The sequence below is a fragment of the Bidens hawaiensis genome, unplaced genomic scaffold (assembly GCF_021521415.1).
Source record: "Bidens hawaiensis isolate Kalapana, Puna unplaced genomic scaffold, B.hawaiensis_p1.1 tig00038697_1, whole genome shotgun sequence".
Lineage (NCBI taxonomy): Eukaryota > Viridiplantae > Streptophyta > Magnoliopsida > Asterales > Asteraceae > Bidens > Bidens hawaiensis.
The window spans coordinates 5,976-78,064 of NW_027496812.1; the positions used below are offsets into that span (position 1 = coordinate 5,976).

At 37.1% G+C, this 72,089-nt stretch overlaps 4 protein-coding genes and 3 pseudogenes across 5 annotated transcripts; 6 read left to right on the plus strand and 1 right to left on the minus strand.

Annotated features, from left to right (window-relative positions):
* Positions 1–23,798: 23,798 nt before the first annotated feature.
* On the plus strand, positions 23,799–24,437 carry LOC143590629 (basic leucine zipper 43 pseudogene; annotated as a pseudogene).
* A 1,822-nt stretch (positions 24,438–26,259) lies between these two features.
* On the plus strand, positions 26,260–29,769 carry LOC143590625 (ruBisCO large subunit-binding protein subunit beta, chloroplastic-like). Its single transcript, XM_077071048.1, has 12 exons — positions 26,260–26,409; positions 26,475–26,600; positions 27,254–27,391; positions 27,463–27,558; positions 27,642–27,881; positions 28,035–28,269; positions 28,331–28,500; positions 28,575–28,652; positions 28,733–28,804; positions 28,884–28,988; positions 29,071–29,163; positions 29,235–29,769. The coding sequence occupies exons 1-12, from the start codon at positions 26,260–26,262 to the stop codon at positions 29,505–29,507; spliced, it is 1,776 nt and encodes a 591-aa protein (XP_076927163.1). The 3' UTR covers positions 29,508–29,769.
* Positions 29,770–31,048: 1,279 nt separating this feature from the next.
* Positions 31,049–34,240, plus strand: LOC143590628 (ceramide synthase 1 LOH3-like). Of its 2 annotated transcripts, none has more exons than XM_077071050.1 (7): positions 31,049–31,186; positions 32,646–32,875; positions 32,960–33,115; positions 33,196–33,381; positions 33,482–33,666; positions 33,779–33,840; positions 33,956–34,240. In XM_077071050.1, the coding sequence occupies exons 1-6, from the start codon at positions 31,049–31,051 to the stop codon at positions 33,814–33,816; spliced, it is 933 nt and encodes a 310-aa protein (XP_076927165.1). In that variant the 3' UTR covers positions 33,817–33,840; positions 33,956–34,240. The 2 variants fall into 2 exon arrangements, with proteins under 2 accessions (XP_076927165.1, XP_076927166.1); XM_077071051.1 differs by having other exon boundaries at positions 33,785–33,840.
* Positions 34,241–36,101: 1,861 nt separating this feature from the next.
* On the plus strand, positions 36,102–38,431 carry LOC143590626 (peroxidase 11-like). Its single transcript, XM_077071049.1, has 4 exons — positions 36,102–36,414; positions 36,845–37,036; positions 37,123–37,288; positions 37,961–38,431. Exons 1-4 carry the CDS (start codon positions 36,193–36,195, stop codon positions 38,383–38,385), a joined length of 1,005 nt encoding a protein of 334 aa, XP_076927164.1. The 5' UTR covers positions 36,102–36,192; the 3' UTR covers positions 38,386–38,431.
* Positions 38,432–39,894: 1,463 nt separating this feature from the next.
* On the plus strand, positions 39,895–43,219 carry LOC143590632 (F-box/FBD/LRR-repeat protein At1g13570-like). The gene is made up of 5 exons (XM_077071053.1): positions 39,895–39,961; positions 41,091–41,913; positions 41,990–42,154; positions 42,220–42,647; positions 43,205–43,219. The coding sequence occupies exons 2-4, from the start codon at positions 41,107–41,109 to the stop codon at positions 42,517–42,519; spliced, it is 1,272 nt and encodes a 423-aa protein (XP_076927168.1). The 5' UTR covers positions 39,895–39,961; positions 41,091–41,106; the 3' UTR covers positions 42,520–42,647; positions 43,205–43,219.
* Positions 43,220–47,012: 3,793 nt separating this feature from the next.
* Positions 47,013–48,301, minus strand: LOC143590633 (S-adenosylmethionine decarboxylase proenzyme pseudogene; annotated as a pseudogene).
* Positions 48,302–62,436: 14,135 nt separating this feature from the next.
* LOC143590630 (protein WHAT'S THIS FACTOR 9, mitochondrial pseudogene) lies at positions 62,437–63,602 on the plus strand (annotated as a pseudogene).
* Positions 63,603–72,089: the final 8,487 nt, after the last annotated feature.

Consider the following 72,089-nt stretch of genomic DNA (forward strand, 5'->3'; position numbering starts at 1 on the left):
GTTCCTTATTGGAACCACTTTACATCGTTCTTCTTAGGATTATTCTGTTATAATATAGACCCCGTCATTGATAGTGACTTGTAATGTGCCGCACTACATCTGTTGGACAATATGGTGGTTTGGTTATCATGCCGGTGTAATGCGAATAGTTTATTGCGTCGGTTCTTCATTCGGGGCCACTTCATATATTAACTAATAGACACCTAAAATCATGCATACGTATATGGCAATGTAAATTAGTGATTAGCATAATATCAATCTCCAAAAATAGGAGATTCACTTGTATGGTTATATATTGTCCATTACAAATGAGAAAAGGCAATCAATTATTCATTACCTTACATGGTATCACCCTCACGATCCTCCTAATCCCTGCCCAAAATTTTCATCGCTTCCTCTCCCTCAATGGCCGACCAGAAACTTCATCCTGCCGTCACCGTTTCCAACATCCGAACCTTCGTTCCCATCACCTTAGACAACGAAGCTGCCGACTATCACACATGGTCGGAGCTATTCCGGATTCATTGCACGGCTTTTCTCATGGCCGACCATCTTCAACCTCGTCCCTCCCCTGCCACCGCTTCATCCACGGATAAAGAAAAGCAAACGGCTCCCCCTCATACCGACTGATGGGAACGACTTGACGCCATCGTCCTTCAATGGATCTATGGCACGATCTCCACCGGTGTGACATCTGACCCGATCCGACCCGACCCAGGTACCCGTTTCTCTGATCCGATCTCTTCCTTTTATGATTTATACTTATACTTTATTTTTAATAATAATATTTTCCTTCCCGCCTCTTCCTCTCTTTTCCTTTCCGCCGTCCCGTCCCTCTTATTCTCTCCGCCTTCTTTCTCTCTTGTCGCCGTCCCGCCCTTAAGCCTTGAACCCCTTCTCTTATCTTTGTGTCCTTTGTTTCTTCCCGCCTAAGGTTGTCTGCGCAGCTCCACGCGCCAGACTCCTTACAAGGAAGCCTGCGCGAAGACCAGTTGTTCCTGCGATACGCGAGGCGAACTGTTCTCGCAGCGCGCTAAGAATTGTAGTTCTTCTCGCAGCGCGCTAAGAACGGTAGTTCTTCCCGCGGCGCGCTATGGATACCGTTCCTCTCGCGACGCGCTAAGGAATATAGTTCTTCTCGCTACGCGCTTAGAATTAAAGTTCTTCCCGCGGCGCGCTTAGAAATGTAGTTCTTCCCGCGACGCGTTAAGGTTGGTTCAGTCTGCCTTCGCGCTCGCGCACTCTTGACCTTCTGTGTCTGCCGTCGCCCTCGCGCGTGCGCTCGAATCTTCCCGCGCGTGCGCTCGAAGCTTTCTCGCGCTGTCTTGTGTCCTTTCTTCTGTTTTAACTTGCTTGTTTGTTTTTGATATCTTATCTTTTGTGCTGTTGACCTAACCTGTCTTATGTCTGAAAAGTTACTTTCGGCGTAGCATGCGCACCAACCCCATTTGGTTGGCAGGAAAAGTGACTGACATAATCTTTTGAGATCTGCTTTTTCCATGCTTGACCAGTACCTTTATCTGACCCGCCCATGCCTGTTTACTGTTACCTGTCAGCTTTTCCTTATTTCCTGCAGCTGCCATATCTTTTGCTTTTGGAATCTTTTGCTTTTTGAGATCTTTTCCCCTTTTCTAGGGATTGTGTTCCCTAGGGTTTCCCTATAAATAATAATCTTATTTTCTTTCTAACACATCACACACAAACACTTACTTTAACCTCCTCCTTGCTCTCTCTGTCGCCTCCCTCTCTGCCTCCGTCTTCCTCCCTGTTCTGCCCTGCTTTTCCGGTAATATATATATTATATATAATAATTTACTTATTAATTATGCTAACTTATAATCAAGACTTAAAACCAATCATTAAAACAATAATCTTATTTATAGGTTAACTTGTGCTTATTTAAAGTTGGTTCTTGCTTAATCTTACACCGCATCGTTTATCAAGTGAGTAATCTCGTACCTAATCCCTTTTTATTTTTTTATGTTTTGGGATGTTCATGTGTTCATACAAACTTAGAGTCTTAAACTTGTTTATGAACTTTAGTCGCGCAGTATCCCATGTGTTGAGGACGTTTACTTGGCTGTTTATTTGTATGTGTGTATCATTAACCGCTTTGTTCGGCCTATTCCGAAGTTTTCATGGATCCATTAGATGAACACGGGAGACCTATCGTTTACGGTTTTCTTTGTTTACACTTGCACAGATGTTTTCTTGTTTTTGTGCTCATTTGGGAGCACGGATTGAACTATGAACTATGATCTATTTAGGCTTGATCACAATCTGATTGCACCCTTGTTAAACACCAGACATACACGTGTTGCGCGCAGATTTATTATTATCTATGTGTTATCTATTAAACTTGATTTCTCACCAACACGCAAGTGTTTGACGTTTTATTTTAACACATGTTCAGGTTTGCTGTAGCTACATTTGGAGCTTGTGGACACGTAGGACGTTTTTACTTTTGGACCTAGATTAAAATGTATCAAGACAAGTTATTGTTGTTCGAATATTCTGCCTTATAATATATTGATTATTGTTGCTTTATGTTATCTTCTGTCTACTTTGCGTGTGCGCGAATGAATGTATTTATTAAATATTGACACCCAATAGTGTCACGAGTAATGAAACAATATGTGGCGCCCCGATGTATAATCCGCCTTTGGTCGGGGTGTTACAGATTGGTATCAGAGCTACGTGACTTTAGGATAGGTGGTTAGACGTAACGGCCTAGATTACCTAAGAGTCCCTTCTCGCGCATGAGAGAAATCTCATGTTTGCGCGCTTATTGTTAATTACTCGTTGTTTATAAATATGCTCGCGCTTGCGCAGTATATGATTTTATGATTTATTTCGCGATATTTCGATTTTTGCTGAATTTCGATTTTTATTGATTTTACTTACATATTCGTTTGTTGGATTTGGAAATCCGAAAAGTCATGGTGATACATGAATAGTTGATTTTCAATTTCCATTTACGATTATGTTCTGAGATGGGAGACTTGAAAAGTCATGGTGATACATGAATTGTCAACCTCCAATACTCATTTTCTTGTATATTTTATATTGAGGATTGAAAAGTCATGGTGATACATGAATCGTCAATCTCCAATACTCGTTTACTCGTCATTTTAAATTGGGAATTCGGAAAGTCATGGTGATACATGAATTGTCGATTCTTGATTCGAATTTGTTACCTTTATTAAGTCTGCATTTAGGGTCATTTATTTTACTTTAACTTTTGACAGTAACTGACTCCGCGAAACCAAGCTTTTCGAGGTGATACTTTGCGCTAAAACCAAGATATTAACAAAAAAATTAAAACTTTTATAGAATGCCTCCGCTATCTCGCCGATTTCAGAGAAGAGAAGCCTCGCGCAGACGTTCACAGCAACGTTCCCAGGAAATGGCCGCCGCGATAGCCCAAGCCTTAAACCAAAACAATGCTAACACCTCTGGTTACAACATTAAGTCCTTTAACGCGGGTAACCCTCCAAAGTTCACAGGACTTGAAGGAGCCACCGTGATGCTCCAGTGGCTTGAGAAAATAGAAAACACTTTCCTCCATACCCAATGCCCCTCAGACAGACGAACCCTATATGCTTCCAGTGTCCTGGAATCTAGAGCGCTTACATGGTGGAATGGAGTAGCTCATGCGCGTGGCGCAGAAGCTGCTTCTAGCATGACATGGGAGGAATTCAAGGAAATTCTGACACGAGAATTCTGCCCTCCCAACGAAGTTAAGCGCCTGGAGGAAGAATTTTGGAATCTTAAGCAATACAGCGGTGAAGCGCGCGAGTACGCGACGCGCTTCCATGAACTAAGCCTGCTTGTCCCTCACCTTGTTACCCCTTCCCGCCGAGCCATAGAGAAATTCCTTGGGGGTCTCCCCATGGAAATTCAAGATTCTGTATGGGCCAGAAACCCAGCAACCCTCTCTGACGCCATCGAGTTGGCCGCTGTGCTCAGCGACAACCATGTCAGAGCAGGAACCCTGTTCTTGCGGGGAGCTGAAAAGACCAAACCCACCAAGACTGTCCCAGAACCAACAGAAACCAAACCTGAACCCTCTAACCGTAACAACCTCAAGCGCAGGCGCAAAGCCTATGCGCTTACCAGCCCGCCCATTGTCCAGCAACCCATCTATCAACCTCCAGTTTACACGCCTTACCCACTGACAGCCTACCCAACTCCCCCTATAGTCCACAACTATGCCTTAACCAATCCCGCACTCCCTGCCCCGCCACCTAAGAAACCTTACACAGGAACCCAACCCTTTTGCCCAACCTGTAGACTTCACCACCCAACCCAAACCCCGTGTCGACAATGTAACCGATGTGGCCGCGTTGGTCACTCTGCCGAGTTCTGTAGAGTCCCTCCCGCCAACCCAATCGCGCAAACACCACCAGTCTACCCGCAGAACCCACAACCAACCTACCAAAACCCACGACCCAGATCGTGCTACAACTGCGGTGATCCCAGTCATTTCCGGAACTCGTGCCCGAGACTACAAGTGCAAATCACACAAGCGAATCCGGTGAACCAGATTTCGAACCAAGTGACACGCGGACGAGCTTTTAACATAACCGCGCACCAAGCGCAAGCGAATAATGACGTAGTTAACGGTACATTTTTGCTTAACGGATTTTATGCTTCTGTGCTTTTTGATACTGGCGCCGATAGAAGTTTTATTTCTCGCGCGTTTGAGCAGAAGCTTGCGCGACCGCGCAACGATTTAAAAGAAAATTTTTCAGTTGAATTGGCTAATGGCGAAACTGTTTTAGTTAACTCCGTGATTAAAAATTGCACGCTTAACCTTAACGAAAACGATTTTCTAATCGACCTCATCCCCATGCCTCTTGGAAGCTTTGATGTTATTATTGGTATGGACTGGCTCTCGAATAATCGCGCCGAAGTTATTTGCGCCAAGAAGATGATTCGCATACCTCGAGAAAATGGTGATCTTCACATCTACGGCGAAAAACCCTCCAGTGGTCTTAAACTTATGTCTTGCGCCGAAGCCCAAAGACTCATGCGGAAGAAGTGTATTGCATTTTTAGCCCATGTGGTCAAACCCGATGAAGGAAAGAAGAAGCTTCGCGATATCCCTGTTGTGCGTGATTTCCCTGAAGTTTTTCCTGATGATCTTCCTGGTATCCCTCCCGCTCGTGAAGTCGAGTTTCGTATTGATCTTGTCCCTGGTGCTTCCCCCGTAGCTAAATCTCCTTACCGTCTTGCGCCCGCTGAGATGCAAGAATTGGCAAGCCAACTTCAAGAGTTGACTGCTAAAGGATTCATTCGCCCTAGCTCTTCGCCCTGGGGTGCTCCGGTGTTGTTCGTTAAAAAGAAAGATGGTTCGTTTCGCATGTGTATCGATTATCGCGAGTTGAACAAACTCACCATTAAGAACCGGTATCCCTTACCGCGTATTGACGACCTCTTTGATCAACTCCAAGGTGCCTCTTGTTTCTCCAAGATCGATCTCCGCTCTGGCTATCACCAGTTGCGCATCCGCGATGAAGATGTTCCGAAGACTGCTTTTCGAACTCGTTATGGCCATTTTGAATTCTTGGTCATGTCCTTCGGTTTAACCAACGCACCCGCCGTTTTCATGGATCTAATGAATCGGGTGTGTAGGCCTTTCTTGGATAAATTCGTGATTGTGTTTATCGATGACGTTCTGATTTATTCTAAGACCAAGGCCGAGCATGAGCAACATCTTCGGTTGGTATTGCAAAAGCTTAGAGCCGAGCAGCTCTTTGCCAAGCTCTCCAAGTGTGAATTCTGGTCGGATGAAGTACAGTTTCTTGGCCATGTTGTTAACAAGATGGGTATTCATGTCGACCCATCCAAAATTGAAGCAATCAAGAACTGGATTACGCCGACCACTCCTACCGAAATCCGTTCCTTTTTGGGCTTAGCTGGTTATTACCGGCGCTTCATTTCGAACTTCTCGAAGATCGCTTTGCCTTTAACAGCTCTAACGCACAAAGGTAAACCGTATATTTGGGGCTCGAAGCAAGAAGAAGCCTTTCTGACGCTCAAGCGTTTGTTGTGTGAAGCTCCTGTTCTTGCGCTACCTGAGGGTATTGAAGATTTTGTAGTGTATTGCGATGCATCCAACCAAGGTCTCGGTTGTGTTCTTATGCAACGAGGCAAGGTTATCGCTTACGCATCAAGGCAACTCAAGGTTCATGAAAAGAATTATACAACTCACGACCTCGAACTAGGCGCAGTTGTTTTTGCCTTGAATATCTGGAGACACTACCTTTATGGTACTAAGTGTATCCTTTACACTGACCATAAAAGCCTTCAGCATATCTTTGATCAAAAGGAACTCAACATGAGGCAACGCCGATGGAACGAACTCATCAGCGATTACGATTGTGAGATCCGGTATCATCCTGGTAAGGCTAATGTGGTAGCCGATGCGCTCAGCCGAAAACCCAGCCAGCTTAACTGTATCTTGCCGCGCACGCAGCTTCACTTCGCGCCGATCCAAAGCTACCTTGAATCGCGCATTCGTGACGCGCAGCGCGCATCCATCAGTAATTGTAACCTTCACGCCGAGTTAGCGTGTGGCGCGGAAGCGCACTTTGTCCCTAATCTGAGTGGAATTCTCTGCTATCTCAATCGCATCTGGATTCCCTTTGATGAGAATCTTCGTGCTGATATCCTGAGTGAAGCGCATAAATCTCGGTATTCTATTCATCCCGGCGCTGATAAGATGTACAAGGATTTGCGCATTACTTATTGGTGGCCCGGTATGAAGAAGGATATTGCTGTGTTCGTAGCTAGATGCCTGACTTGTTCTAAAGTAAAAGCTGAACACCAACGCCCATCTGGTTTGCTCGAACAACCAGAAATTCCTACGTGGAAATGGGAAGGTATAGCGATGGACTTTATTACCAAGTTACCTTTGACAGCAAGCAAACATGATAGCATTTGGGTAATAGTGGATCGTTTGACTAAGTCTGCTCACTTTCTGCCCATTCGTGAAAACTACCGTGTTGAGCAACTTGCGCAGCTTTATGTCAAGGAGATTGTCTGCCGCCATGGTACTCCTTTGAGCATCATATCCGATCGCGATGGCCGTTTTATATCTCGCTTTTGGAAATCTCTCCAATCTGCGCTAGGAACTCGCTTGGACATGAGTACGGCATATCATCCTCAGACTGACGGTCAGTCTGAGCGAACTATTCAAACTCTTGAGGATATGCTCCGATCTTGTGTTCTTGATTTTGGAGGTAATTGGGATTCGCACCTGCCTTTGATCGAGTTCTCTTATAATAACAGCTATCATTCCAGTATTGGTATGGCCCCATTTGAAGCACTTTACGGTCGTAAGGGCCGCTCCCCGATTTGTTGGAGCGAAGTGGGTGAAACTCAAATCACAGGACCCGAACTTGTTCAAGAGACAACCGATAAAATCGCCAAGATCCGTGATCATCTGCTGACTGCCAGAAGCCGACAGAAGAGTTACGCAGATCGCAGGCGAAAGCCTCTCGAATTTCAAGTTGGTGATCTTGTTCTCCTCAAAGTGTCGCCTTTGAAAGGTGTTGTCCGCTTTGGGAAGAAAGGTAAGCTTGCTCCTCGATATGTTGGACCATTTAAGATTCTCGCGCGTGTAGGAAAAGTTGCCTACAGACTAGACCTGCCGCCCGCGCTCAGTAATGTGCATCCAACGTTCCATGTATCCAATCTCAAGAAGTGTTTAGCTGACGAGAACCTTCACATTCCACTTGATGAAGTTCAAGTTGATGAATATAGGCATTTCGTTGAGAAGCCTGTTGAGATTATGGATCGCGAGGTTAAGCAAACCAAGCGCAGTCGTATCCCTATCGTGAAAGTTCGCTGGGAGTCCAAGCGCGGAGCCGAGTTTACATGGGAAAGGGAAGATCAAATGAAGATCAAGTACCCGCACCTGTTCTCTGCGCAACCTACTTCGAGATAAATTTCGGGACGAAATTTTTTAAAGTAGGGGAGACTGTGACATCTGACCCGATCCGACCCGACCCAGGTACCCGTTTCTCCGATCCGATCTCTTCCTTTTATGATTTATACTTATACTTTATTTTTAATAATAATATTTTCCTTCCCGCCTCTTCCTCTCTTTTCCTTTCCGCCGTCCCGTCCCTCTTCTTCTCTCCGCCTTCTTTCTCTCTTGTCGTCGTCCCGCCCTTAAGCCTTGAACCCCTTCTCTTATCTTTGTGTCCTTTGTTTCTTCCCGCCTAAGGTTGTCTGCGCAGCTCCACGCGCCAGACTCCTTACAAGGAAGCCTGCGCGAAGACCAGTTGTTCCTGCGATACGCGAGGCGAACTGTTCTCGCAGCGCGCTAAGAATTGTAGTTCTTCTCGCAGCGCGCTAAGAACGGTAGTTCTTCCCGCGGCGCGCTATGGATACCGTTCCTCTCGCGACGCGCTAAGGAATATAGTTCTTCTCGCGACGCGCTTAGAATTAAAGTTCTTCCCGCGGCGCGCTTAGAAATGTAGTTCTTCCCGCGACGCGTTAAGGTTGGTTCAGTCTGCCTTCGCGCTCGCGCACTCTTGACCTTCTGTGTCTGCCGTCGCCCTCGCGCGTGCGCTCGAATCTTCCCGCGCGTGCGCTCGAAGCTTTCTCGCGCTGTCTTGTGTCCTTTCTTCTGTTTTAACTTGCTTGTTTGTTTTTGATATCTTATCTTTTGTGCTGTTGACCTAACCTGTCTTATGTCTGAAAAGTTACTTTCGGCGTAGCATGCGCACCAACCCCATTTGGTTGGCAGGAAAAGTGACTGACATAATCTTTTGAGATCTGCTTTTTCCATGCTTGACCAGTACCTTTATCTGACCCGCCCATGCCTGTTTACTGTTACCTGTCAGCTTTTCCTTATTTCCTGCAGCTGCCATATCTTTTGCTTTTGGAATCTTTTGCTTTTTGAGATCTTTTCCCCTTTTCTAGGGATTGTGTTCCCTAGGGTTTCCCTATAAATAATAATCTTATTTTCTTTCTAACACATCACACACAAACACTTACTTTAACCTCCTCCTTGCTCTCTCTGTCGCCTCCCTCTCTGCCTCCGTCTTCCTCCCTGTTCTGCCCTGCTTTTCCGGTAATATATATATTATATATAATAATTTACTTATTAATTATGCTAACTTATAATCAAGACTTAAAACCAATCATTAAAACAATAATCTTATTTATAGGTTAACTTGTGCTTATTTAAAGTTGGTTCTTGCTTAATCTTACACCGCATCGTTTATCAAGTGAGTAATCTCGTACCTAATCCCTTTTTATTTTTTTATGTTTTGGGATGTTCATGTGTTCATACAAACTTAGAGTCTTAAACTTGTTTATGAACTTTAGTCGCGCAGTATCCCATGTGTTGAGGACGTTTACTTGGCTGTTTATTTGTATGTGTGTATCATTAACCGCTTTGTTCGGCCTATTCCGAAGTTTTCATGGATCCATTAGATGAACACGGGAGACCTATCGTTTACGGTTTTCTTTGTTTACACTTGCACAGATGTTTTCTTGTTTTTGTGCTCATTTGGGAGCACGGATTGAACTATGAACTATGATCTATTTAGGCTTGATCACAATCTGATTGCACCCTTGTTAAACACCAGACATACACGTGTTGCGCGCAGATTTATTGTTATCTATGTGTTATCTATTAAACTTGATTTCTCACCAACACGCAAGTGTTTGACGTTTTATTTTAACACATGTTCAGGTTTGCTGTAGCTACATTTGGAGCTTGTGGACACGTAGGACGTTTTTACTTTTGGACCTAGATTAAAATGTATCAAGACAAGTTATTGTTGTTCGAATATTCTGCCTTATAATATATTGATTATTGTTGCTTTATGTTATCTTCTGTCTACTTTGCGTGTGCGCGAATGAATGTATTTATTAAATATTGACACCCAATAGTGTCACGAGTAATGAAACAATATGTGGCGCCCCGATGTATAATCCGCCTTTGGTCGGGGTGTTACAACCGGTCTCCTAAAAACCGTCATCAAAAAGAGCACCACGGCCTATGATGCTTGGAAAGCCATTAAGAACCTCTTTCAAGACAACAAAGCCACTCGAGCCCTCATTCTCAAACAAAAATTCGCTAACACTCGTCTCGAAAATTTTTCCTCCATGCATGACTATTGTCAAGAACTCAAAGTTTTGTCTTACCAATTAAACAATGTTGATGCTCCTGTTGACGAACACGACCTCGTTTTGCAGACCATCGCCGGGCTCACCGAACAATACGAAACCGTTGGCACCATACTCCAAAATACTCAACCCCTACCCTCCTTCTTTCATGTCCGTTCACAGCCAGTATGAATGAAACAACCAAAGCTAACCAAGCACTTCACTCTTCCCAACAAACCGCAACAGCCCTTCATGTCCAAACCCAACCTCGCCCTCCTTGCAACACAAATTTTCCAGCCCCTCCGAACTCCTCTGACTCCACTCGTGGTAGAGGCTGCTCTCGTGGACGAGGTCGGGGTCGCTCACCATCTCAGTCCAACAGTTCTAGGAGCCAAACCAATCAACCAAATCAACCCAACCATTCGACCCAACCTTAACATCCCTATATTATCTTTCCAAACACCTGGGCCACTAACCAATAGGCCTCTCTCCTCAACAACTCCTACAACCCACAATCCAACACAACACCTCCCTGCCCTTACCCCTCCACCCCTCGGCCCAACAACTCTCCAGGTATCTTGGGCTCTCGTCCAGCTCAGGCCCACATGGCAGGTTACAGCCCAACTCCCACTGATATTGCGCAGGCCCTCTACACCTTGTCTATGAGCCAACCTTCTGATCCCATCGGTTACATGGACACCGGCGCAACTGGACACATGGAACAACCCAGTACGAACTCCCCATTTATTTTTAATACTTGCACTAATAAACAAATAATTGTTGGCAATGGCACGACCATTCCCGTTATTGGACAAGGCAACAAAACGTTACCTCCACCCTTCCCACCACTAAAAATGAACAACATCCTTTATGCTCCAAATCTAATTAAAAATCTCATCTCAGTCCGTCGCCTAACGACAGACAATTTAATTTCCATTGAATTTGATCCGTTTGGTTTTCTTGTGAAGGATCTCAAGACCAAGGAACCTATCCTACGATGCAATAGCTCGGGAGATCTCTATCCCCTCACCACCAACTTCATCAAGCATCCCACCAAACCCACTGCATTAGTTGGCACCACTCAAGATCGTTGGCATCAACGACTTGGGCACCCGGGCACCTCTTTATTGCATTCCTTAAAGTCTAGTTCTTCTATTAATTTTAGTAAACCAAACAATACGCTTTGTCAATCATGTGTTTTTGGCAAAAGTGTTAAACTCTCATTTTATGATTCCATGAATAAAACTCACCTTCCTTTTGATATCATTCATAGTGACTTGTGGACCTCTCCCGTTTTAAGCACAAGCGGTCATCGCTATTATATATTATTTCTTGATGATAAAACGGATTTTCTATGGACCTATCCCCTAACAAATAAATAACAAGTTTACACCACTTTCACCAATTTTTACAACCTTATCAACACCCAATTTGAGCGAAAAATTAAACAATTCCAATGTGATAATGGCACCGAATACACCAACAATAGTTTTAAACAATTTTGCTCCACCAATGGTATGCAATTTCGTTTCTCTTGTCCCCACACCTCATCCCAAAATGGTAAAGCCGAGAGAAAAATACGAACCATTAACAACATGATTCGTACCATATTATCTCAAGCCTCCCTACCTCCATCATTTTGGCACCATGCTCTTGAAACCGCCACCTACCTCCTAAATATTCTTCCTAAGAAAAACCACAAATTTCTATCCCCCACCACCCTTCTCTACAATGTTCTTCCAATCTACACACATCTTCGCGTATTCGGTTGCCTATGTTATCCCATCACCTCCTCCTCCACTATAAATAAACTCACAAACCGCTCCAAACCTTGTGTCTTTCTTGGCTACCCCTCTAACCATCGAGGATATAAATGCCTTGACATTTTCAACAATCAAATTCTTATATCCCGACATGTATTATTCGAAGAATCCATTTATCCATTTTCCATCCAATATTCCACTACTACCCCTAATTACAACTTTTTAACCCCTCCCTTTAACCCACTGTTATGGACTCTATACAAACATCCCAACCCTCTGACCCAAACAACGCCCAACCCCCTGCCTCCTCTAGCCCAACTCCATCCGGCCCAACCACCCCATCCTCCACTGCCTTCAGCCCACATTCATCCCCTGGCCCACCTACAAACTCTTCCAGCCCACTCCAGCCGGCCCAATCGCACACCTCTCCAGCCCAAACTACTTCTGCCCACCCCTCGAACTCATAGCCACCACCCCGTACCATGCGAACAAGAGCAATGGACGGTATCACCAAACTGAAACACCTATTTAACCTTCACACCACTTCCCTTGTTCCAATCCCAAAAACGCCCCACCTTGCCTTGTCCACAACTGAATGGTATGACGCCGTGCAAACAGAATTTAGTGCACTTATTAAAAATGATACTTGGGAACTAGTACCACGTCGTCCCGACATGAACATTATTCGTAGCATGTGGTTATTTAAACAAAAGTTTCGTTCCAATGGCTCTTTAGAACGTTACAAAGCAAGGCTGGTATGCGACGGTCGTAGTCAACAGGTTGGAGTTGATTGTGGTGACACCTTCAGTCCGGTATTCAAACCCACCACTATCCGAACTGTTCTTACCCTGGCTCTCTCTAAATCATGGCCCATACACCAATTGGATGTCACAAATGCTTTCTTACACGGCCACTTACAGGAAACCGTATACGTGTACCAACCAATGGGATTTCGCCACCGGGACTATCCTGATCATGTTTGCCGCCTCAAGAAGTCTCTCTACGGCCTCAAACAAGCTCCAAGGGCTTGGTATCAACGATTCACCGATTTTGTCATTCGACATGGTTTCACTCAATGCAAAACGGATAATTCTTTGTTCATCTATCACCACGGCCATGATGTTGCCTATCTATTAATTTATGTGGACGATATCATTCTCACCACTTCCTCCGACCGACTGCGCCAACAACTCATGAGTATTCTTGCAGGCGAATTCGCTATAAAAGATTTGGGGCCCTTATCCTACTTTTTGGGCATATCGGTCACTAGAACAGGAAACTCACTTTTTTTGTCTCAACATGCGTACACAAAAGACATCATTCATCGGGCTGGTATGGACTTGTGCAAACCTGCAGCGACGCCGGTAGATACACAAAGTAAATTGGGTAGTGAACCGGACTCGCAGTTTGATGACCCTACCACGTACAGAAGCTTGGCCGGAGCATTACAGTACCTAACTTTCACGAGACCCGACATTGCATACGCGGTTCAGCAAATATGTATGCACATGCACTCCCCTTGCATCTCTCACTGGAACTCTCTTAAACATATCATCCGGTATTTACAAGGCACGGATGAGTACGGTCTTCATCTTCGCTCCTCCTCGGATCTCTTCATCCGTGCCTACACAGACGCTGATTGGGCAGGCTGCCCCGACCTCGCCGCTCCACATCTGGGTATTGTGTCTATCTAGGAGATAACTTGATATCATGGTCCTCTAAAAGGCAATCTACTGTTTCTCGTTCGAGTGCCAAGGCCAAATACCGCGGCGTTGCCAACGTAGTTGCAGAGATATGCTGGTTGCGAAACCTTCTCCTTGAGCTACATCGTCCTCTGAATAAAGCCTCACTAGTTTACTGCGACAATGTCAGCGCCATTTACTTATCTGGAAACCCGGTTCAACATCAGCGAACAAAGCACATCGAGCTCGACATTCACTTTGTCAGGGAGCACGTTCAAAAAGGGCTGGTCCGAATCCTACACACGCCGTCCCGCTTTCAGATTGCAGACATCTTTACCAAGGGTCTTCCTCGGGTTCTATTCGACGATTTTTGGAACAGTCTAAGCATACGTGTGCCTCCCGCTTCGACTGCGGGGGTGTAATAGACACCTAAAATCATGCATACGTATATGGCAATGTAAATTAGTAATTAGCATAATATCAATCTCCAAAAATAGGAGATTCACTTGTATGGTAATATATTGTCCATTGTAAATGAGAGAAGACAATCAATTATTCATTACCTTACATTAACGTCCTTCATTTGTTAATTTTGGTCAAACCTACTCTGAACCTCCTAAACTAATAGCATGTTATCTTTATTACACACATAAGTTATTAAGTAATTCGGTATTATTGTCGGAGATACAAAACTGACTATTATTATTAATGGATTAGCACTTTTCATTGGTGATTTTATTATAGACTATCGCCCATAGATTATTGTCAATGGATTTATATTTGAATAGGTAGTTGACAAGCTAGGCCAGCGGATATAGAAATAGTTTAGCCATAAAAAAAATAAAAATAAAATAAAAAACCTTCATATAAGATGACTAGATGAGGAGTGTTTGAAGCTTATTATTAAAGAACACATGTTTATTGACTTTAGGTGTAAAAGGAGAGAAGGTTTTATTACAAAGTTGAAAGGTGATTATAATCTTAGTGTAGGTACCCACTATAAGGCTGAGGGGTGTGGGGCTTCAGCATGGGCGCGAGAGGCCATCCGCTCGCGCCCAGGGGCGCGAGCACCACACCACCGAGGCGCGAGAGGGGCGCGAGCACGGGAACCAAGGCGGGCGCAAGGCCGGTAGCGGGAGGAAAATGGCGTAAGTGGTTTGGGAATGCGTGAAGGAGCCGTTGGGATGAAGAAAAGAGCCGTTGGGCTCTTTAATTTTATTAAAAAAAAAGTTTTTCCTCTATATAAACCTTACCACACCCATTATCACATACCACACCCAAAATCACATAAAATAATTACCACAACTTCAAAAAAAACCCAAAATCAACCCATCTTCCAAACCTTTTTTTAAAAACATGGCTGGAAATTGGTACCCAAACCTACATTCAGATTATATTGACGATTTATGGTCGTCACCGGACCAACCGATGTTTTATTCGGAGCCGCAACAATCATCCGGCTTTCAACCATCCAACATACAACCGTCTCCTAACTTTGTTGTTCCGGAGACACAAGAATCACACGGTGAAGCTGCGGGACAAAGAAGACGCGTCCACCGGAAAAAACAAGTTGCAACGGACGGGTCGGGTTCGGCTTCGACTCCGAGGACGAAACGTAAAACCACTCCATGGTCATCGGATGAGAAGGAAGCCCTGTGTCGGGCTTGGATAGTCATTTCTGAGGATCGGCGTTGCGGTAATTGTTTTAACGTTTTTAAAAATGATTTTTAATAAAAAAGTTAAATAAAAAAGTTAAATGACTTACAAATTTATTTATGCATTTTGCAGCCGACTACCAAAAGAGCAAGGTCTTTTGGACAAAGGTTAGGGAGACGTTCTATTCGCTCGTTGGGAGTACAGAGTACAGCACTTCTGCCGCGTCGGATTGCCGCGTTGGATTCGACCTAAACATTGCGGGGGAGGAAACGTCTTCACCGCCGAGGAGGCGGCCATTGGGACGGGACGCCAAGGGGAAAAAACCGGCTGAGGGGGGAGCCGTAAACATCGTCGATCTTGTTGAATCCCTCAATAAATTCAACAAAACCATGGAGGTGGTCTCTAATGACAAAAAGGAAAAAAGTCGAATGAGAGATTTGGACTTCCTTACAAGAGACTTCAGTAACCTAAATCCGGTCGATCAAATGCTGATGGAAAAGCAAAAGGAACGTATCCGAAAGAGGTTGATCGAAGAAGACCAAGCCGAAGAATAAGAATAATGTTTTTTTAGTACTTTAATTTTTATTTTATTTTTAGATATTAATGTTTTTTTTAATGTGTGTTTTTTTTAATAATTTATGAGTTTTTTTTAATAATACGTTTTTTGAATATATCTATAAAAAAAAAAAAATCCGCTGGAGCCCCTGCTCGCGCCCCTCCACACCAGGGCCAGGGGCTCCAGCGGGGGCTCCAACACCCATCTTATCCAGTTTCTCTCTCTGCCACACGTCACAATATTATTGGCTGGAGCCCCCACTCGCGCCCCCGTTAGAGCCCCCCACACCCCTCAGCCTAAGGCATGCATTGATAGGTTTGCTCCAGTTGGACATTTAAGTAATAACACCCGTTTATTTTTATTTTTTTGGTATGCGTAACCAGGGCCGGCCTGTGGATCAACAAAACCAAACAAAAGTTTTAGGCCCCCACTAGCCTTTCAAATATATATAAAAAAACATTGTATATAAATATATTATAATGGACAAAATAAACTGAAAATTATGTATTGGTTTGGTGGTAAACTTGATTGTTGTCAAGCTATAGGTCATGCGAGACTTGTAATAAGTGTTTTTTCTCCACAATTGTCACGAAAGGACCACAAAATCTCATTTTAATTTAGACATCCATAATCATTGATCCAGCTTTGTACGTGACATATAATATTCGAGCCAAGTGTGGGTCACTTATCCTGATCCACTGGGCCGGCCCTAGGGGAGGCTGGGTGGTTGACGGCCCCCGACCCACACCCGCTAGGCCTGAATTTTTTTTAAAAAATCATATGTATTTTTATGAAAAAACGATATGTCTATTTAATGTTTAAATGGAATTACATAGCAATAGCTTGGTCTAGTGGCAAAGATGTATGACTCCCAACCAAAAGGTTGTGTGTTCTAGTCTTATTTGAGGTATGTTTAAGCCTATTTTTATACAAAAGTTTTTTACATAACCCAAATCATAACCAAGTAAACTCATTTAAAAAGTAATTTTAAACCTAACAAAATACTCCTTTTACTTAAAACCTAAAAAAAATTTTCGACTTCGACCCAAAATTTTTTCTCAATTCTCGAAGCCGGCGTGTCCACCCCTGGCCAAGGACATAAGTATGTATTCGTTAAACTGTTGCATTACAGAACTCTAGATGAGTATTTAACTCTAAACTAAAACAGTTATTATCAGTTCCTATACATGTAAATTCTGTATAACATTGCCCCCTTGGTGGGTCATGCATCTCAATTCTTACCCGTTCAAAATCCACTCACAATGACAATAATCCAAATCACAGTTAGCAATCATAAATTACTTAAAAGATATTACATGTATATTATATTAATCTCAACATATATTTCATGTCAGTAACTTCCGCATATATTAAAACCATTATGCATACTCTTGTGGTACATATTTAACTCTTAAAATCTCAATATATATATTGAAGAAATACGAATTCAATCGGGGTTAAACGGGTGTTTCCGCATGGTGTGGTTAGCTGAGAATCCTGAAATCGAGGAAGCGATGTACTGAGATATGCAAATACAAAAACAATTGTGTGGTGATGGTTAGAAGGGAGATACATTTCCTACTTCGAAAAGCGTCATCACCATCTTCATTGTGATCTCTCTATATATACAAGTGTCGAAGAGTGTAAAGCACAAAGATTTAGTTGATGTGCTAAAAGTTGTCTTTTTTTAACAGACAGATATTATATTAAAAAATGTTGAATTCGGCAAGAAGCCTAAAACAAAACAAACAACTTACATCAAGAGGAGAGGGGTTTTTAACCACTCTGTCCAAAGAAAATAAAACTTTATAGTTACTATGATCATACCATAAATACAAATAATGTAAAATAAAGTCAAAATTCTCTCTGTTTCTTAGCTTGGATGGTTGAAAGATGGATGTCTTCCTATATCTCCAAAGCACCCACCATGTCGAGAAAACGACCGCCTCAATAAATATTTTCTTCTTAGTGTTAATCCTCAACACTATTGTCTCCTTAACCATACCATCAAGCAACTCCATCAAGCATTTTCTTCTTAGTGTTAATCCTCAGCACTATTGTCTCCTTAACTGTGGTCCCCAAGCATACTTGCAACACCGGTGGTTCTACCCTGTTGGTGCTTTTTTTATACAGCTCTGGTACACTGACGGTAGTCCCAATTGTACCTCCCTCTGCGTGGTTTCTTGGACATATTCGTCCATGTGTGCACCTAGGTGTTTTCCTTCTTTGGCGTTTTCCTTTTACGGCACTTGGGCTTTCTTTTAAGTTCGAGCTTGAATCCGACCGGATCCAGGAATATATATTTTCATATGTTAAAATAATTTAGATTATTGGGTCCAAATATTATGCAATTACCATAATCGCTCTAGTAATCAACCTTGTAGTTATTTACACTCTACTTTAGAACTTTGTGGACCATATATCATCGTCATCATAATCATTATCGTACTCAATAAATCTCATCAATAGCAAAACTATGACAGGGTCTGAGAAGGGTAAGATGTAGACAACCTTACTCTACCCCGTATGAATAAAGAGGCTGCTTCCGATGAGACCCCCGGCTCGAGAGTAGTTTTGCATCAAGCCTGAGACATAAGGCACATAACACTCAACCATCAGGACACTTGCCGATTGGTGCGTGTACCCTTATCTTTCGGTATCAACGCCACCACATGATGCATGATTAACCTTCCGCCACTTTTAACGTTATTTTCACGAGATTAGTAAAATAACGTCAAAATTATTGCAATTTCACTTTTGCCCACCCGAAAATTCACATAAATATACATTATATGAGTGTACCGCAATAGCTTTCCCATTTGAAACAAAAAGATCAACACTCGTTAATAAAATAAGTTATGTTTAATCGAAGAAAGTAGGAGCATTTAATATGATGTCAAAGAGAGATGTATGATAAAATATATCTTCACCATTGAATTGATGTTATCCACTATGTTGCTAGGATGGTTATTGGAATTAGGGATGAGCGTTTGGTACTTGGTACCGGTACTGAACCGGTACCGGTATCAAAAAAGGTACTGAACCGGTACCGAATCGGTACCAAAGTTTTGAGTTTCGGGATCGGTACAGTACCGGTACGTTACGGTACGATACCGGTATTTCTCGAATTTTAACCTTCAATACCGGTACCGTTCTGGTACCGGTACCGAACCGAATATTTCGGAACCGGTACCAAGATTTGGCGATTTTCGGGATCGGTATTTTCAATAATGGTACCGAGCTCATCCCTAATTGGAATCAACCTAATCCATCAACTAAAAATATTTTCATTCTCATACTTTAATAGTGATTAATAATTTACTGATGTTATGTAAAAACTGTTAACATATGTAGTAGTGGCAGACCCATGGTATTTTTTCTCTACTGATGTCAGTTTTCTTCAACGCCTGTATGTCTGTTAACTTGATGCCCGAATTTTCGGTTTGGACTTTGGATAGGGCCATATCACATAAATAGTGATAAATTGTTGTCACTCTTAAATCTAATAATTACAATGCATGAGAGTAGGGGTGAGCAATTCGCAGTTCCGAACCACTAGAACCGGGGAACCGAAACCGAACCGGTAGATCTGAACCATATTATTGTATTTCGGGTCCGGTTCCGGTTCTTAAATTGGCTGAAAACTGTTCCCGGTTCGGTTCCGGTTAAACCGACGGTTCCAGTCATAGAACCGCTAGAACCGGGTTAGGTTTAAACTTTGAATATTATATTTAAAATCCTATTTATTTAATAGGCTTTCATACTTTCATGTACGAGCAACCATCCACGTTCTCACTTTTCCGGTTATATTAAATCCCTTACAATATCATAAACAATAATCATCTTTCATGACCATAAATCTGTTTTAAAAAAATAATGGTTTTCTGAAATATTTAGAGTTATTCTAATCTATTTTCAATCCCCTTTATTAAAATATAATATGTTGAAATTGATACTGTTTTATTTTATAGATTGTCGCTTGTTTCTTGCACCTTCTAATATTTCATATTTAGAATTTTAATTGAAAACCGGTTCTGGCAAGAACCGTTTAACTCGGTTCCGAATCGAAACGGAACCCTTAAAATACGGTTCGGTTCCGGTTCTTATATTTAGCATTTAACAGTTCCGGTTCGGTTTTGGTTCCGATTTAGTTCTTGCGATTCTGAACCGTTGCGCAGCCCTACATGAGAGGTAATGTTATTGTTCAATACAATATTCATATAGAAAGAACCACTAAAGCACTTCTTCAAACTCAAAACTGCATGGTTTTTTTTCTCGCGTTGTTTTTTCAAATGCAAAATTTATAGTTAGATATTTTTTAAGTTTTAAAAAATCGGGGTTGGTATAGAAAACGTAATATATGTTGCATATAAAAAACACCCCATATAGTGGGCCCGTTCATAAACATCAACGTCTCAAGGCTTAGACGTATAAGTGTGTATATCTTGTTTAACTACAAATATAAATGACAACAAAAAAAAATCTGAGCTCAATGAGAATACCCTAAACATCCGGGACGAGTATTTGGGTATAGGATTCAGAAAAAAAAATAATGAGTACAAGATTTGTGATGTCCACCCCGATTACTTGAAACTATATATAACGTAACCATAACCATATACCCGGAATTTTTAGTTTGTATATTTATTTAGTAATTTTTCACTCAATAGGGCTGTAAACGAACCGAACGAACACGAACAAGGCCTTGTTTATGTTCGTTCGTTAAGAAAATAATGTGTTCACGAACGGTTCCCGAATACTTACCGAACGAGATTTTATGTTCGTGTTCGTTCATTAACGAAATTAATGTGTTCATGAACGGTTCACGAACACAAATGAACACAAATAAAATCGGCAGAGCCTATAGATTGAGACCAATGTATTCATCAATGTGAATAATGAAAGCCTGTAAACGAATCGTATAAACACGAATAAAGGCATGCTCGTGTTTGTTCATTTAACTTTAAAAGAACACGAACACTTAATCGAACAAATATTTATGTTCATGTTCGTTTATATAAAAAGAGACATTTGTGTTCGTTTGTTTAAAATCTAAACGAACATAACTGAACAAAGATAAATGAACATAAATAAACAAGTATAAATAAACACAAACAAACATAAATGAACTTAAATAAAAACACTTAAATGAACATAAATTAATAAATATAAAAACCTTTAATCAGATTACCTATCTAGATAATATTTAATTATGTTTTATTAATACATAAATAAACAAAACATAAATAAACGGACATAAATGAACGTTCATGAACATAAATGAATGAACGGAACATGTATTCATGTTCGTTCGTTTAATTAAACGAACACAAAATTTTTGTTCATGTTCGTTTGTTTATTAAATAAACGAACATAAACGAACTTCCCGCCGAACGGTTCACGAATAGTTCCCGAACATTCGGTTCGTTTATAGGCCTAATTCTCTAGTAGTTTCATTACGTGAAAATGAACCTTTTTATTTTATATCTATCTATAATATATATAAACAAAACCCCTAAAATCCTACGTGTCGCGATGCGATCGCTCCCCCCTTTTATGGAAGCCACCAGATTACTTAATTTTTAAATGAGGGTCTCTCATTGATTTAACCCCAATTCATGGGTATGGGTCTTACCAAAACCAGATAGCTCTTAAACGGGTTATAACATCTCATTAAATTAAAAATTAATCTTACCAACTATTTGATATGAAAATCCTATAAAATAGGGATATACTAAAATTTAATATCTAATTTAAAAAGAAAAGGATATTATTTATAATTAATAAATAATTTTATAGTAAAAAAACATAAGCGGTCATGGGTCACAAAATCCAGATAGCTTTTAAACAGGTTATAACATGTTATTTATTTATGAAACTCTTTCATCATCAAACCTTAATTATATTATTAACTTTCTTACAATAAAGAAAATTAAAATTCAAAAAATAAATATTAAAAAACAAAAAATGTAAAACAATCATTCTCTCAAGCCATCAGATTGCTTTATTTGTAAATGAAGGTTTCTCACGCATTTGACCCGAATTCACGGGTAAAGGTCTCACCAAATCCAGATAGCTCTTAAACAGGTTATAACATCTTATTATATTAAAAATTAATCTCATAAAGTATTTGATATGAAAATCCTATAAAATAGGGATATACTAAAAATAAATATCATATTTTATTTAAAAAAGATATTATTTATAATTAAGAAATAATTTTATAATAAAAAAAATAAACGGGTAATGAGTATCACCAACCCCAGATAGCTTTTAAATCGGATTATAACATATAATTTATTTGTGAAACCATTTTATCATTAAACCTCAAGTATATTAATTACTAACTGATGTTTGGTTTATTTGTACATATTTATGTGTGTTAACTTACTTGTTTTACTCGTTTAGTTTAGGAACTATGGTACTTCATACATGTTTATTGTGTTTCAGGTCACAGGTACTTAACGCGCTTAATTTGGACCTATACGAGCATGGAATGAAGACCCGGGATCTCCAGCACGCTTACCGAGGCAATCATATGAACTTGCTGATTGAAGTGACCCATCGCATAGCGCGATGGGTGTTGAAGGTGGGGCATCGCTTCTACGCGATGCCCTGTAAATTAGACTGCGTTGACTTTTGGTCCATCGCGTAGCGATGGACCTGGAGAGGAGACCATCGCGCTACGCGATGGTCCACAGAATCGTGAAAGTTAGGGTTTTATTATATAACACATTTGGACGACCTTAGATGGCATTCTTCACCTTCTAGGCGATTTTCAGAGCAGAAGAGAGAGCCCCCATCACTTCCAGTCATCTCTAAGCATCATACATGGCCTACCAGATCATAACTGAAGCCCGAGAGATGCCGATGCGCGGCTAGTTCCTACGAGTCATACCCGGGATGTAGAATATTGTATCTTTCAGTTTTTCTCATGTATTAAGAACGAATTGATTGTAACCATCTTTGATTAATCTATGAGTATTGATGTCTAGTATTATTGTGCACTCAGTCAGTTTAGGTTTATTTCGATCAGAACAATTATTGTGCCAGTTGCTATGATAATTGCTTATAGGATTGTTTTGACTAGTTGAATGTGATGAAGCATACGTTTTCCCTTAGTTGAGTCACACTGGTAGGGACTGTTTGATAACCAGTGTCGTGTGTTAGTAAACGTGGATGCCTAAGGTTTATCTAGTTAGTCAATTGGTATTGGTCATTGATTGTTAATCTGTTAAGTTGCATGAGTTTGCTGTTAGGTTAACTGCTTGGATTCCCAGGTGTGATTTGCTTTTGTTAATTGTTGAAAGTAGTTTGCTTGTTTAATTAATATTAAAACCAACTTGTTTGCTAGTGTGATCAGCACTTAGTTAATTGAATATCTTCATAATGTTAGGAATCATTGTCACTGCACACTGACCACATACTCCTCGTGGTTCGATACCCTACTTACCCTAGCTTGCTTAGGTGATTAGGAACACTGATTTAATAGTTTTTGACTAGATAGCGACAGTCTAGCATCACTAACTTTCTTACAATAAATAAAGTTAAAATCCAAATATGCATTTATAAATATTAAAATAATATAAAACAACCCTCATAATGATAAAATCTAATGACGTATATTTTAATGCCATTATTATTAATCTAATCATGTTATTTACATATTTTAGACATTTCAAACATTTAATAGTACTTTGTATGTAATTTATCATATTTAGCCCAAGCAAAATTATAAATAGCATGGAAATGAGCTAATTAAATAATGTCATTCTAAACACAATCCGTTTAATTAAATAAACAGATTAACCCAAATACAATCCGCTAATTAAACTTGTTTGTTGTTGACTTGTTTCTACCAAATGACAAACATGTTTTTTAATTATCTTTTTTGTTTAATGGATGAAATGAAATAGACATTGACTTTCATAAGACCGTACTACAATTCCCTTTTGCTCTCCTATAAAACCCTCCATACGTTATCAGTTCTCTACACCTCAAACTTATTACTTCTTCAAGAAACTGTTTTGAGGTTCAAAAACAAATATGGAAGCATATTACAACCTAGTTCCAAAATATGAAGATTTTGCCTCCAACTTCCTTCCAAACTTCACTTCTTTTGAATCCAACATCTCTTCGATTATCGAACTTAACTCAAACATTATGTATGGTAACCGTCGACCTCAAACATCCGTTTTTAATTTCTCTCCATGTAACAACTCGAGTACTTCAAATGAAACCGATGAGGATCACATGATCATCAATGAGAGAAAGCATAGGAGGATGTTATCCAACCGTGAGTCGGCTAGGAGGTCAAGGGTGAGGAAACAAAGGCAGCTAGAAGAGCTATGCACCCTAGTGGACCGGCTCAGGAATGAGAACCATGGGCTCTTGGTTAAACTTAACCGGTTCTTGGAGTCACATGAAAAAGTTGTTGAAGAAAATGATAAGTTGAAGAAAGAATGTTTAGAGCTAAAGAAGTTGGTTAGTGAAGCTCAACTTGATAACACATATACCACTTTAGGAGATCTTCATGACGATGACCATGATGGTTGTGGTTACGGTTATGGTTATGCTCGTTTCAGGGTTCAGTCGTCCTGCAGATCTAACGTTGCGTCGACAACTTTGGATTCCTCCACTTTGCTTTAACTCGTGGTGTTGCTTGTGCTTTTATGATTATTATTGAAGAAATACTATTTTTTTGATAAAGAATATGCATGATGTTTTACTTTTGTTAGGTGGTGTGTATGGAACCATGTTCAATGCATATCTTGTAACTTACTAGCCAGTGTACAAACGACACGGTTGAAACTTATAAAGTTTTCTTGTTTATCTTAACCTTAATTGGATCAGTGTGGTTCATATTAATATATTGGTGATTTACATGTGTTGTGATTCCTGTTAATCGTTTGTTAATATCAAACCAATGAGTTTATGAAAGTAAATATATCAAATAAATAATGTTTAAATTCAATGAAATAAAATAAAGTTGTTAGTTTTAAGAATATGCATTATGTTTTACTTTTGCTGGGTGGTGTTGGGGTATTCCGAAACATTCAATGCATTTCTAGTGGCACCGTTCCAATACGCAAATGACACATTTAAGTTTCTTGTTTATCTTAACCTCAATTAAATTATTAGATAAAATATATTAATCCCATCCATCGACATAAAATTAATCATTACTGGCTAAAATGCATTGCTTAGGATTTTTCAAGTAAATGAAATTTACTGTTTATCGTATTTTAGACTAAGGTAGCTTTTGGTATAAAGGAATGAGAGACGAAGTTAAATGATTCAATATAAGGGAATTAAAAAAACCATATTTGGTTGTTATATGTTAATGGAATGAACCATTCCACAAATAATGAAATTTCTTTCAAACATAGGATTTTCATTCTTTAAAGTATATGTGTTTTTTTTTTCATTCATTCAAAAAATGGAATCAATAATTATAATAATAATAAAACATTATGATTTATTATTATCATATTAGGATTGATTATATTATAATTATTATTACGTTATCAAGGTTATATTATTATTATTATTGTTATTAATTTTATTATATTATCATTATTTTTGTATATTAATTATAATATAACAATTCTTATATTAGACTTATTATCGTATTATCAATATTAGTATTATTATTTCACAACTCAATGCTTCACAACATGCAGGTGTGGTTTAACAATTTTATAATTGTTTTTATTTGTTTAATGATCTCGTTGAAACGCGCAGGTCTTAAAAATGAGTTAATATGAATACTCATATAACTAATACTTATAATAATAATAATAATAATAATAATTAAAGTAGCTGATCATTCAGACGTAATTCTTTAGATGGTTTTTATATATCCATGTTAGTAGAGCCTTAAATTACTTATTTTCTTCTTTTTCCTCCTTTTCTGTCTTCCTCCGTTTTTGTTATCGTGCCTTGATTAGTCCTCACCCATTTTCTCTTTACATCACCATGTCGCCATAGTCCTACACTCCCACCTCATAAACAAATCGCAATCTAACATGCATAGAGGCGGACATAAAACCCCATTCCGAACCCTACTTGAACCCGAAATCGGTATACTTGATCCGCGATTACGAACCATGTTTCAATTTCTCAGAGAAACCGTACCCGACCCCCAAACCAAACCGGACCGACCGAAACCAATTCCACCTCTACCCAATAACTTGGACCGACCCAGCCCGGGAAAACCGGCCAAAACCCAGTCAAAACCCCGGACCCGACCTGGTTTTTGACTTTGTTGACCAACCCAAAGCCGGTTCCTACCCTGTTCACGGATTGGGCCATATTCAACAAAAACCTTATAAATCAAAGGCCCACTATAAAGCCCAGTTTTCCTAATGGCGCCAAGAGCAACTTCCACCAGATATTATTATTATTATTATTATTATTATTATTATTATTATTATTATTACGTTATCTTTAATTCTTCACAAATTCAAACATGGTTTCTTCTCTATCTTTTAATCCTCCAATATCTTTCAGAAGCCATAACACCTGTAAAAGATCTCATAACCCAATTAAAAATACAATTACATCCATGGCTAAACAAATCCACTTCAATCACGACGGTTCAACCACCACCAAGCTTCTGGTCAGTCACATTTCCACTACTATTATTAATACTAATATCATTCTTATTGAATTGGGTTTCATTAGGCTGGTGTGACCAAAGTGGCTGAGCTAATTGGAGTCACCTTAGGTCCCAAGGGTAGAAATGTGGTGCTGCAAAACAAGTATGGTCCGCCCAAGATTGTTAATGATGGTGAAACTGTGCTTAAAGAGGTTTGTCCACCAACTGTTTGTTGAAATGCCTCTGTTAGTTTTCTAAAAGTTTTTAACCGAACGAAATTTCTCGGATGTTTTATTTGACTTGGCTAAGCGAGAACGGTCAATATCAACGGTTCGGTTCAGCTGCCAAGTTTGTGTTGGTGTGATTTTTTAACTTTCATATTCATATGCTAATTTTACATTACATATAAGTTATTGCATAATGCTCACATATATTTTTGTTTTATAGTTAATAATTTTGCTTAAATCTATATGATAAGATTAGAAAGTCCTTAAGATGTATTAAAAACCTTCAGTGAACAAATTAATGTAAACGTACGTAAACGAACGCATTATTGCACGCTCACGAAGAAAATTGAACGAACATGGTCTCTATTCATGTTCGTTCATTTATTATAGGAACAAACATAAACAAACTTCCTGCCGGACAATTCACCGAGCGTTCGGTTCATTTACAGCCCGAAATGCATCTATATAGTTAGTGGTTAAGTTGCATCATCAATGTTCAGTTTTGTAAATGTTTCTGTGAGTTGCCCACCAATTTTTTGTGGAAATGCCTCTGTTAGTTTTGTAATTTAACTTTTGTTGAAGAGAAACGATAAGTTAATTTTTTAACATATTATGTCTTAGATTAATGTTTTATTCAGATTCAACTTGAGGACCCTCTCGAGAATGTCGGTGTGAAGCTTGTGAGACAAGCGGGTGCGAAAACGAATGATTTAGCGGGTGACGGTTCATCCACATCTATCATGCTTGCACATGGCCTCATTACAGAAGGCGTGAAGGTAAAAAAAAATATATTAATAATAATAGTTTTTAACAATGAAACTTGAACTAAACTTTTGATATCATTAAGGTTATTGCAGCAGGCGTTAATCCTATACAAGTATCGCGAGGGATTCAGAGAACCGCAGACGCTTTAGTTTTAGAACTCAAGTTAATGTCTAGAGAGGTAATCTTGGGTGGATATAACCAATAAATGAATACGAAAGCTATTAAGTTTTAATAAACTTTGATCGTAATTATGCTTTGTAGGTTGAGGATCATGAACTTGCAGATGTTGCTGCAATCAGTGCGGGTAATGATTTTGAAGTCGGGAGCATGATTTCTGAAGCAGTTCAAAGAGTAGGCAGACATGGTGTTATTACTATTGAGAAAGGAAATTCTGCTGAGAATAATTTACAGATTGTAGAGGGGATGCAATTTGATCGCGGTTATTTGTCTAAATATTTTACCGATCGAAGAACCATGAAAGCAGAATTTCAAGATTGCAAGGTAAGGTTTCTTGATTCCGAAAAAAGTAGTATACTTTGACTTGAGGTCACATGATCATGGACTAATGTTGGCTTCAAAAAGTATGAATTGCATTTGTTAGAAAGTTTGAAGAAATGGTGTGTTTGACCTAAAAAGGTATACTTTGACTTGCAGCTACTTTTGGTTGACAAAATAATTACAAACCCGAAGGAGATATATAAAATATTGGACATCGTGGTCAAAGGGAATTATCCAATTGTGATAATTGCAGAGGGTATTGAGAAGGAAGCTTTGGCTCCAATAATTAGAAATAAACTTAAAGGGATAATAAAGGCAGCAGCCGTTAAAGCACCTGCCTTCGGTGACCGCAAGAGCCATTATTTAGACGATATTGCAATTTTAACCAGAGGTAAGTCAAATGTTGACTAATGCTAACTAGTGATGGGTGATGTCTGATATGGTTTTTGTAGGGACTGTGGTCAGGGATGATGCTGGTTTGACCCTTGACCGGGTCAAAGAGGATATGTTTGGAACCGCTAGTAAGGTTGTAATTACTAAAGACTTGACATTAATAGTTACTGATGGGACCACTCAAGCCACAGTCAAGAAACGGGCCAATCAAATCCAAAGGCTTGTTGAGGTGCACGCTTAGTTTATGCAAATATTTTGCAAAAGTTTTAAGTTGACTTAGTCAATAGTCTATCTATTTTGCAGAACACTGAAGAAAATTTCCAAAAGAAAATTCTTAACGAACGCATCGCTCGATTATCAGGAGGAATTGCCATTATTAAAGTAAGCTCGATACACTTGAAATTTAATAATATTTCTTCATTTCTTGCAATTTGACAGTTGAAATTTTATAAAATTGTTAGGTTGGAGCTCAAACACAAGTTGAATTGAAGGATAAACAATTAAGGATGGAGGATGCAGTTAATGCTACCAAGGTAGGTTGATGTTGACTTAATCATGGTCAATTTGTTGACTTTCTTTACCTAATCTTAATCCTTCCACATTTTTATCAAGGCTGCTATCGAGGAAGGCGTGGTAGTTGGTGGCGGTTGTTGTCTTTTAAGGCTATCTTTAAAGATAAATGAAATTAAAAAACTTATGGATAATGAGGAACAGAAGGTAATCTCCAATCTCACAAACATCTTTACATTTTCACATTTTGCTACTGTTATTTAGTAATCTTTTTTATATAAATATTAAGATAGGAGCCGAAATATTCAAACGAGCATTGGAATACCCTGCAAGGCAGATAGCTAAAAACGCTGGTGTCAACGGTAGTGTTGTTATAGAGAAGGTATGCTATATTGCCATCCCTATGTTATATCTATTTTAAAAATATTTACAAGTTTTTTTGATTGGTTTTAGGTTTTATCGAATGATGATATTAGATATGGGTATAATGCTGCAAGAAACCAGTATGAAGATTTGATGGTGGTTGGTATTATAGACCCGACAAAAGTGGTACGATGCTGTATAGAACATGCTGCATCGGTTGCAAAGACGTTTTTGACCTCGGACGCTGTTGTGATTGACATTGATGGGCCGGTGGTTGAAGGAATGAGACCACCAAAGCAAACACCAAAGCCAATGCCAATGCCAACATCGGGTAATATAGGAACGGGCCTGATGGGCTTTTGAGATTTTGTAGATTAATTCGACTGTTTTATGAAGTTGTTCGTGACTGTGAACTATGAATTGAGAAGTGTTTCAAACGAGAAAGCGAATCTGACAAGAGGATATAAAGAATGCATCGAAGAGGCGCCTACTTATTGCTTCGAGACTGTGATGTGATCCAGTTTTGTTGAGAATCCAAGCAGTGAAAAATTTTCGAAGGTGTAAGATTTGTTGTCTAATGTGTAACATTTGGTATATAGTAAACATGACATGATTTGAAGGAATTTACAGCCAAATATAAAGTTTTATAATATGAAAGTTTTAATTTGAGATCTCTAGGCAACTTTTTAGAATTTTTAATTTTTTATATTCACGTGCTACATCAAAAGATGTATAAAAAAACTATAATAATATTAAAGTTTCATTGCTATTTTCCCTAACGTTGTTTAAAGTTTAAACCTTTTCTCAAACATAAAACCAACTCAAACTTTATTAACTTCAACGATCATAGTGTACATCTTTGTCACAGACTAGACTTGAACTATCAATCAAAATTTATCAGCGAGCACCTTAGATACACGTTGGTTTAACTACTCGAGGTTTAATTACTTTCATTCATTGAATCAATTCAAAACTGAGTAACTTAAATGGGAAAGGTTTATAAAACTTAATTACTAATTAATGATCTTTAATGTTTAACCTAATTAGTAATGAACATTAAAAATAATTTTTAAATTGTAATCACATTCACTGTTCTAATTTAATAATCATAAATAAGTTATCCTACATGTTATTTTCCCATGTGGGATCTTCATTTTTATTAGGAACCTAACGTGGCATTCAATCATCTTACATTAATTAATAAACTTCAAAATTACAAACAAGTTGTACCTTGTGCAATTCAACTTGTACCGACGGGAATGCATGTAACCAGAAAACCTGATCCTAAACCGAAAAAACTAAATTGATACAACCAAACCGAAACAAAAACCGAAGATTGGTTTTATATTTTCTTTAAAACCAAACTGAACTTACAAAATTTCAATATTTTTATTTTAAAATTTTAGCAATTTATAGTACTTTAACCCATACATTTTACCCAAATGTAAAATAATCAATTAATTATTTTTGATCCAAAACTTTTTCCATTCCGAAATTTTCAAGCAAAAATAGCAAAACCAAAACTGAACGGAACCCAAAAACCGAATCCGAACAGTTTTTAAAACTCAAAAACCAGCATTTTGTTTTTGGTTCGGTTTTAGCCCAAAAACAAACCGAACCGACCCATATACACCAATCGTTGTACTAAGAATGAACTCAAGACGATACTGATACTAATCTCGAAAACGTCGATCCCGAAATTAGAATATGTGGTGCCGGTGTCAGTACCAAAAAGAGAAAAAGTGATGAGTTAAAGTAGTCATAAATGCAAAATAAACAAGTACAAGGACCAGTTTGAAACATAATAATATTCATCGTTGACGGCCTCGAATAAAACCCACTTTGCAAATCAATCGGAATCACAAATCCAACATCACCTCCAACTGCAGATCAATCACTTCCACATGGGTTTAATCGAAGCTCTTAATTCAATCAATTTTGAACAAGAATCCTTCCCAACATATGCGGATTTTGCAGCTCTTCCTGTCTTTGCTATCTTCTTCCCAACTGTTCGCTTTTTTCTTGATCGCTTCATTTTTGAGGTAAAGATTTCAGCTTTTGGGGTTAATTAGCAATTGGGTTTGTTTATTGGCTTGAAATTTGATCTGGGTTTCAATCAGTTTCTTGAATTAATGTGTTTTGCTATTGAATTAGTGTGAATGTTCTGGTTATTAATTATCAGATTTTGGAGGTAAAGTTTGAAGCTTTTGGGTTTAATTAGTGATTGGGTTTGGTTATTGGCTTGAAATTTATAGGTTTCTTGGAATAAGTTAGGTATTCGAGAATGTTAATTAGCAATCGGGTTTGATTACCGGGTTGAAGTATGATTTGAGTTTGAATCAGTTTCTTGAATCTATGTGTTTTGTTATTGAATTGGTTTAATTAGCAGATGTCTAGGTTTCTAGAATCTTGATGTACTGTATTGGTATATTGCAGTCAGATTCAGTGGTTTTGATGTAAACATGATAAGAGAATATTTGTTCAATGTACAACTAAATAAGTTTTATGTACAACCAGAAGCTGCATGTTTTCTGATTGTAACTAATTTTGACTCAGAAGTACATGAGGGATGTGAATCCCTTTAATAACATTGCTTTGAGGAGTTATGTTTAGAGCATGTTTGGGATTGAGTTTGAAAAATGCTTATTGGCTTATTGGTGTTTTCAAAAAGCCCATAAATTAAAATGTGTTTGGCAATCATAAAAGTCTTTCTTATTTTAGTTTTTTGAAAGGGTTAAAAAGCAGTTTTCCAAAAGCCCCAAATCCTGGCTTTTCAAAATGGCTTTTTGAAAAAGCTAATAAGCCAATAAGCATTTTTCAAACTCAATCCCAAACATGCTTTTAATTATCATGGATGGCCTTTAAAGTGATCAAGCTAGAATTCAATTTAAGATATGAAAATTTATTCGATTATGTTTAACGTATTAAATGATTTGAGTGGTTTGTGAACCTGGGCATGATTTGATGCCGGATTTGGTAGGGAAAAGCATGTGCTTTATTATTATTTTTTTGATTTATATAAAGAAATCCGGGATGCAACATATGAACTGAATAGGTTAGAAACCTGTGTATTACATGGGTTGAATAAATGTTATGCTATTCAAGTGGATTTTTTTTCCGGATAAATGCTACACGGGATTCTGGTGAGTAGCAAGCCATGCGTTTTTTTTTTTGGGAAGATTTGGTAAGCGGATTTTGGTGACACGTGGAAACATCAATTAAGCAGGATGATTAGAAGATTTGATTATATGTTTTGTCATTTATGTAAAAAAGATAGAAATATATTTTTCATGTAATTGGAAAAAAAGTGAAGGGAAAAGAGTGCTAAAACAATTTTTTTGGTATGCAATAGTATTTAGGGTTTTAGTATTGAGTCCACTGTCCACGGGCCCGATTTCTATAAGTTCCAATAGCCACGTGACACCCAAGATACTCATTTATTAGAGCAGATAGATATTTAATATAGAGTATTTATGTTGACAATCAGGTGACATGTTGCAGCGTGTAGGTAGGTGGTTAATATTTGATAAGGACCACCAGAAGCTGGATGTTGAAACAGATGACAGAAAAAAGAAGATAAGAAAATTTAAAGAATCCGCTTGGAAATGCATTTATTATCTTTCAGCAGAAGTATTAGCCTTAGCTGTAACTTACAACGAACCGTGGTTCACCAACACAAACAACTTCTGGTTAGGTCCCGGTGAACAGAGATGGCCGGACCAAAAAATGAAGTAATCCGTCTTCCATCCTACACAATCAATACTCAACAATAATATTAATAAGAATAATAATAATCTTCGTTAACATATTTCCAGGCTAAAACTGAAAGGTCTATACATGTACACGGGTGGATTCTATACGTATTCCATCTTTGCTTTGATATTTTGGGAAACAAGAAGATCGGATTTTGGTGTGTCAATGGGCCATCATGTTGCAACCGCAATTCTCATTGCAATGTCTTATATATGCAGGTTTTTATATGTTTTTTTCCTTGTATAGAAATTTAGGATGGTTATATATGTATATTAACTTTTTTGTATATTTTGTGTAGGTTTGCTCGTGCTGGTTCGGTTATTCTAGCACTTCATGATGCAAGTGACGTGTTTCTTGAAGTCGGCAAGATGTCTAAATATAGCGGTGCAGAAGCACTCGCAAGCTTTTCATTTGTCGTGTTTGTAATTTCGTGGGTGGTGCTTCGCCTTATTTATTACCCGTTTTGGATATTGTGGAGTACAAGGTTAGAAAATATCATTTGGTTCTCATAATAAGCGCGCTTATGCGATAATAACAATAACAATAATAATATAATATCTTTTTTTCTCTTTTGAAAATTTCAGTTATGAAGTAGTTATGACTTTGGATAAGGAGAAGCATATTAAGGAGGGCCCGCTCTACTATTACATATTCAACACGCTTCTTTACTGTTTGCTTGTTCTTCACGTGTATTGGTGGGTGCTAATGTACCGCATGCTCGTTAAACAAATTCAAGACAGAGGCAAACTCAGTGACGATGTTCGTTCTGGTAAGTTAAATGTTTTATTACAACTTTACATTTCATTAATCTATATTTATTTTTAAAATACGCTCGTTAGGAAAATCAGAATTTGAAATATATTGTCTTGACGTGTTTGCAGATTCAGATAGTGATAGTGATAAAGAACACGAAGATTGATCTCTCGTTTCAATTTAGTTTAAGGTAATGCAATATTCAAATATCCATTTTTAACCTTTCAAGATTTTAGCAAGGTTCTTTCTTTTTATCCGGATTAAATAAAAACGAACATGTTTTACGATTCTGTTTTCGTTTACAGGTGGGATGAGATTTTTTGTCATATCATCTTAAACAAAATGTCCAAATTGAGTTCCTGCATAGTGTTATGTTAATGAACAGACTTATATAGATAGCGAGTCAAAACTGCTATAGAAAAGTCAACTTTTGTCCTGGTTCACATACGATTGATGATGTTTTTTTTGGTTTGTTGATAGTTTTGTCTTCTTGTTTTCTCACCTGACTTGTTATCATCAAGGAACCTTGGTGAGTCAACTTCATTCATGTAACATTAAATTCCCGGTTCGTTAGACGTTGTAATTGGTTCATGCTTTGCATTTGGTACTTTCTGTTTATATAATTGGTTCGCTTTAAGGGCTGCGTCGGTTGCATTAGTCGCACCTATTGAAGGTGGTTGTCATAATGAGATGATTATCGATAATCACGCTAGTTACATACTATATAAATATTTGTTATGTTAATATCAAAAAGTATGAATACTCGCCAGCTTCAGTCAAAGAACACGCGATCACCAAAACGCTCATTGGCCAATGTATTATTATTCTCGAGCATGTATTGATACTTGATTCGGTTCAAACATGTAACCTTGCTGGAATGAAAAGGGGTCCCGCTTATGAAAAGTTAGAGTTGTTTCGCATTCGGAAGTGTTGTGGAAGGGTTGGGTGCAAACGAACGGACGAATTTTGAATCGTTATTAACACGTTTTGGGTTGGGTTGAGTTGGAAGCTAAATTTGAGTTGGTTTGTTTAAACTTGTGGTTTCTTTGTGTAATGAGTTGGTACATGTGAAGTGTACACAGGTCCTTTCTTGCTTCTATGGTAACTTGTGTTAAGATGTGTTCAACTGTACAAGAGAAGCCAATATTGCTTATTTCCATAAGCAAACTATTTATTTATTTACATAAAAAAAAGTGATCAAATTGTTATCTTTTAAGCCATGAGAACCTGTGACCAGAAAATTCACAAGAACCGTCAATACCTTGCAATTCAATGAGATTAGATAAATCACAGCTTGTGCTAGACGTATGACCTCATGAACAGATGAAAGGGAATCATATATATACCTATCACTTAATAGTCCCTTATAGGTTATAACCAAAGTTTATATACAAGGAAGTGTGTTTTTATCCTTTTGTAATGGGGTGTGTAATGACATGATATTAACTATTAATTTTGTCTAAATAATCCTTCAGGAGGATGCCATAATCTTAGTTATTTTTTTAATTTCTAGGATTTTTTTGTTATTTCTAGTTAGCCAAAATAAATGGTCAACATGCATGATGACTTTCCCTAATTACAATATTACATAATCAAACATAATCTTGGTCTTATCATTTTTATATTCTAAATTGCATCATTCACATTAAACTTAATCATCCAAAACCTAAACTACTCTAACCTCTTAACCACATGCAGGACCCACGCCACACCGGAAGTCGTAGCATACAAACACTTAACAAAGTATACAAACGGGTCATCTGGGACCAAGTAGAAGCTTTTGTAACACGCACTCGCTCACCTATTTCATTTCGACTTTTTGAGCCAAAATAGTTGAAATGGTAAAAAAAAATAGTGAAATTCGGTTTTTGTCAATGTTGTTTGTCCAAATATACGGTTTTAGTCAAATAGTTTTAAATCTACGATTTGCATCCCCTGTGGTATTATTTCACTTGCAATAAAACCTAACCCCACTAACCCCGTTAAGTCTGATCAGTAAACCTATCAGCGTGTCTCTCACGTGAGGGACAATTTTGTCCTTTTTTGTTCCCAAATACTTCTCAGCCCCTCACGTGAGGGGGCTTGCGAATTAGGACTGGGGTTTATTTACGGAGAAAAGGGACAAAACTGCCCGCCACGTGAGGGGTGATAGATTTAACAACCAGACTTAACGGGGTTAGTGGGGTCGGGTTTAATTGCAAGTGAATTGAAACCACAGGGAAGAAAATCACAGATTTGAAAATACTTGACTAAACCGCTGATTTGGACAAACCACAGAAACAAAAACCACAGTTTACTAAAAAAATCTCATATAATCAAATTAAAGTTATAATTTGGCAACTTGCCTTGATGACACACAACTTGAAACTTTTGGTTCTAGGATGCCCACCAACCAAACCAAGAGTGGTTACATCCTCTCTTGACTAAAAACATATTTTTCACACACGAAAGCAACATATTACCACCCATATATAGCCTAAGTCCCAACCATTTAAATTAAGTACCACCCAAGAAACATTAAATCAACACACACACAAGCACAATGCAAATCATATCAACCATCTTGATCATTCTTTCATGTTTCATCATATGTTGCCTCAAATTCTTGCATGCAACCGACCCACCATTAACTTTAGATTATTACCGATCTTCTTGCCCGAATGCAGAAGCCATTGTTAGGAAAGAAATGGAGTGTGCTGTGCTATCTGATCTCAGAAATGCCGCTTTTATCTTACGGTTACATTTCCATGATTGCTTCGTCCAGGTGTGTTGCTGTGAAACAGTCCAAAATCGGTCATAGGCTTGGTTTCACGGTTGTTGTTTTTTTCGGGTTAGAAATTTTCAAACCATATCCAAGGGTTTGGTTTATGGTTATAATCGAAAATGGTTGGAAGTAACCGAACTTGACCATAAGAGAGCTTTTTAACTTTTTATATTTTACGCGAGCTTTTAATTATTGGAAGTTAGAATATGCATGGTAGCACTTTGCTTGTCGTAACATTATCGTTTCATTATTTCGTTCGTCTCTAATTAATGCATTTTTCTATTATAAGGCCATAAGCCAAACCATTACTAACAGTTTGACTTGAATACCATCAAAACCGGACTGTGAACACCTCTATCAACAAGAGTTTTGTTTTGTTTTGTTTTTTTTTTTAATTTGAGTTTGTTATTCTAATTGTTACTTGATCTAGGGTTGTGACGGATCAGTGTTGCTTGATGATACATACACTTTACAAGGAGAAAAGAAGGCTCCGACTAACTTGAATGCTTTGAAAGGTTTCGAAATTATCGATAGAATAAAGAACAAGCTTGAATCCGAATGTCCTAACACAGTTTCATGTGCTGATGCTCTTACAATTGCTGCAAGAGATGCAACTGTGTTGGTAAGTTGATATATGCTGGTAATAAATATTCTAGCATTATAAATTTGTTTATTTTTATGATATTGTTTGTTACTTTGGCTATATAGGTTGGTGGACCTTATTGGGATGTCCCGGTTGGGCGAAAAGACTCTAAAGCCGCTAGCTTTTCGCTGGTGGAATCAAATATTCCTGGTGCAAACGACGGGCTTTTATCTATTATTGCTAAGTTTATGTATCAAAGCCTCTCGGTAACCGACATGGTGGCACTTTCCGGTAAGAGAAAGTTTTATAAGCATAAATCTAACAACTTTTTCCGTGCTTTTAATGTCATCAATGTTGTTTTTGTATAAATTGGTTTAATTAAGACTAAAGAGAAAATCAAAATAATAAACATATATAGGTACGAGTTAAGAGGTGTGCAGTACACACTCAAACATGTAGCGTCGCCAGGGGCTTAACCCCGTCAAAACTCTCTTCCGGCTCAAATTGTTACCTCATATTATTAAATTCTTATTATCATCTAACATAATCACTTTCAAAACTTTATTATAAAAGTTTAAATATTGTGGCAAAAATAGATATTTAACACTAGTTTCAAGATCAAATACAAATACTTCTTAACATGAAAATAGTAAGAACAAGTTTGTTGGTAATATTTGGTTTGCTTTTATAAGTGTTTGTTGTTATGTTATGCTCGTATTTTCTGATTATGAGACGTTATAACTATTTGTTAATTTATAGTTTGTTGTCATTATTAGGTTCTTTTCTTTTGCTGTTATAAGTATTTGATGTTATTATTTTGTTGCTGATTCTAATTCTTTTCTTGTTATCATAAGATATTCCTTATGTAGATCGGTGTTGTAGTTGCTTGTTCATAAAGCTCTAGTTTCGTTTAACTTATACAAGCATTGTTATAACATATGAAATGATCAACTATTGTCTAAGGTGCTCACACAATCGGGATGGCTCGTTGTACAAATTATCGAGCAAGAATCTACGGAGACTATCAAATAACTTCAACTATGAACAATATCGCGGAGTCAAACCTCAAAACCTTAAAATCAACATGCCCGGCTGCAGGAGGAGGAGATGATAACGAAGCCGCAATGGATTATGTTACACCTAACCTTTTCGACAACGCATATTACCACATACTTCTTAGAGGAGAAGGCCTTCTTAACTCTGATCAAGAACTATATTCCAGCTTTCTTGGAGTCCAAACAAGTAAACTTGTCAAGAAGTATGCAGAAGATCCAATGGCTTTTTTTCAACAGTTTCCTGAGTCTATGGTGAAATTAGGAAATATTACAAATCCTGAAACATATGTTGATGGTGAAGTTAGGAAGAATTGTAGGTTTGTGAACACATAAAGATGGTGGTCAGTTAACTTGTGTTGTGTAATATTTTTTTGTGTTTGTAATTTGAATTTGTGTTGTTTGTATGATGTATGAGACCACCTTCAATTAGGGGCTCAAGGATTATTTCTTTCTTTTAAAGAAATAATGTTTTTAAATACTTTTATTATAATGGTTAATATTTTTTTTATTCACGACATACGATTTATAAATGTTTAGATTACATCGAAACAGAAGGCAAACGGGAGACAAGCTGCGCCGCTACCCCTTTTTGAATAATGCTTTTGAAATAACACCATTTTAGGAAATATATTTTCAACCAACACTTTAAAAACTCATTTTTATTTAGCAAAATCATCATAGTGTTAAAACATCCACAACAACAAACATTTACAAACCGTCACATCAAATTTATATTAGATTTAAACTTCTTTAAAAAACCCTCACTTTTTTTTCATAGCATTCATAAATTGTCACATAGTCATCTACTTCTAGTATTTATATATAAAATTTTTATATTTAATATATATAAATACTATAATATATTTTAATTTTAAATAGATAATAAAAAAACAAAATCTTTTAAAATAAGCTTAAAAGTAACAAATAAGTAAAATTAAATTAACATTAAAAAATAAAACTAAAATAAAAAATAAAATACCCATCAGACAGACATATTAAGCTAAACATGTTGCGACTGACATATTTAGCTTTTCTTTGAACGTCCATTTTATTGATAAAAATAAACAACTAGACTAGACTAGAAAACAATATTACCCCCAATTACATTCACCAAATACAATGTATGCTCATCTCAAAACGAAAAAGAACACCATTTTTCCCAATCCAACGCCACTTGTTTTCCCCTATTCTTCACCCATATATAGATAAGTCTCTTGACATCTTCTGTGATTCTTTTTTATATGTAGCGCAAAATTACTCATTTCTGTACGAAATTTTTGAGTTATACTTACTGAGTCCGGTCACCCCCGACATTTTTGTCCAAGCTTCGCTACTGGGTAAGCTGACAATAAGCTGCACCAGAGGTGGGCATAAAACTCGGTTCCGGACTCGACTCGGAACCGGACCCAGTTCTACCCGACCCACGGGTACGAACCTAGCTTCAGTTTCTCCCTGGACCTGGTACTGACACGGACCCTCCGGAACCGGTTCCGCATGTACAACCCGGTTCTTGACCTTTGTTGACGAAACCCGAAACTGGTTCCTGAAAAACCCCAGTTTCCCACCTCTAAGTTGCGTGGCAATTAGCGATGTACAAAAAAAACGTTTGGAATCGGTTCGCTGCAAACTGACCCGAACCTGTTTGATAAAGAAACAGTTTCAACCAAACCCGGTCCCATACCTATCCCGTCAGTTCTATCACCGGTTCCCCTTCTGAACTACTAAACCGGTTTTAAAACCAAAACGAATCGATTTGGATAACGGGTATGGGCCGACTGAAAATCAAATGAAAACGTGAATATAATAAAATTATTATTATTCACATTTATTTACCTTCCACCGTCTCCGTCATCGTCACTCTTTAACCACCACCGTGGCGTGGAGGATCATCAGTCTTAATCGCTCACAGGTACCATTTTATATTATTATTATTATCTCTAACTCATTCATTCATATTATTATTATTATTATTACGATCCGCCTTTGATCATCACTTCCATTCGTTTATTGTCCCCAAATTCTTCCAATTGAATCAAAATTAATCAAATTCAATTGCATTCCTGTTTAATTCTTTAATCATTTCATCTAATTCATCTAGGTAATTAACCCCTGATTGTTGTTTTTTTAAATTATTAGGGTTAGGGTTTTCTTCAATTGTACGAATCTGTTTGATTTCATTTTTACATACATATGTACATTTATGAGTTATTTCATGTTTTCTTGACAAACAATTGATGGGTTACAATTTACAAATCAATTTTGGGGTTAATTTTGTTTATCTTGAGTCAAAAGTTTGACTTTTTACCCCAATCATTAGGAAGTAGTGGTGCGCAAATAACCCGGTTAACCGAACCGGTTTGAAATCGATTATACAGAAACCGGTTTGGTACCGATTGAAACCATAGGTTCGAAACCGGTTGTAATTTTCTCCACCAAAACTGATTGTAACCTGTTCAAGAAACCGGTTTTGCCCGAACCGAAACCGATCATAAACCGGTTTTGACTTTTGTTGACCAAACCGAATCGGTTTCAACCCAAGCCGGTTTTCAGTTTTAAACCGGTATGTGCACCTCTAGCAGGAAGTTCGTTTATGTTTGTTTATTTATGTCCGTTTGCATACTAATTGAAAATAATTAAATATTATCTGCATCAGTCATCTACTTAATGGTTTTATGTTTGTTTGTTTGTTAGTGTTCATTTATTTTTATTTGTGCTCATTTACGTCTGTTCGTATATATGTTCGTGAACTGTTTGTTTAGATTTTAAACTAACACAAACATGTTCATTTTCAAAACGAACGAACACGAACACTATTATTTGTCCGATTAAGTGTTCGTGTTTGTTTTAAGTTAACTGAACGAACACGAACATGAATATGCCATTGTTCGTGTTCGTTCGGTTTGTTTACAGGCCTAGATATGATGTACTTTTCTCTTTGAATTTGTTCTAGAAGACACAAGCTTTGTTGAGTGATTTCATATTTGATGTTTATGAATCAATTGGGCGGTTAATTATGACTTTTTCATTGATTTTTTCAGGTCATAAAGGGGTAAAATGCATGCTGAACAAGATTATATAAGTGATCTTCCTCAGAGTATTATTGAGACCATTCTCACAAAGTTGCCATTACGAGACGCTGTAAGAACATGCATATTATCTAACAAATGGAGGTACAAATGGGCTACACTTACGCAACTTGAGTTTGATGATAAATGTGTATCATGTACTCATGATAGAGCGCTTGCAGAGGTCAATCTTGTAAACTTTGTCACTCGGGTTCTTTTTCTTCATGATGGACCGATATTTAGATTCACTCTGTCTACTGGCTACTTGCAAAACTCCCCTGATGTGGATCAATGGCTACTGTTTTTATCGAGGAAAGATGTTAAAGAACTCGCTCTTGAGTTAGCTGACGGTGAGTGGTTTAGAGCACCTTCTTGTCTTTTCGCTTGTAGAAAGCTGGTTCGTTTGGAGTTGGTAAGATGTGAGTTGGACCCACCTTTATCGTTTAAAGGGTTTATGAATTTGAAGTATCTTAATCTTCAACAAGTTCTTATTGCTCCTGAAGCGGTTGAGAATCTTATCGCGTGTTGTCCGCTTCTTGAAAGTTTGACTTTGTCGTATTTTGATAGTTTGGAACTCACCATTCGTGCTCCGAGCCTTAAATATTTGATATTGGAAGGTGAGTTTAAAGATATATGTCTCGAGAATACTCCTATGCTAGTTGCTATATCTGTTGCCATGTATACGGCCGACGATGTTGCAGAACTTTTTGGTCAAAATTCAAGTTCTAACTTTGACAAGTTTCTTGGTGGTGTACCGTCTCTTGAGAGGCTTATCGGTCACATTTACTTTACAAAGGTTAGACTTTATGTTATATTGAACACGGGTCGTTGAGTTTGTTGACTTCTATGCTGATTTTTTCTTCATTTCATAGTATATGAGTGTAGGTAACAGTAACACTCTAGGGAAAACACAAATTACATATCAAAAGCTAAAGGTTATTGAGTTATATCAAGTAAGCTTTGAGGACATGAAAGAGATAATGGTGATTCTTCGTTTGATTTTAAGCGCGCCTAATCTTCAAGAACTTCAAATTTCCGTGAGTTTTGTATACAATGCTATCATTAATGTTAAGCATATTGCTCTGAGTTTTTTTTTATGCAGGGTTCATCGAATTCGTCACCGGCACTAGAAGCACCCGATTTGGATTTCTGGGAGAACGAGTGCCCGTGCGACTGCACATTTAAACAGCTTCAGATAGTGAAGATGACACAGATGTCGGATGTTCCTCACGAGATGAGATTTATAGAGTTTTTGCTTAGAAATTCACCGGTTCTTGAAGTTCTGAGCATTACCCCGAGTGTGTACGTGACAGATGGAAGATTAAACATGTTGATCGAGTTACTTAGGTTAAAACGCGCATCAGCAGAAGCCGAGATCATATTTGTTCAAGATCAGGTGTAAAAATGTTGCATTTATTCGAAGAGTCTTCGGTCTGGTTTCACCTTTGACATGATTTTTATATGATAACGATAACGATGGATTTGGTTCTCATATTATTTTTGTAAATCTTTTGCTTCTCATTTGGTTTAGTAATGGTTAGCGTGTTTAGTTGGGTCGATAGTCGATACAACCCAAACGTTTAGACCCTAAATCGTTATATACGGTCGCTTAGCTATTGGCCTGTTACGATGACCATATGGGCATATGGCCCTTAAAATGCACTAAGATATGAAGCACAAGGTAAGCCCATTAATATGATCATTCATATAAACTATTATAAGATCAAAAATTTAGTTGCATCAAACCTTTACTCCAAATAAACTTTATATAAACTATACTAAAATAAAAAATTTAGCTTAGTATAGCTTGATAAATATAGAAAAAAACGATTTTTAAAAGGGTCGTTATACTTTGCGTACAAATTGCATCATTAGCAAATGTGTAGCGAATACGTTTGGTTCTTTTCGCAAACCTCATAACCAAAGTCACTAACTATTTTCATGAAAATTCTTCATCTACGCCTCATCATCTCTCTTTAAACCCCCATATTATCCGGTGTGCACGCCTTTCTATTTCATCGCATCATTCCCGTCAGGCCGTCACCATCCAATTTGTCTTTTTTAAAAATATACCAATGATTCGATAGAAAATGATCAAAGATGTAAACGTAGTGGTTTCATTGTCAAATTATCATAAAGAAAATATGTTGGTCAGTGACATCAGAAATAATATTATATTAGAAACGCTAATTTTGTTTATTATATCGTACACCAACACTAAAAAATATTTATATCCATTACCCTTAAGTAAATATTGTGCTTTTTATACATCATGTTTCCACTTTAAATCCCTATCTACAAAAAATATCTCCAAGACAAAGACGTTTCCAAAAACTATTCAAACAGCTAACAATTGTGTTAATTTAATCGTGAACATCAGCAAATTTGTTATTCAAAAATATCCATTATGTATTTTATAAATCCCCGCGAACCTTAAAAATATATATGGTCCCTATTGTTAAAAAATTTATTAAACTCAATTTTCTATTAGTCTAGTTATGTGGATTAGAATTTTTTTCTTCGGAAATGTTACATGTGTAAGAAAGTGATAACTTGATGGTTTTTGTTTTCGGGTCACTTTCTTAAATTTTATTTTTGTTAAAGGTTGGGATGCATCGTCAGTTGATTTTGGCATGCTTATTAGACCATGCGTAGTTAAAACTAGGCACACCCGGACATTTGCGTCGTGTGACGCCTAGTCAGCTTTTGGTCATTTTGCAAAAAGTGAGTGTAGTGAAAAAAAATGTCTCCAAAACGTCTCTCTCTTCGTCTCCTCCTACCTCTCTCTCACAAAACCCTCAAATCCGTGCCATCCTAACGTTATGCTAAAACGTTTCGCCAAAAAAATTAACCCAAAACGTCAAGAGGGGCGACAACGTGCCCCGATGTTTTAGGCTTAAAACGTCTCTTACCGCCTCGACTACAGGCGGTCTTACAAGCATGTATAAATGTATAAGATATTTTGTTTTAAACAACCATGCATTGAAACCTACTAAATTAAGATAAGTCAATTCATAAGTTTCTGTATATCTTATATTAAAATATTACAATAAACTTTCTGGTTTTTAGTATAAGATATTTTAAAATATATTGTTTATTAATTTAGTATAAAAGTAATACTATTTATTTATGAGGATTATGATATATTAAAAATGATGTCAACTAGACAATACAAAAACAATTTTTTTTTTGTTCTTTTCTTTTTGCTTTTACTTTATCACACGTAAACAAGTCATAAACCTATAGACGGACGGTAGCAAACTACATTTTTTTTATTCAACTTTACATGATTGGTTTATAACTTTATATGTATTAGCAATTTTATATTACAAAAAACTAGTTTAAAAATAATTGATCACATTGACTAAATTAATTAAACCTAACTCGTAAAAAAAGTTGTAGAGTAACTTAATATAATAACCAAAACTAGTGAAATCGAAGCATAGCAAATCATAATAAATGAGAGTATTCATTTTATTGGCTAAAACGACCAGAGTCCGGCTTGCTGGAAGGATATTTTTCATTTGAGGCTGTAACTTATGTCTAATTTAAAGCGTCTGAAACCATATACTACTTTATTAAATTATAAACTTGTCAATTATGAACTTTTTAGTTTATTTTACCCTGTCGAACTCCTATCATTAGATAAATGTGTTTTTACAAAATACAAAATATGTTAATTTCATAATAAATATCCGTGTAGATGCTGAGTTGGTTTCATGTCTTCTATCACGACACGACAATCGGCCCAAAATGCCAAATCTCTAACCTGCTTTTCCTATATTGTCTTGTACTCCATACTCTATACACTTGTTTTCTACATTGTACATTATTTGTCATGGTGTTTTATTATATATCTGCCTAAATTTAATGTGTAACAAATTCACAATAATAAAAATGTATTGAAAAGAAAATTAATTTTATCATCATTTATAAAGAATTATGTTTCGTTTGCAATGTGAAAGATTAACATATGATAGAAATTGGTTACGAAGGGTGCAGTCATGATATTAATGATAGTGGCTTCCATTCAAATGATGCAAGTAATCACTAGACAAGACGTAAGATGGGTTGTTGTACATAATAAGTATTTAGTAGGTATGGTAAGGCATAACGTCTTGAATACCCAAGGACATGTGGATCGTGTCTAGAATAGTTGTCCCTCCATACCTACATTTCTTTCTTAGAGATTCACTAACATGTCGATTCAAAATCCACTCTTTAAGTATATATAAAACATTTTAATGACGAGAATATTATTATTATTATTATTATTATTATTATTATTATTATTATTATTATTATTATTATTATTATTATTATTATTATTATTATTATTATTATTATTATTATTATTATTATTATTATTATTATTATTATTATTATTATTATTATTATTATTATTATTATTATTATTATTATTATTATTATTATTATTATTATTATTATTATTATTATTATTATTATTATTATTATTATTATTATTATTATTATTATTATTATTATTATTATTATTATTATTATTATTATTATTATTATTATTATTATTATTATTATTATTATTATTATTATTATTATTATTATTATTATTATTATTATTATTATTATTATTATTATTATTATTATTATTATTATTATTATTATTATTATTATTATTATTATTATTATTATTATTATTATTATTATTATTATTATTATTATTATTATTATTATTATTATTATTATTATTATTATTATTATTATTATTATTATTATTATTATTATTATTATTATTATTATTATTATTATTATTATTATTATTATTATTATTATTATTATTATTATTATTATTATTATTATTATTATTATTATTATTATTATTATTATTATTATTATTATTATTATTATTATTATTATTATTATTATTATTATTATTATTATTATTATTATTATAAATGCTACCCACCAGAAGCTAGAGTAAGCATATCAATAACACAAACAGGGTTACAGAAGGAATTAAAATGGAAAACCATTATACAAGAAGAGGACCACACGATTGTTAAAAGTTTGGCTTGTATATTTAACGTTTCCTAGTTCGATGTGACGGTCTGGTCCAAGCGGGTTCCATACATTTTTCCATTGTTCAAATTTTACCTGCTTTGGTCGATTTAACCTGTATTATATCGAACCATTTTAAGCCAAATCTATTTTCACCATCCTTGAAACCCGCTTGACCCGTCTAGTTTACCAGGCTTAATTTCTCTAACGTAATGTATATTGTATTCTCATGATTTTCATAAATAGGTTCAGTTTTATTTAATAGTGTTTCGGCTTTGAATCATATGCATATCACTTAATTTTTAGCTAGCCATGTGCAAGTCAATAACCACCACATATGGCCTCAAACCCACATGGACCAGCATATTCGCATCAGTACACAGGGTCCTCACAAGTGTCTCGGTCATTTGTGACTCCTCAGCACACACCTTCATTCTTCTTCCAACACATTAACAGTTCACACTAGCTGATCAGCATGTTTTTGTCAATAGCAAAACAAATCATCCATGCCACACACAAGAGTCACATGTCACATCTTTAGCCCTTGTCTCACATTAAAATATCTTATTATTAATTCTGTTGGTGATCTGGTCCAAGTGGGTTCCATAGCCAGCATATCCTATCAAATATTCCATTCCAAATGGTTTCATATACATCATTTGGCTACTATAACATTCTAAGAATAAATCATGTTCATTGGATTACATCGAAACAGAAGGCAAGCGGGCAACAAGCTAATTATTCATTATCAATATAATATTCCATCCTAACAGTGCAAGATAAAACACTAAAACAATAGCATATCCAAATTCAAAGTCAAAACCCCTCTATAACAAAGAGATTTAGTACACACCACAATGACAATAAAACAACTAGAGCCATAACAATGGCTTTTATTCAACATATCAAATAACAAGAAGACATTAAAACAAGTAATAACCCTTCTTTAATACTCCTTTTCTTCATTATCCTTATCTTTCCAACTGTCACATTTCAAAACAGATCTAGGTGAGCCACAGCAGCTACCATCCTTCTTCACAAACTTCTGGTACACAATCCATCCTTCACATCCAACCTCTTCACAACTCTTCTCTTCCAAAACATACCCTTCAACATCAACCGCACGAACCGTCTCCAACTCATTCGTTCCACCAACCGCAACCGAAAACTCACCCGGTTCAAAACAATCCAGCACCCGTTGAACCAGCTCGTCCAGGCTCATATCTTTAAAATCATACCCAACCGCTTCAAAGCTAGCGTAACTGAACCCGTCTTCTGGAGTCACATGAATGGTGGAGATCGCGCCTTGTTCGATAGCATTCATCGAGTACCCACACGGGTCGAACTCAAAATCACAAATTTCCGACTTCGGAAGTATCATTCGGATACCCGAACCATTTGTCATCGTTGCAGCCGAGCTCGAATCGGTTTTGTAGAAAACCGAAGCTTTTTCTCTGTCCAAACTAGTCATACACATCTCGAGCGTGTACACTTGATCGCGAGCCGACGGGCCTGACATGGGCCCAGCTGAAGCCAAATAAACAAACCACTTTTGGTGCTTATTGAACCCGCCCATTACATAAGCCTTGCTGGACAAACCGAGCTTTTCAAAATGACCATCCAGAACCGATACTTCTTCAGTAAAGCTGCGGTGCGGGTACGATTGAGCACTCGGGAAAATAAAGCAACCGCGCGTGTATCTTACTGACCAGACAGTAAGGTTAATCGATTCAGCGAGTTTCAATATGGCTGGGATTGAGAGAAGCAGTTTGGTGGTTCCACAAGTCTTGATAACAATTTTATAAGGGAACACAAAAAGACTCGACTCGGATAAAACGTACGAGTCTACATGCTCGTTAAACAAGGACGAAACGATTGTGCATTCAGCAGGGTTTAAGATCTCATCAAGTTGGGCTTTGGTTAGAGCCCGGAGACCTTGACCTTCGGGGTCAACAAAGACACTGGGCTCAAAAAAGGTTAACTCGAGCCTCTTTTCGTAGCCTTCAAAACCAATCGCAGACATGGTTTTCGGTTTTCAATAGAATCAACAAAAATAACAATAAAAGGGCTCAAATGACAGGAAAAGGAGGTAAAAAGAAGGGGAAACAATGTTAACTAAGAAACTAATTATAAAGCGGTAAATAAACGACGCCAGCAGACGCTAAAAGACCCTAATCGAAAGAGTCTCAGGACGGTTTGCGAGCGCACTGCATCGATGAAAACACATTATTATTAGCACATACATAATTACTGCAAGAAATATTAATGAAAATGAAAGAATAATGATAACCGAAGCTTACGTTGGAGTAAGCAGCAGATCTGAACTTCTTGATTCCTCCGTTTGGTCGAACGTCTTCAATGCTGTAACCTAAAGGAGCTTCATAAAAGGATTTACTACTGCTAGATTTCTTCCCACCTTTGCTCTCCATCATAACATTCAATTGTTCCTGTTTATCACAAAATATTACAATTGAAATCATCACAATCAATACACCATTCAAATTTTTAGCTTATTTCTTACAACACTGAACATATTTTCAATTATAAACTAGAGGATTGAACATTAGCCCGAACTCGTCTAAGGCTAGCTCGTGAGTAGTATTTTAAGCTCGACCTTAGCTTCTTATTACCTATTTTAAGTACATTTGTATTTACCTTTAGTATATATTTTACTTACGATTTTTATAATTATTATTATTATTATTATTATTATTATTATTATTATTATTATTATTTACTTATTTTTATAGCATTCCTTCATACATTAATAATTATTTATAAATATATATTATTAGTTTTTTAAGCTCAAGCTTAGCTTCTTTAAAGCTGTATTCTAAAGATTATTTATTTTTATTACCTACTTTAAGAAGATTTATATTTACCTATTGCATAAATTTTATATATAACATAATGATTATTTATTTATTTTTAAAACATTTCTTCATACATTAATAATTATTATATAAATATATATTATATTATGAATAGTTTTTAAGCTGGAGCTTATAGCTAAAGATTATTTATTACCAAATTTAGGAACATTAATATTTACCTTTTGTTGGCATTTTATTTTTATTTTTATATATAGCGTAATAATAATTATTTACTTATTTTTATAGTATTTCTGCATACATTAATAATTTTTACATAAACACATATTAAATTAAATGAAAGTTAAATAATAAATATTTAATAGGCTGGTTTAGGCTCGCGAAAACAAGCTTATTTTTACATATAAGCCCGTGCTCGAGCCCATTTAAGCTCGACTTGATTTCGAGTTTAGCAAGTCATGTAGATCAAGTCATGGAAAACAAGATCTGATTACACAGTTTTTGAAGCATTTAGAAAATAATAATAATAATAATAATAATAAACCCTAGGTTCTTAAATCAAGCACGCATTCATTCACAGATTACGATTTGAAAGCTATAAATCAAACACTTACAATTCAAAAGTTGTTAATTCGCCTATCGAACAATAAACCAATATCCGATCTGCAACAAAATAAAACCCTAAAACGTTAGTTACATAACAAAAAGCTCAAATTGAAAATCAGTAAAAGAGAATGAGACTATAAGCTTACGATTGATATAATAATAATAATCGGCCGGAGACGATTATCGGAAGAAGAGATTATATGATTTGCTTACGGGGTGGTGGTTGAATGTTGAAGGGAATAAATGATATAATAATAGTAGTTAAACGAAATGAGGGGTGGGTATATATAAGGATTTGGGGTTAATGTGAGCCACTAGTTTTTCTAAATATTACGTATTGTGCCATTGGGCTCGGTTCTCAAGATGGGTTGGTGAGGTGGGTTGCGTCTCAGCCACGAGTTTGGATATTATGATTATTCAAATTATTATAATTGGCGAAATAAAAATAAAAATAAAAAGGAAGTAATAAATATAAACAGGTTGGTGTCTGGTGTTAGGAGACTAGGGTTCTCAACTCAAGTTTGAATTTAACATGTGTCATTATTGGGTGGATATTGATAATGGAGGATTTGAGCTAGGTTTTGTGTAAAGGTTGTCAGTTCTTAGTTCTAACCCTTAGCCCACCTAAGTTTTCGTCCCACCGTGTGTTACGCCAGAGAATTATGCTCTTGTGGTGGTAGCCGGAGGTATGGTTTCCTGGGGAAACGATCAAGCCAAACTTCTGAAGCCAGCGTGGCCCTTGTTGAGATAGCATAGTCTGGCCAGAGTGGGACATCGGGGCTCTTCAAATTTAAAGAGTGCAATACCTCAAATACAATAAATTCGTCGTTTAAAATAAAAAAAAAATATTTAATATAAACAAATCATTATGTTTTTTATAAAAGACATGATTTTGATTTAATTTTAATACACTTATTAACAAGTTTTTTTACTTAAAATTCACATAACCTTTTTTTTCTAATAATCAACAAAGCTCGGTCAATCAAATGCATCCTTGATAAAGGCCATCCACGCATGTGATTATAGGTGACTTGGACCGCCACTAATTTCAAAAAGGCCCATCACCCAAAGACTTACTATGATAAAACTCCTGACTCGCGTACAATATTTTGTCATTAACGAGACCAAAACCAACAAAAGTCTATAGAGAAAGTAAAGTAACCAGCGTACCGCTAAATGATAGAGTATTGCTTCTTTGGTATCCATCTAATTTACTTGCAAAGATTTGAATTAATCACTTCACTTTGAAAGAAAAATCACCATACCGTTAAGAAAATTTGTTCTTGAGTTTTAACGTAAGTATTTAATATTTAGTTTGTGTAATGACATTGTTTTTAATTTTTTAAATGTAAAGAAATCGTTTTGGGCGTGTCTTGTTATATTGTTTTTCGTTTTTTGTTTTTTTTTTTTTGGTTTTTTTTTTTTGTGTTTTCTTTTTGTTAATTAAAGATAAACAAATGATACGAATCGTATCATAAATGTGTTCGATAATGATAATTATGTTCATTCAAAAGCAAATCTCTATTAAAAGGTTTGACTTTAAATTCAGGATAACTTTTTTATATCTTTTTAACTTGATATCATCATAATTATTCAAAGCAAATCATGATATGAAGCATACTTAAAGTATTCTTGGATTTATGAATATTATATTTGTTTTTCTTTAAAAGTTGGATTGACATACAAAAGCTTTTAAGTGTAATAAGAAAGGTATGATGATCATATAAATTATATATGTTTAATGATATAGACAAGTATGAATTATTTTGAAAGTGTATAAGAGAATATTTGATACTAAATTTTTTGGTAGGGTAAATATGTTTGTAACAGCCAAATAAACACTATCAAAATATTGTTCGTTTTGTCTTTGATCTGTTGTCTGTCCACAAACTCACGATTTTATTTTAACCAAACAAATGGCTCGTTCAAAAAATAAACGTATCTCGGTAAAGAATGCTTCTACTATTTTCAAAATTTGTAATATAGTAATAAGAATCATATTGAAATTATGACCTACTTTTGTCTACAACAAAATTATTTTTCAACCTACTTTTCAAAATGATCATAATCTTTTGCTTCATGGAGCCGAACTCTATGACCATCACCAACCAAACTCCTAATTATGTGTCACTACCACATAATCCTCAACCCAGCCACCCACTTGTTAGTTGTAGAACAAATTTGTGAGAAATTACTTGATTAAATCGTCAACTCGACTCTAAACAAATTTGTGAGAAATGTTTAAACTGGTGATTTGATTTTAAATTTCTTGATTAAGTTGGACCATGAACACCCATAACATTAATCGAATCATTTGACTTTCAAAAGCTATGAAAAGTTTAATGTTACTGTTTTCTATTCTAATTTCACTCAAAACACGTTTACTGATGTTTCCAACAAATCAAAACATATTTAGACGTTTTGATCATGCTTTTAGTTTGGATATACTTATCAAAGCCTACACGAAAACCCTAAGTAATTTGATTACTTAAAATTCTAGCTAATATCTACTACTTATACCCTATTCATCCGAGTATATCTTGGATTTCCAAAAAAAACTTCTTACTGCTTATTAGTCATTTCTTTCGTACGAGGTTTTTTTAATACAAGTTAATATTGTTATAATTATTTTTTAATGTTCCCTTAAAACTAAATTTTATTACTTAAAAAAAATACATTTTGTTGCTGTCATTGGCTAAGTTTTTATGTTACCTTGCATTTTATATGTTTCGACATAACACAAAAGTTCTCACGTGAAGTATCCTCAATCTTTATACCATCATATCTCGTCTGCTTTTTTTTTTCTGAATCTTTTTTAAACACAATTATTTGTTTCAATTGCATTACGTTTTCTTTTGTATTTTGTAGTGATGTCTTATCTCAACTACCTATTTAGAGAACCATCGTATTCGACAACACGGTCGTGCTATCGTGTTATTTGAGTGTTTATAATCGTAGATGAATGTGATCAAGGTTTCAGATGCTTATAGTCTTAATAATCATGTCCAACCCACTTTAACCAGAGAAGCTATAAGATCTAAGTTTGTGTGTTGTCGTTGAAGCCGGACTCCGAATTCATCTAATAATATTGTTCCATGCAGTGCTGACTGGACACTCACTGAAGCCACTGCTGAAGCCGCATGAGTCTGTTGTGGTTCAGGCGAACGGTGACGTCAACGAATTGTCTGTTTTGTTATTTTTTTTTAATATAACGTAATTATATAACTAAAAAACTAATTTATATAATTAGAGAAACACTAAACATCCTAATAACATAAAAAGAATTAAACATCTTAAAAATATATATAAAAAAAACAAATTTAAGAATAAAAATACAAATTTATTCCCGATCTCCGCTGCCTCCTGCTCTTCGCTTTTGTTCTTGATCTGCTTTGATTTTCTCAAGAACAAACGCTTGTTCTTGTTTGAATACATCTCGGCACATATAGTTGAGGTTGCTAAAATTCTTGGTAAGAAAATCTATCTTCCTAAATCTGTCTTTTGAAAGTTTCGCCATGATTGCCGCCTTGATACTACTCGATATTTTGTGTATGTCTTTGACAAATTCCGGATCGACCTCGGTACTTGTGGTTGATCTGTTTCCCTGGTCCCTTCCGGGTGGTCAGCGTAGGACTCGTGGTTGATCTTTTTGCCCATACACGTTTAGGTCGATCCTTACATGAGCGTCCAAGTAACTAACTCGACCCATTTCGAGCACAACTTGAGTATTTGCCACAAGTGATCCTCATCCCACATTTTTGTCGTTCTGTACTTGTTTAACACTCTGGCCTTCCATTCGTCGCATGTGAATTTGTAGACTTGAAAATCATCGCTCCCGCCCGGTCGCATTCGACGACTGTTTCAGTTACGTAAATTTGTAAAAAGTCCGACAAATTTGCGAGTTTCAGACCATCTTTCCGATATCATATTATCGTTACAGTCCGTACTTCTCACCATCTTATAGAACAACTCTCGCAATTTCCCCCAAAAATATACATTGTTTTTGATAGTCCGCTACAATTAAATAAAGATAAGTTTCAAACATATTTTTAAAATTTTATACAAAACAAAAAATAAAGGTTAAAAAAATACCGGCTTGTCGATGTTCGGATATTCCAACCTAAGCACGACACAAAGCTTTTTTCTCCTCTTTTGTCAAGGAGTTCATTTTCTTTTTGTAACAACTCCCTCGGTCGCTCAACTCGAGCCTCCCGCTCCTCATTTTCTTTTTTTGGGCTCGTTTGCCCTTGGCGGCCTCTTTATGAACCTCTTGTGTCTTCGGAACAAAAAAATCGGCAGACGATGGTGGCATTTGACTCAAGTTTTGCTTCATCTCGGGTAGCGCCAAACACGTTGTCGTCGTCTTGACCAAACGGCATTTTCGGTCGGTAACACCCACCCCCATTGATCCATATTTTTTTAAAAAAAGGTAAATGAGTAATACGGAATATATTTTTTTAGAAGTAGTGTAGAGAAAATTGAGAGTGTTGATAGTTTTTTGAAGTTAATGGTGAGGTTTATAAGGTAAAAAAAAATAAAAAAACAAAAAACGGTCCCAAACGGTCAGATCACGCTTCCCCATGCTTAACAGTTACTTTAGCAATCGTGAGCGGGCTCGTGGCCGCTCGCGTGTGACGTCCCACATCGGTTGGGGAGGAGAACTAAGCCTTCTTTATAAGTAGGTGGATACCTTCTCCATCATAACGCGTTTTGGGCGCTTAATGGTAGTTGAAGAGAGGAGAACTCCACAGTTAAGCGTGCTCAGGTGAAAGTAGTATCAGGATGTGTGACCTTCTGGGAAGTCTTCACCTGGGCAACCAAAAGCAAATCCGTGAGGCGATGGTGGTACTTCCCGGCCAAAGCGAACAATATTATGGTACGGCGGTAGCTGGGCTGTTACATCACGAGACTGGTCCCATATGACCGTTATGATGTTCGTGGTCGACGTGGCTAGTGCCACCCACTCGCGGCTCCACTCGCAGCTCCATAACGTGTAATCTAATATGTAAAATTATTCCACAATGAATACAAGACGCTAGAAGATCTAATACTTGTCCAACCCACTTTAACTAGAGACCCTTTCAGCCATGAATCCATGGCCCCCCCATAATAAAACATCTTTATGCCCTTGATGTCTTTTCCTTTCTTTCTTTTAACAAAAATAATAATAAACAAATAAGTAACATATTTATAACTTCCCATATTTTAAAATATATGATTGTAATAGTGTAAATTTTAACCTAATGTTTATTTTATAATCAAACCTGATACCATTTTTTTTAATTATGTCACCAAAATATCTATTTCTTGTAGTTTTACTATGATAATTAGTTCAATATGCATACCAATCAATATTGTTCATACCCTTTAGAAATAAGAAGCTATATATCTTTTTCGGTTTATCCAAATTAAAATTTTTAAGAGATCACTAATCATGGGATTGTTCCCAGTCATTCACGTTTACGGAGTTCTAACCTCATTTACATCTAACACATCAAAAACATATTGGTGATATTTGAGACGTGACATGTCTTATGAACTCAATATCTATTGTCTCATGATTGATATAAGATTTGTCTATAATGTTACAATACCAATGTGTTTGATGATTGAGGGTGGCGCCGGTTGGACCGTCGGCCGGGGTATGTAATTTTCAGGGGCCAAAATTTTTTATATCTATATTTTTTATATATACATTTAAAAATATAAAACTCATAAAATATGAATTGCTCTTTACCATCTTATAATTATTGGGTCTGAAATTATTTTTTATCCATAATCCATTTAATTAAGTTTAAATTATTGGGCCCAAACTAAAACTAAACTTAAAAAATTAAATAAAAACCCGATGCAAAATAAAAGAAATGGCGGTTGATTGAAATGTGACATTCGTCAATTTCGGGTCTTGTTTGTATTCGTTTTTGTATTTGTTTATTATGTAAACCGACCCGATTTGTAAACCGAAGCTTATGTTATAATCAAAATGATGGATTTATGTTACAATATTGATTCACATTTGTTGGGTCTTAAAAACATCATATTTTTATTTTTATTTATTTATTTATTTATTGTTGTTTTGTGTTTTTGTCTTGATCCATTTTGCATGAAAACTCTTGTGTCTCACACCCATATTTGACCACCAACATTACCCTATATATACACCACCTTTCCTCTTCATTTTCCCTTGCTACAACTCAAAAAAAAAAAAAAAAAAAAAAAAAAAAAAAACCTCTCTCAAATATCAAAGATTCAAGGTTATCTTTTTAAGTGTTCTTGAAGGTTTTTAGTCTTTCGTCTTAATTAGTTTATGTAGCCTTATTAATACTTGTTTATGGTTGTGCAACATATATATAATATACACCCCTTGTTTACCTTTGGTAGTTACTTCTCCGATTCCGGTCGGTGAGGTTTTGGACCTCATAAGGCAAGGCTTCATGGAGGACTTCGAGTCCTTGATATATATACATCTATATAACTTGTTCATACATATTAATCTTGCTTATTTTAGTTTGTTGGTCATGTTTACAAGTTCCATGGTTATGGGTTTTTAAGAGTCTATGCTTCGGTTTAACCGTAAATAGCTCTAAACCGTAAACCGAACTTTGTTACTAGTTTTGTTAAATAATTGTTTAAACATACTTATTGTTAGATCTAAGTTTCTAAAATCATTTTTACAAATTCTATGGTTATGGGTTTGTAGAATCTTACCTCGGTCTTAACCCGAAACACGATTCGAACCGAAAACCGAACTTTTGTTTAAAGACTTTATTGTTAACTTTTGGTTGTAAAACTTAAAGTATTTTTTATCTGTACATTATTATACAATGTGGAAACCATCTGTAAACTTGTTGTGAGATGGAAACCGAACCAAACCGATTCTTACTCGCTTAAGACACACAAGTGTGTTTTTTTTAGCCATCAAGACTTGTATATTTATTTAAAAATAGTTACAAATTGATTTTTAAATATTTTCTTAAGTACTTTGAAATGTTGGATCCAACTTGATCTAATAACAAAGTTTGGACCGACAAAACCGAATACTCGCTTAACGTGCGTTGTTAGATCTAAAACAACGGAACTACATACTTGGTTAAGTCTTATTAAATTTTATTGAGTTATCTCATAACAATTAATATTTTGGAAAGTTGACTTTGGGTTTGACCAATTATCAAGACCCGAACCGACAACCCGAACACTCGATAAAAAAAACCGTTTTAGTATATTTATTCCAAAGGGATTTGCATTCTTGCATTTTATCCACCTTATTACTTAACATAGGTTGAGTAAATATTAAGGTTAGATACTTAACCCAGTTTCGAGCAAGCTTACATTTTTAAAGGGTTATTATTATAAATTCTTAAATAGTTACATTTTAAAACCTTGAACTTTAATTATTTACATTTCTCAACATTTATTTTGTTTAAAGACCTTCAAGACAACCTTTCTAAATTCAAGACTTCTTTTCTTCTTAGGCATTGTGCGTTAAACTCGTCGTTCTGACAAATCTCCAAATTATCATCTTTCAAGTTTACTACTTGAAGGTGAGTACTTCATACCCTATTTTCCATCTATTATTTTGGGGGTGACATTTCATACCTATTCAACAAAATGCTTTATATTTGAATCTTAAACCACAAACGTAGTTGTATATTGTACCTAAATAATTGCTCGATTTGGTGTTCTATGCTTATATGCCTATGTGTTTATCGCTTTTGGTTTATGGAACTATAAAATTCTAGACTATTTAGCATCCCCTTATAGCAAGGTGTCGTTAACGTAATGCAATTAACGATAACTATAAAATCCTAGACTATTTGGCATCCCCTTATAGCTAGGTGTCGCTAATGTGTTTAGCGATATCTATTTATCCAAATTACCACTTTTATTTATCGCTTCGTATGCAAGTTTTGTGGCTATCTTTATTATATACTAATATGATTAAACTTATGAATTGCTTACCAACCTTTGTGTTGACAAACTTTATTTTATGAAATGTTACAGGTTTGCATCTTGGTTGATTTATGATTGTGAAGAAAACGACATCAAAGACTTTAGGATATTAGTAAAAATGAACAATATCAAATTTGCCATAATTTTGTGATATCTTGTTTATGGTTATTTTATGGATAATTGTTATGTGACATTTTCGATGTTGTGAAATGAAATGAGTTTGTTAAATACTGTCACTTTAATTAGTGTCATGTGCTTATGGACAATCGTCACACCTCGGCATGTTCCGCCGCCTTTGGTCGGGGTGTGACAGAAATTTCTCTTTAGTTCCTTCCTTCTTTGCGAATGCTGAACAACGACCGACCCAAGCCGACCATCACCGTTGGTTCGTTGTTAACCACCAGGCTCCTCCACGGTTGACCAAGCTAGCCACCAAGGACCAAGCTATTTTTTCCAATGTTAGGATTTAGGAGAGTTTCACAAATAATCGGTTAATCGTTAATTATTACGGTATTTAATTTTAATAATATATTTTTCTATGTTTATTGTTATAACATTAAGCCTCATTTAAAAAAAATTAGCTTATATATTTTGTTACTCGTTAAGGCTATGGGCCTTTTTTTTCTGGCTCGGCCGAGATATTTAAATCCTCGGAGACGGCCCTGAATATACACAAAATATGAGGTCCACTTAATGTTGCACGTTTCCAAATATTAAGCGACTGCCGTAGCAACTTGGAGGTCTACTTAGCACTAATAAACACATGTACCAAATACGATCTCATTAGTAGCATAACTATTGGTAGGCTTTGCAGAGGAGTGTAATGATGATGATGATGATGATCCTTACATCTGCCACCGAGGATATAAAGGCTACTCCCGCACCCCCTCCCCCCTTTTCGTAAAACCTTCATTTTATTTCCGCGTACAATACTGTAATATAAAGTGCTAATAATGATATACTGGTAACAAAGAACCATACAAAATACTAATAATGATAGTGTAAAGTGTAAACTACCATCAACATACACATGTCATGATACATAATCCTCGTGTATTAATCAACAACAATACAACACTAAATAGAAACATATTGTTGTTTACTTATATACTTGTTAAATGAAAACACCATACGATGAAACACTCCGTAGCCCCGTATATTTTAAAAACCACTGCCCTATATACTACATGAAATATAAATACTTATATACAATGTGACGTTTAATTTGGTATTCTTAAATTTATTTATTTCTTCTTATGTTATTATTTAGCAGGTTCCGTGTATCTGTGGTGAGAAATGAGGATAAGACGACAAACAAAAGATCATGATTTTTGAAAGGAAAACTCTCATATAATAGTAACCAACTTTCAAAAGTGTTCAAATTAGATCACCTGTGCATATTTTCTCCAAATCGGGTCACTAAATCTTCAAATCAAGTCTCACCGATTTTTGTGTACGTCAAGAAAGAAATGGATGATAAGATGTGGGTGTCGGAATTTGCAATATATGTAGTTAAATTTAAAAATTTTAAAAAAACGTTAATTATATTAAAATTTTAAAAAAAAAATTCACGTCGCCACTTAACGTCAACTTAAAAAAAAAGATAAAAAGATTTCCTATGTGAAACAGAAAAGAAATTGGCTAAACAAACATGTTAAAACTTTTAATTTAATCAAACACGAAAGTCGAGTGACCTAATTGAAACACTTTTTAAAGTTAAGTGACCTAATTAAAACACTTTTGAAAGTTGGTTACTATTCTATGAAGTTGTCCCTTTTTAAAAGGATGATATATGTGTTCCATTACTTATGATTATGGAAAAAGATACGATGCTTATGGGCTTTAGTCCTTTTCACCTTTATATGCATGTGGATATGGATGAATCAAACTTTATTTTACTAATTTTAAGTACCCCTCCACCCATAAAACTCAGGCATGCACATAGTGCGTAAAAGTCTAAAAGATAATCAAAGTAGTGGGATCGAGAGAGAACTGTGGAGTACATAACTATCTTATGTATCACATTTAAAACACCATGTACAAGTTTATTATACGGTTTTTGTAGTTTTCAATATTTTATTGATTATGAAGTGAATATGTTTCGCTGTCTCTCTTATTTATCACATTCAAAACACTATGCACCGTATGAGTTATTAGGAAAAATCTTATAATTTACTCTATTCGTTAGTAGAAAACGAGTTAGCTCACTACTTTTCACCTTAATATTTATTTTTACCGATTTATCTGTCAAATTAGCATAAAACAAATGGTCTTTTAAGCGAATAGAACTTATGATGAGAAAGAACAATCAGAAAATCAAACTTTTATCAAACCGTTTTTTAGTAGTGCCCAACTGCCCAACGTTTGCTAAATAGTATGGGCCTAAGTCCAACGTATGTTAAATAGTATGGGCCTAAGTCCATATATGCCAAGGAAAATTGTGAAGGTCATCAAATTTCGGAACATAATTACATATTATACTATATATATTAATGAAGAAACATTGCTACAGTATTTTCTTTAAAATATAGTGTAATATTGCATATTAGTCTTTGAATTTTAGATTGTTTTAATTTAGTCCCTCTAAGTTTTAAATTATTTCGGTTTTGATCTATGACATTTTTTTTTGCTAAATTTTGTTTACGTTTTACTTTAGCATCCCAAAGTTTTCATGATTTTAGTATTTAACTTAACATGCGTTTTCATTCCCATATAGTTTTTTGTTATTAGTTATACATTTAAGTTATTGATTCTTTGGTAATCTTTAGCATACGATATTTTAAAAACTTTAGTATGCCGTTACGACATGCTCATATTTTTATATGTCATGTCGTTAAAACGAAGTTGTATTCGCAACAAGTTATGTAAGTTCCGTTGAAAACGGAGTTGTTTTCGCAATAGAATATTGTTTTTGTATTATAACCACATACCGAGTGTCGGTACCACATCAATGCCAAAATGAGTCGAACCAATATCAACCAAATCCTTTTGATAGTTAGATAAACTTTTATTTTGTTGTGCCGAAGTGATATTTGTTACGATGTGTTTGTATATTCGCGTTTTAATATGCGGGTCTGTTGTCGAGTTCCCGCACAAAGCGCGTCGGGAACACTCTAGTTTACATTACATGAAACAATCATAGTGCAAATGGCAATTTCAAACCTTAAGTGTTAATAGAAGGGAAGTACCCGGTGCACTAGGCTTTCGCATTTGTGCAGGGTTTGAGGAGGGGCCGAATCACTTTGCAATGTGAATCATGGTTTTCGTTCATGTGGTTTGTCCGAATCTGCGATTTTAGTCTAATAGTTTTAAATATGCGATTTTCGTCCTTGTGGTTTCATTTCACTTGCAATTATGTAACATCCGGCCTCTCGCATCATCAATATTGTCCGCTTTGCCCATGAAAAGCTCACAGATTTGTTTTTGGTTGCTCAGGTGGAGACTTCCCAGGAGGTCACTCATTCTGCTACTATCCCACCTGAACACGCTTAACTGTGGAGCTCTCATCTCATTCACTACTGCTAAAGCCTAAAGCGCGTTGGTGATTTAAGAGACGGAACGTTTACTTATGAACCAAGGATCACTCATGTCTACGACCTATGTGAGATTTGCCTAAGGTGCTACAAATTAAACCCGACCCCACTAACCTTGTTAAATCTGGACGTTAAATCCATCAGCATGCCCCTCATATAATGGACTTTTTTTCCAAATAAACTCCAAACCTAATTCGCTAGCCACTTGCGTGGGGTGTATTTTGAGAAAAAGAAAAAAAAGGATAAAATTTCCCATCCTTTAACTTCCATTTGAGCTCCAAAGTTAAACCAAATCTTCACAATATATGAACCCAATTTCGTCTTAAATTCGTAAAATAATGTATCGTTGATGTTAAAGAATAAAATTACATATCTGGGATCAGTTGATTTTAAGTTCATATTTGTAACCTAACGGTGTAATTAATCCTTAACCCAAGCCACCAACGAGATTACAAGCCATCTATCTCTCTCTGCTCCACACCATCGCCGGCCGACCACCAGCCACAGCCGCCGCCACAGCTCCGTTGCTGCTGCTGCCGTTACTGTTCACCGGCCATCGCCAAGGAGCGGTTATCTATTAACCGAGGTAAAGATTAAATATATTGTCGGTTCATTTTTATATTTAATTGTTTGCTCGTATGGTTTTGTAACCGGATTGTGTTGGGTTTTGTTTTGGTGCTAATTACTCGTTTATATTCCGCTACGCATTTATTAATTAATTGGATTAATTATTATTTGTCATATTTATTAAACCGGTTTTTAATAAATAAAATTTTGACCGATCACCACTAAAACCCAACAAACATAACTGAAAAAAGATGAATGAACATAAATGAATATATATGAACAACATAAATAAACACACTTAAATGAACGCAAACGAACAAATATAAAACCATTAAGCAGATAATTCATCCAAATAATGCTTAATTATTTTCTATTAATATGTAAACGAACATATATAAATAAACAAATGTGCTCGAACATAAATGAACGAACGAAACCTGTTCGTTCGTTTAATTAAAGGAACACAAATTTTTTATTCATGTTCTTCATTTATCATATAAAGAAACTTCCCGCTGAACGGTTCACAAACAGTTCACTGAACGTTCTGTTCGCTTACAAGTGGTTGTTAAGTCCTTGTTATGGTCCTGGGTAGAGGTGCACAAAAAACTCGAACCCAGAACCGGGTTTTCTATACTCGGGTTTTTACTACCTGAGCCCGAGTATAGATATAGATTATTATGATCAATTATATTGAAACTGAGTGACTAACAGATTTTTTGTATGATACTTGAACCAGTGATTAATGTGCTGATTGTTATGATTAGGTGTTCAAATGATTAACTAATCGGTTTAGATATAGATTATTATGAGAATCGCCAATCGTCGAAATCTCAGAAAACTGGTAAATCAATTCACGCCCACTTGGCGATACGTTTCAAAGCACAACTACACGAATGTATACATGAAATGGAAAAGTGATTCATTCTTTGATTCAGTTGATTCTATCCACAAATCCACCCAACTCAAACCCATAATCGCTCTCAAAAACAGAATAACCGCCTCGTTAGAAGGCTGCATCCCGGTTTCTGATGTTTCAAAGAAGGGGCTACAACTGGGTGTTCCCATTAAGGTTGCCAGGTTTCTTAGACAATACCCCTCCGTTTTTGAGGAATTCACTGGACCCAAATACAATTTACCGTGGTTTAGGTTAACCCGGGAGGCGGCCGTTCTTCATAATGAAGAACAAGCCGTTTATCGGGAGTGTAGGGATGAGTTGGAAGAAAGGTTAAAGAAGTTGATACTTATGAGTGTTGAATAGAGGCTGCCATTGAAGATAATTAAAGGGGTGTTGTGGTATTTAGGGTTACCTGATGATTATTTAGGCGGAAACGTCGGTGGGTGTTTTAAGGTAGTTGAAGTGGGCGACGGATTGAAGGGGTTATCGGTTGTTGAAACAGAAAAAGAAAACATGTTGTCTATGGTTCAAAAGAATGCGTTGAGAAGTGGACGAACAGAAGACGTTTCGATTTTGTTGTTTCCGTCTAAGGGTTTAAGGTTGAAAACAAAGATTTTGGATTGGCTTGACGGGTTTCAGAAACTTCCATATATTTCACCGTACGAGGAATGTTTGGATTTGTGTCCGGGTAGTGATTTGGCTGAGAAACGGGCGTGGGTTTGCTCCACGAACTACTTAGTTTATTTGTTGAACATTTGGTTGAGAGGAAGAGGGTTTTGTGTTTGAGGAAGTATTTGGGGCTGCCACAAAAGGTTCATAAGGTGTTTGAGCGACATCCATTTGTGTTTTATTTATCTTTGAGGAATAATACATGCACGGCGATATTAAAAGAAGCGTATTGTGATGGTATGGCTATCGAGGCGCATCCTCTTGCAGAAGTAAGGAAGAAGTACATTAATTTGGTGAGGAATCTAAAGCTATATTGAAAAACCGAAGGCTGCAAAATCATGAGTTTCACTCGGATGAAGGGAACTTGAATGAATCGAAGGTTACATTGAAATTTTAGTACTTTCTGCAATCAACTTTATATAGCATCTCTTAGTTTTGCTGTTTGTAAAGGTTAAAAATGCATAGGCATTTGGTATGTAAATGTGACCTTTTGTTTGGTTATGGTGATAACTTATAAAATTTATAATAATCAAACTGTCGGTTTGTGCTAATAACATGCCTTATCTAATGTCTAAAAAAAAATAAAAAAAATTCTCATGTCTAACAAGTCATTAAGCATAAAACTATAAGTTTTTGGTCATCAGTGCTAGTTAATGTTAAATTGTAACTTAAATGTTGATTTGGAAAATGATTTATTTTACTTGTAAATTGTAACCATTTGCAATCTTTGGACATTAGCTCTGCATTGTGTTTAAATGTTGATTTGGAAAATGATTTTATTTTACTTATAATTTTATGGGTGTTGGTTGTTACCCATCCTGACACTGTCGGTTAACCCTCTAATAAAAAAGTTTATGTTATCAGATAGTAGTAATTAACTTTACTATTATGCTAACGTACACCCTTAATAAAAAAAAAGAATAAATAATTATAACTTATGATTTATGTACTAAACATTGCGCGTAACATATTGATGCTATAATGATACGAATCGAATTAGATGTACCACTTATTACAAATATATGCAGTTGATCTATATGCAAGAGAAAAGATTGGTTGCAATAATACAAATTAATGTTTTTAGGAATAATTACATAATAATTGATCTAACATGCTTTGCTTTTGGACCAAAAGTTAGTCACAACACCAACCAAAATAGAGCGTCTCTCCTAACAATCATGAAGACCACATGATGCTAGAGAAAAGAAAAAAAATACATGAACTATTAGGGTGGAGGGGACGCCTTTAGGAAACTAATTGGGTTCATTTGGGAACACCGTAGTTCGATCTCAGTTTTATGTTCACGAATAAAAAGTTTTACCCGATGGCATTAGTAGTTTTGTGTCTAGAAGTTAATTCAAATACTTTTGATTTAGGTTCAACAAATAGTTTTGAGACCCCCCCCCCCCTCCCCTTCCACCTTAAATGATATATTGACAGCATAAAGGATTTTATGATTGATTAATTATTTCGTTTATGAATCAATGACCATCACAATAAATCTACAATTCTATATCAAAATTTAAGATGATACCTTTCCAACTTATTTCATTGTTAATATTGTTTCATTTTCATAATTTATAAGTGTAATAAACAAGAAATAAGCTAGTACATCATATATAATCTTATAAACCAAAATCAGCTTAGTAAAATATAAAAGCTAATGTCTATCGTGTAACCATTAATTAAGACTCTACTATGATACTTAGTATCACATTATCACATAACATAAATACAAGTACTGATGTGTAACACCCATTAATTCCGAATTCAAGGGTTAAAGGGTGTAGAGTATGTATAATTCTCGGGATTTATCCGACGTTTCTCGGAAGCCTTTATGTCACCCAGGTACGTTAAAGAACCTAACCATTCCTTCCATTTTGCCTTACACTTGAATCTAGAAGGACTAGAGTGTAATATCTTATATTATAACAAAAATAAAATAAAATAAAACCCTAAACCTAAAACCCTGCAGCGATCGGCCAAGAGGCAGCCCCCCCCCCATTGCTTTGACTTTTTTATCGATTTCAAGTTCCTAGAGGTAGTTCAAGGTATGTACTACAATCCCCTACACTCTTTTTGCTCACCCCTAATCGTTTTGATGCTCAATTTTGCCGAAACTTTTCGTTGGGCAGATTTCGGCTAGAGTGCAATTGACCCACTTCCGTGGATAAAAATTAGAGTTTCCGGTGTAGAAAGATCCCCAGGTATGGCATTTACATCATATTAAAATTTCATGGTCATTGGAGGTGTTTAGGTCGGTCAATCGATTTTAGTTCGAAAACTAGGGTTTATCGGGTGTAGAATTGCAAATTGTTGAGTTTGATGCGTTAGTTGATCGGGTGACCGACCGATTCAGTTTGTGCAGCCCTAGGAAGTTTTAAGGGCTGTGGAAAAATTATTTTTTTGATGCTCGGGGCTGTCGTGGTTAGTGCTTCGTCAATCGAGTCGGCGATGTGCGATTTTTTGTTTAAATGTTAAAGTAAGTGTTGTAAAAAGGAACCGTCAACCCTATTAACTCGGGTGACATAATTATGATGAATTAAAAGAGTTAAGATGGAATTTGGTCCATTCGGGGCTGATTCGTTTAACAAATGGTTTTAAGGCTTATTACACGCGCATTCGACCCGATTTGACTATCCTTGGGCCACGTGTTGGGCCTTGGGCCAGGTGTTGGGCCTTGGGCCATGTGTTGGGCCTTGGGCCAGGTGTTGGGCCTTGGGCCAGTTGTTGGGCCTTGGGCCAAGGTATTGGGCCTTGGGCCAAGTGTTGGGCCTTGGGCCAAGTTGTTGGGCCTTGGGCCAAAGTGTTGGGCTTGTACGGCCCATTAGGCTAGAGTGTTCCTACAGCCTAGTTTAGTAACGCGTTATGTATAATTTACAAGCCCTTGCCGGTGATTGTGCCCTTAGGAACTTCCTAGCTCGTTGCAAGTATTCGATCGATCTCAGGTGAGTTCATGATGCCCCTTTTACTCATTTTACTTTTGGGCTAGCATGCGCACCTAAATGTTTTCTTACTTGATGAAATGTTTTTAAAATGATTTTATATAGGCTTGCTAGTATATGGTAAGCCTTAAATATATATATATATATACATTATTTCTTGGCCTCTATTTGGCGATGTTGTAGTCGTTTCGACTACTGATGTTGTGTATGCCTACTTCGTGTTTGCATGCACTGATGTTACGTGTTTGGGTTGTACGTTTGCTCGACCCTGATGTTATATGTGGATGTTATATATATATATATACTGTTATGTATATAGGGATGTTATTGAATGGATGTTTACATACACATTTGTATACGTATGGATGAGGATGTTTAAGTTCGGTAATGATGATTAGATGGATGTACCCTTTTACTTTTAGAAAACCTTTGGTATGACTATCATGATTTTTACTACTGATATCTTTTACTTAAAACTTGAACTTGCTCAGCTCAAGCTGACTTTGTGTGCATGTTAGTGTAAGTTTCAGGATTTGGAAGAGGATGCCTTATCGCTTGGTCGTGCACGGAGCTACTTGGATGGTGAAGGGCATACTGGAAGGAAGAATTGTTATGAATATTTTATTTCAAGGAAACTTATAAAAGTTATACTTACTTTGGATTTTGGGCAAAAATTCCCGGGTTTTGGGAACTTATTTCATTTTTCATGTTTTCCCCAAAATTGATACTCTGATACGTTTGTTTTAATGGAAGAAACGGTTTTTTAAGTTTATTTAATTTTACGAATGTTTTGAATGATTACCAACTGTGGGGTTCCTGGGGTTCGGGGCCTTACAAGTTGGTATCAGAGCCTTGGTTCGAGGGATCCGAGCATCCCCAAATGCTTGGACTCGAACTGTAAGAAAAGAGACCAGTATGCCCACCGCGAGTAGCTGCATGCCAAGAGGTAACTTTAAATTATTTAGTCATTCCTTTACATTTAAGATTTCCCTTATGTGATTAACTGTTAAGTGTTAGATAGAGTGCTAATATGGTTAGGGGCCGGGGTGATTAGGACGGGCGGGTAAAGTAAACGACTAATCACACTTGATCAACGTCATTAGCAGTTTACCCTTACCTTACATGTTCTAAATGCCACTTGTACTTAATAATATTAAAACTCTGTCTTTGTAGGGATAAGTCATGGTTAATACTCGAACAACCAGGAGAGGTGGTTCTAGTGGTCGTGGTCGTAGGCCACGTGCCGAAGCCGAGAATGAGATTCCTACTCCCCAGCAGGAAACTCCGATTCATGAGGAGGGGGGGTAACCCCGCCTTAGATCCTGCTTTTCGCGCGGCTATCGCGGATGAGGGTTACCAGGTGCTCCATAGCGCCATTTCAGCGATCGTTGCTGAGTCTGTCAGGGTCATGGAAGAATCACTAGCTGGTAAGGGTTCGGATAGGGGAAGGAAGAGTAAGGAGGTACAGGTCGAAGAGGAAGAGGAAGTGTATGTGCCGAGTGGGGATGATGATGAGGTGCGGACCGTTAGTGTATCGACCCGGGGTTGCTCGTATGGTGACTTTAAGAAGTGCGACCCCCTTCTTTCGATGGCACTAAAGATGCATTGGCAGCACATCAGTGGGTGAGGGAGATGGAGTCTGTTCTAAGGGTTAGTAAATGCAAGGGGGATGACATGGTGACTTATGCTACTTCCTCGTTCCGTTCCGAGGCACTATGTTGGTAGGATAACTTGGCACAAGCTATGGGTAATCGTGAGGTTAGGTGGATGACGTGGGATGTGTTGAAAAAATTGATTCTTGATCAGTTTTGTCCTTCGCATGAATTAGATAAAATAGAACAGGATTTCTTGACCTTGGAGGCTGGTTCTATGTCGCATCGGGAGTATACCACCAAGTTTAACAAGATGGCTCGCTTATGTCCCGACTTGGTTACTCCCGAAGCCAAGAGGATTAAGAAATACGTGAAGGGACTTCCAGTGGATATTCACAGGGGTGTGTTGACTACCGACATGAACTCTTTTCACTCAGTGGTCACTCTAGCATGTACGCTTTATGATCAGAGGGAGAAATTACCGCCTACCAAGAATAGGAGGGCATGGAACTCAAATTCGTATGGTAAGCGGCCAGGGGGGGGACAATTTTAACTCGTCCGGGAAAAGGGTAAAGACTGAGACTTCTGAGTTTAAAAGGGATGCAACGTCTGGTAATTGCAAGAAGTGCGGGAAGCTGCATAAGGGGGAGTGTAGGATGGGGTCTGGCACTTGTTTTCGTTGTGATAAGGTGGGACACCCCCATTTCGAGTGCCCGACATTGACCTGTTTCTGCTGTAAGGGTTCGAGTCACTTGGCATTAAACTGTCCTTCCATTAAGGCGGAGTGGGGGGGGGGGGGTCGCGGGCAGGGGACTTCCTCGAGGGGGAAAATAGATGAGAAGCCGAAGGCCAGGGCGAGGGCCTTCAACATCTCCAAGAAGGAAGCGAAAGAGGATGCGGATTCCACCGTTATAATTTCTTATTCCTTTGAATTCGTATGTGTTGACCGTGTAGCTAAGCAGTAGTATAATATTGTCCTAGGTACCTTTCTACTTGATGAATTACAGGCGTCAGTTTTATTTGATTCGGGCGCTAGTAGGAGTTTTGTGGCTACCACTTTCTGTTTCTTATTGAATAAATCACCCGAGCGCGTAGTCGATGGGTTTGAGGTTGAGGTTGCCGTAGGAAAATCCGTGTCCGTGTCTAGGGCTATTCAGGGTTGTTCCATTGAGTTGTCTGGTTATAGATTTCCGGTGCGACTGTACTTGATGCCGCTTGGTTGTTTCGATGTGGTGCTCGGGATGGATTGGCTCGCGAATGTTGATGCTCAGATCATTTGTGGTCAGAAACTCGTTCGTCTAAGGGCCCCGGATGGGACTCGGATTACGGTCTTCGGTGATCGGAATGTTGCGACGCCACATATTATATCCATGATTAAGGCAGGGAAGTTGATGCAGCGGGGGTGCGGGGCGTATCTGGCGTATGCTATGAATGTGAATACCGAGGTGGCTACCTTCGGTGATGTTCCTATTGTTTGGGATTTCCCGGATGTATTTCTAGATGATTTGTCAGATGTGTCGCCGGATCGCGAGGTCGAGTTCCAGATAGACCTTGTACCGGGCGCCAAACCCGTTGCCCGGGCTCCCTACCCTCTAGCGCCGAATGAAATGAAGGAACTTATGGCTCAGTTGGAAGACTTGCTCGATAAGGGCTTTATTCGACCGAGCATCTCGCCTTGGGGTGCAACGGTTTTGTTCGTTAAGAAGAAAGACGGTAGCATGCGGATGTGCATTGACTATCGTGAATTAAACAAGCTCACTGTAAAAAATCGGTACCCTCTCCCAAGGATCGGCGATTTATTTGATCAACTCCAAGGAGCTAGTTGGTTCTAGAAGATCGACCTTAGGTCCGGGTATCATCAGCTGAAGATTCGGGAGGAAGATATTCCTAAGACTGCCTTCCGCACTCGTTATGGACATTACGAATTTCTGGTGATGTCTTTCGGTTTGACCAACGCACCGGCTGCGTTCTTGGATCTTATGAACCGGGTGTGTAGACCGATGCTCGCGATCGCTCGGTTATTGTGTTCATCGATGACATTCTTGTGTACTCTAAAGTGAATCCGATCACGCTGGTCATCTCAGGGAAGTGTTGGAGGCTCTGCGAAAGAACAAATTGTATGCGAAATTTTCTAAGTGTTCCTTCTGGTTACGTGAGGTTCAATTTTTGGGCCATGTCATTAACCCGAGTGGTATTCTGGTTAACCCTGCAAAGGTGGAAGCCGTGAATGAATGGGAGTCTCCTAAGTCTCCAACCGAAATCCGTAGTTTTTTGGGTTTGGCGGGGTATTACCGCCGCTTTATTCCCGATTTTTCGAAAATTGCTTCTTCACTAACCAAGCTGACTAAGAAAAGTGTTAAGTTCGTTTGGGGTACGGAACAGGAGGAGACTTTTCTCGAGTTGAAGACAGATTGACGCATGCCCCGATCTTAGCTTTACCTAATGGCACCGACGATTTGGTGGTGTATTCTGATGCCTCTTATCAGGGGCTTGGGTGTGTTTTGATGCAGCGAGGTCGAGTCATCGCTTATGCCTCACGACAGTTGAAGCCGCACGAGCGAATTCCTACCCACGATTTAAAACTGGAAGCGGTTGTGATTGCGCTTAAGTTGTGGAGGCACTATTTGTATGGTGTTCCTTGCGTTATTTATACCGATCATAAGAGCTTAAAGTATTTCTTCGAGCAAAAAGAACTGAATATGCGGCAAGCGTCGATGGTTGGAGTTGATTAAGGACTATGACCTGGAGATTATGTACTATCCGGGTAAGACTAACGTGGTGGCCGACGCGTTAAGCCGGAAGGAGAGACCAAAACCTATTCGTGTGAAATCCTACCAGCTTATTCTCAAACCCGACATTTTGAAACAAATAGCCAACGCACAGAATGAAGCGTTGCAGGTGGAATGGATTATGTCAGAGCGTATTTGGGGTCAGGAAAAGTTGTTGGAAGACGTAGGTGATGGGGGTGAAATATAAGGATGGTCGTTTATGGGTACCGAGGTATGGAGGATTCAGAGATAAAATTTTGGATGAGGCACACAAGTCGCGCTATTCTATTCACCCGGGCGCGACCAAGATGTACCAAGACTTGAAGAAAAATATTGGTGGCCTGATATGAAATTTGAGGTGGCTCAGTACGTGAGTAAGTGTTTGACGTGTCTACAGGTTAAGGCCGAGCATCAGAAGCCATTTGGGAAACTTTAGCCACTGGAAATACCTGAGTGGAAATGGGAACATCTTACCATGGATTTCGTGACTAAACTGCCTCGTACTCCTAGGGGCAATTATGACACCATTTGGGTAATCGTGGATAGACTGACCAAGAGCGCTCATTTCTTGCCGATTCGAGAGACTTTTAACTCTGAGCAGTTGGCCGATGTGTTTATTCGTGAGATCGTCTCTAGGCACGGGGTGCCGGTGTCTATTGTTTCGGATAGGGATACACGTTTCACCTCCAGGTTTTGGAAGAGGTTTCATGAGGAGATGGGCACCAAACTCCTCAACAGTACTGCCTATCACCCGCAGACGGTATGGTCAGTCCGAGAGGGACCATTCAGACTCTCGAGGATATGTTGCGGGCTTGTGTTATATACTTTGGTGGTAGTTGGGACCGTCACTTACCGTTGGTGGAGTTTTCGTATAATAACAGTTATCACGCAACGATTGGGATGCCACCGTTTGAGATGTTGTATGGTAGGAGGTGTAAAACTCCTGTCTGTTGGGGTTCCATTGGTCAAAAGCAGTTAGGTAGTTTAGAGGTGGTCGAGGCTACGACTGAGAAACTCGGCAAGATCAAAGCATTTATGAAGGCTGTGCAGGATCGTCAGAAGTCTTATACAGATAAAAGGAGAAGGCCCATCGTGTTTGAGGTTGGGGATCGGGGTTATGTTAAAAGTTTCTCCCTGGAAGGGCATTATTCGTTTTCGTAAGAGGGGGAAGCTCAGTCCGAGGTTTATTGGCCCGTTCCGTATTTTGGCCCGAGTTGGCGAGGTGGCTTATAGACTGGATTTACCCGAGGAGCTCGCGGGGGATTCATCCTTCATGTGTCTCATATGAGGGAAATTCTTAGCGGATGAGGAGGCCCACGTGCATCTTGACGATATTGAGCTCGATGGTAAGCTGAACTACGTCGAGCAACCGATTGCTATCCTTGACCGTCAGGAGAGACGACTGAGGAATAAGGTGGTTAGGCAGGTGAAGGTGCAGTGGAGACACCGTAGGGGTTCCGAGGCTACTTGGGAGTCCGAAGACGAGATGAGGAAGTATTATCCGCAGTTGTTCCTGTTGCATCGGGATTCGGGGACGAATCCCCATTGTAAGGGGGGGTGGACTTGTAACACCCGTTAA

Bases quoted from the DNA above. Each gene is read 5' to 3' on its own strand.
- LOC143590625 (XM_077071048.1), top strand. From the start codon at position 26,260: ATGGTTTCTTCTCTATCTTTTAATCCTCCAATATCTTTCAGAAGCCAT. The intron at 28,653-28,732 runs GTAAGCTCGATA...TAAAATTGTTAG, and splicing joins GAGGAATTGCCATTATTAAA to GTTGGAGCTCAAACACAAGT. The intron at 28,989-29,070 runs GTAATCTCCAAT...ATAAATATTAAG, and splicing joins TGGATAATGAGGAACAGAAG to ATAGGAGCCGAAATATTCAA.
- LOC143590628 (XM_077071050.1), top strand. From the start codon at position 31,049: ATGGGTTTAATCGAAGCTCTTAATTCAATCAATTTTGAACAAGAATCC. The intron at 31,187-32,645 runs GTAAAGATTTCA...GACATGTTGCAG, and splicing joins TTGATCGCTTCATTTTTGAG to CGTGTAGGTAGGTGGTTAAT. The intron at 33,667-33,778 runs GTAAGTTAAATG...ACGTGTTTGCAG, and splicing joins CAGTGACGATGTTCGTTCTG to ATTCAGATAGTGATAGTGAT.
- LOC143590626 (XM_077071049.1), top strand. From the start codon at position 36,193: ATGCAAATCATATCAACCATCTTGATCATTCTTTCATGTTTCATCATA. The intron at 36,415-36,844 runs GTGTGTTGCTGT...TACTTGATCTAG, and splicing joins TCCATGATTGCTTCGTCCAG to GGTTGTGACGGATCAGTGTT. The intron at 37,289-37,960 runs GTAAGAGAAAGT...CTATTGTCTAAG, and splicing joins CGACATGGTGGCACTTTCCG to GTGCTCACACAATCGGGATG.
- LOC143590632 (XM_077071053.1), top strand. From the start codon at position 41,107: ATGCATGCTGAACAAGATTATATAAGTGATCTTCCTCAGAGTATTATT. The intron at 41,914-41,989 runs GTTAGACTTTAT...TTCATTTCATAG, and splicing joins GTCACATTTACTTTACAAAG to TATATGAGTGTAGGTAACAG. The intron at 42,155-42,219 runs GTGAGTTTTGTA...TTTTTTATGCAG, and splicing joins TTCAAGAACTTCAAATTTCC to GGTTCATCGAATTCGTCACC.